Here is a 71551-nt window from a genome sequence, read left to right on the forward strand (position 1 = left end):
TTACACATTGCACGGGATACTGGCCTACGGTAATTGCCATCTGGATTCTGAAAAGAGTACCATGACATCTGTTTCTTTTCTGGATCTACTAGAATCTCCAAGGAACCATGGGGCATATATGTGGAGATTGAAGTCTCATTAACTAAGTGATTCTTATCATCTCTTTCATTTTATGGTAAGTCAGACACGTATCGGATGTTGCTTCAATTGTGCTAGTGACCTTCTCCTTGCTGAATGAAGAATGCTTCTTGGTGCAGGGAGACAGAGAATGTCTGATCAGGCTTCTATTGAAATGTGCCGTTGATTTGGTGTTGTGACGAAGCTATATATGTTGCTCGTGGAGTAGATTGAGATTTGAAACAGGAGTATATGACTTATTTCCTAGAATTTTCACAGTATCATTACCAATTTTATATATACTGTCAAGTGCTGACCAATACCAGGAATTTAAGTTGCCTGGCTGATGGTTTATGGAAGTCCTAGATGGATATTCTTTGAGATTGGCTGCATAATGGTACTGCATAGGTGAGCATAGGCAAAATCCCTTTAGTACCTATCAAGTGCAGGGGCCGTGAGCAAATGGTTTTATTTGGTGGAAGATCTGCCTGGCCATAACTCAGGTATCAAGCATCATATATAGAGCCACAATGGTGGAAGTGGTGTGCAATAGAAACCATGCCTTTGTTGTATTTGAGTCTGAAATGACGAGGATCTTGCATACTTTTTATAGCTGTTGTTTCACTTTATATGAGGTAGAGGTTATATAATTATGAGAAGTGATGTTGCATGGTGTTTCAGTGGATAGAGACCCATTAGTTTTGTATGGTTCCAGTTGAGTCTAGTCATGCAATCTTTCGATGGTGGTAACAGAAATCCAGGTTTGAATTCCGTCTTCACCGTGACTCGGGCTGGTTAGGTGGGTTGGGAGCGGGCGATCCGTTGTGCCATGGCTGTGTCCATGGGCCTTTTTCTCCAAAACCCATTAAACTTCCAGAATAAATCTCAGATTTTCCTCCCTTCTTTTTCCTCTTCTTTCTCTCCAGCTATGTTTTAAAGTGTTGGGAGAGGTTTCTCCCTCGTTGGGTTACTCATCGTGCCGTTTAATAACGTGGACGGCCTTCAATGTTTCTCCTGAAAATAAGAACGCTGTTCCTCCCAAAACAACACGAGAAAAGCACCAAGCAAACTGTTGACAATTAAAATACCAGTCATGCAGGTCCAAATTAGCACAATACAGTGCTAAAATGTAACAGGCCATGTCATGCGAGTTATTCCTACATGCCAAACCATATGCTCATATGGCAAAATAAATGGATCAATTCCAGCATAATCAGATCAAACCAGTATGACACAAATCATCATGGTCAACTCTGCATCTCACGAGGTGGGGAACCAAGCCCGACATAAACATAAAAGCCAAACCCATTTTAATAACCAAGGAGGCTCCGAAGATACCGTACCATGCCAACCCCCATGCCATGCAGCAGCGGTACTGGATCTTGAAAAACTCGTAGACTGTCGAGTTTTAATCAACTAACGGAGCACTAATTCAACTGATAAGTAATTATGTTTTACCAAAAAAAAAAAAAACTGATAAGTAATTATGTAGTGATTTGTTGTGTCTGGGAGACTGGGACAACAGGATAAGCAAAATGCTGCCTCGAGTTTGGCAAAGGGCTCGTTCCAGCAAAGCCGGTCATCCCCGGTGTCATCCGTATCCATCCGTAAAAGCAACGGCTGCACGTCTTTCAGACAGCGGCCAGCCTTGTGCCACGTGGGTGTCAGCTCCACTTCCACGGCGTCAGAAACCACCGGCCAACCGCTGGTCCCCTGACCGGCGGAGGACGTACGAAACCCGCTCGAGCCACATCCTTCCAGATTTGGCTCGTGCGTGAAACCAGGCCTTGTTTGGATTCCGGCCGGGGATACAAGTCCTGACCAATAGTTTTATAAATTGCCCGGGAAAAAGAGGGAAAAATGACAGAATTACGCAATGGATTCCCGAGAAGAGCTGGTATCTGTATCTATACAGCCCGAAAGAGAAATATCACCATATATACGTTCCGTTCTATCCTAGTCTCTTCCTTTCATCCCGTTCTCTACAAATCCTCTCTTTATAAATTATGGGATTATATGTATCATTTTTTTTTCAAGGTGTACCTGCACCTGTCCGGAAATACTAGATTTTTGAGCATGTATTATAAAGTAATATGTCGTTTAGTATTGTAAAATGATTGTACCAAAAAAAGGTGATGAAGAACTTTAGAGAGAAAGAGACCGACAAGCACTATATGACCGTCGAGTGTGAAGCACCTGGGGATTGATGCACCAGCAAAGAGTTAAATTTAGACTTTTTAAGACGAGTCTCAATTCAGTAGCGGTAAACATTCAACGGTATATAGTGTATATGGCTCATTTTTTTTGATACAAAACAGTACAAATATTGCAAGGGAGAAAAAAAAATTGGGGGAAGTGGACCTAAAATTACTTGGTGGGTCACCATCGCCGTTTGATTAATACCAATTATATATATATTTTTTTTCTGATATAACAATACCAATTTTGTGTTACAGCCAGACTTTAACATGAGGTATGAAACAAAAAGAGAACATCATGAGAAATTGAGTTATCTATTCAAGCTCCCTCCTTAATTTGTCCCCTACTGTTCTCCTATTAAATACTGCTCCGGTTGCTAAATATCAAAAATCCAAAAATATGCAAACAACATCAGCGTTGTAATGTTGGCAAAACATAAAAAGGAACTTCAACATCAATCTTTTATTTGATCAAATTGTAACATATGATTCTTAACTATTATTTGACTGAATTTTAGTTCTCTATATATTTATATTCTTCTGCATATATTTTTATATTTATATGGACACTTTTATTTGTAATTCTATGTATTGGAGCATAAGTGTCTATAGTTACTAGAAACCCGAAATTGAAAGAATTTTAAAGCATCTAAATTTTTGGGTTGCAAACCATCCCAACTACTAAAATGGATCATGTACTGGGGGCTTTTCTGTGGATTGTGTTCATCTTCAATAAGCTCTTCTTTCCTATCCCTCCATAAGTATCCTATACTATTATACTACTATATCAGCGGTTCTTCTCAGACTTCGAATGTCTTCACTATAAGGTCTACTTCTTATTATTGATATTTTATATGTATTATTTATGATTCTTCTACTCCGCAATTACTTATCCACTATACTCAGGATGTAACAAATCATATTATGCCTTTTGTTCTCCTGCATCTGCTCCAGTGGTATCTTCATATAGTTAGTTTGCTTTCTATACATAATATCATGCGCACATCTCATTACTTTCAGTTCAATATGTAACCAATGGCTCTGCTATTTTACCAAAAAATAAAAAAAAAGCTTGAGTTTTGTTTTTTGGGTAGGAATGACAACTTTATCAATAGAATGCTGTTAAAATCACACCTTATAACAAGCACCAACTCTGCTTTAATATAGCAAAATAGCAGCATACAAAATTGGCCCAACTTGTGCAAAAGATACAGGAATAACACAAAGTAGCGAAGACTGTAAGACCAAATGTACACAAAGAAGTGTGGAGAGGCGGGCGTTTTTTTGGGTACATGAGATGGGTGTTAAAATCTTAAGGCGACAAATCATAGTCTGGCGAATGGAGGGACCGGCAATTAAATAGACCAGACATAAATGGACGGCTCGGATGCTCTAGTTTCAGTTGTACCTTTCTCTAAGCATACGTCAACTCCCACCCGCTGCAGCCGCTGCGTTGTTGGTGGCCAGCCATGTGGAAGCGAAGAAATGCTCCGCGAGGCCACCTTCGTCGGCGTAGAAGCCCGAGAGGGCCGGCGAGTTGGCGGCGCCGACGTCCGTGCCCTCCACCAGCCTCTCCAGCCCCAAGAAGACCACGTCTTCCTCCCCCGCCATCTCCATGTCTTCCACCATCAGCATCTCCTCCCCTTCCTCGTCCTCCTCCTCCTCCTCCATGCCCTTCCGCTGCCGGAGGAGCTTGTCCTTCACCGACGACGACTGGGGGATGGAGGGCGGCATCCGGTCGCTGCCGGAGGCGGAGGGGGAGGTGGCGGTGGGCGACGGGGGAGGGGGCTGCTTCTGGCGGGTGCTGCCGGCGAGGGAGTTGCGGTGGGTGGGGAGTGGGTGGTTGTGCTCGGCTGTGTAGGTAACGACGAGCATCGCCGGGTCAGTCCGGCTCCTCTCCACCTGCTTCCTCGCCAAGCACCCTTTCGAGCTGCTGCACCTGTAATACCCCCTGTTCTCCCTCCAAGTTAGAATCTTTAAGCATAATGAGAAAGAGATTGAAGAAAAGTAGCAGAGTTATATAGTCTATACCGGGGATAAGGGGAGCCCTTGATGGGTTTCTGACCGTATTTACGCCAAGCCCACATGTCAGAAGGGAGGCCATCAGCGGGGACATGGCAAACCGCCCTCTTCTGCTGGTTCTTCCTGTTAATTTTTTGTTTCTCAAATACATCAGATTTTAGATAAAAGGAATTTCTCCTTTACTATTTGCTCAGAGATCAGAGGAGAGAGTGTAGAGAGAGAAAAGGTTTACCTTCTTTTGGAACGAGGGTTACTGTTAGTTACTGGTCGTTGAGGCAGCCTCCGCTGTTGTTGGGAAGGGTTACCCTGCTGGGGTGAGGGCAGGGATTGCTGCTGCTGTTGCTGCTCTAATGGTTGCTGTTGGGGTTTGAGGAAGAAGGGCTTGCAGAGCTCCTCCAGCTCATGGAAAGATTTTTCTGTGTCCATGATATCAGGAAAGCCAAAAAGAATGTCCTTTTCTCCATCTACCTGTTCCTCCTTTAGGAGTAGAGGAGGGAAGGAAGAGAAAGGATCTGTTGATGGTCTTGTCAAGCAGCATCCCCTAACTACTGCCTGTAGATCCCAGTTGTCGACGTCCATGGATTTGGATTGCTGAACGACTCCTTGGGGCTTCAATGCAGCTTTATTTGGGCATTAGAGAGGGAAGCTTGGAACTTGACTGCAGGCCTGGAGCGAAGGGAAGGGGAGAGAAGGATGGGAAGGGGGAATGGTGGAGTTTTTAGATATGAAGAGAGCGGGGTTGGGAATTTATATAAATGGGCTTCTTGGTTGTCACAGTGGTGCAAAATGTGAGCGGTGATAGATCTCCGAAAGCCAGAAACCGCTATCCCATGACTCAAACACCGCTGTTACTGTGCAACCTGACTTTGTGACAATGTCAAAGGAGTGAGAAATTTTTTTTTTTTTTTCTGTTTCTCTTTCACTATCTCTCTCTATCTCTTTTTTTTTTTTTTTCCAAAAAGACAGTCTTTTCCGACCTCACCCCCACGCGCACCCCCCCTTTCTCGTCCTCCGCTATTAATAAAAAACAAATTAATTCCCTTCCGTCACTGGGAAACATGTATTGAGAGAGATGATTGTACAGTTACGAAAGAAAAAGCATGCCGTGGACATATAATTAAATATTTATTAATATCAAAAGGATAAAATCTGTTTATCTAATTATACATAGGGATCTGTTAATACTATTATAGATCGAATATGTCCATTAAATCTATACTACTATATAATACTAACTTTTATGATATGTCCGCTCTTTAGATTTGTTTGACCGTCACAATCTCTTTTTTTAAAAAAATTGTTTTCTTTCCCCTCCAATCTCGCGCATTTCTTTCCCTCATATTTTCATCACAATATCAGTCCTTATCCTACTATTTATTTATATAAAACCTTTACTACAAAATAGAATATTTTTTTAAGATTCATTTTTTATTTTCATATTCTGATAAATAAACATAAATAGCAGCGCAGAGCCTCGGTGAGGACGTGGGAAGCGCCGCGGGATGTCATCCGCCGATGCGTGCGCTGGAAGGGAAGACTCGGTAGAGGAAGTGGTGGGGGACCGGGGATCCGGATACTGATTGGGTGCACCGATTCCAAATCTTAAAAAAAGGTCAAGTAACCCAGCAGGTCAAGGTCTGTTAGGCGTGACAGGATACATAAGTTGGATGCTGGATGGGATCAAATCAAATACAAGTCCATCCGTCGCATCAAATCGCAATCCAGGAAGCGGACGGCTCCTCTACCATCACGATTTGACGTTGGGTAATGAATGGAGCGTGGGAGTTGAACCGAAAACCGCGTTTGGAGTTTGGGGCGGGGGACGACTTGTTCGACGAATTGGGAGAGCAGGCACGAGGGTTGTGCAATCGGCGCGGATGCGCACGCAACGGCATCTCGGGGCGTGCGCATGTCGTCTTGGTTGAACTTGAAAGAGAGACGCCTGCAATCGCTTTCACGGCGCAAGAGCTCTTGGTCCTCAAAATTCCATCTAACATGTGCACAAATAAGCTGTTCATCTCGATAAAGTTGGAGAAGCATAGCACAATAATGAAATTGGTCAGCAACCACATAAATTGATTATGGAGTTTGTCAGAATATATCCGACAGAAATCCTCTAATGTTTAAGTCAGACAGAATTTTAAAGAGAGATATAGACGAGAAAAGAATTTGAGAATATAATGATGGGAGTTCCCTTCATCATATTTGGAAGATGATCTTTGAGATCTGTGTTCAACAATGGTGCAATCTTCTGGCATGATAAACCTAAACTACAACCTTTGTTTGACAAGGCCTTCCTTTCATGTTCCCTAAAAATGATGAAGACAAAGACTGAATATATTATAGCGCACACATGCTACTTGTGTAATTCCGTTATATGTATCACAGAAGTCCACGACAGCTAGCAAAGGATAACAAGGCCTTACTTTTGAATTAACTAGTTGTTGACGACTGCCTAACGCTAGTCATGAATACTGGTAAGCCGCAACACTATTCTACGTGTTAGTCATGATCATACTGATTCAGCACCGCCCCTGTTTTAGGTCTTATCCATGAGAAGAGAATTGAGTGACGCCCACTTCCATCCATGACCCACCATAAGCTCTCCAGATCATAGCACGATCCTAATGGTCCTTAAGGGAAGATCCATCCAGCTTGCGTTTGATCCATCTCTCCCTCTCAATGTGATGTCAAACAAATCTTTATCCAATCCATCCTTCCATCAAAAGTGCACCACTCACCGTTTTACATATAGTGGGTTCTAGCTTTGTTGGAAAGGCTAATCTTCCACACTGGGGTGAGTAGTAGGAGCCCCACCTCCACAGTCTCCATCAGCTCTTTTGGGCCATTTTGGAGCCGTTCTCCTAGCAGCCTCCGGATCCTTGAAGATTACATCAGTTGAAAGTTTCTTAGATTTCTTATCAAAAAGAAAGTTTCTTAGATTGTTGTGCTGATAGCGACGTAACTAGAAGATGGGAAGTTAGAACTTCCTACGTTTCTTGTTAATTCTCTGGATCTTTCCACATTTCATGGGATGCTAAGTTCATGGATCATGTAAAGTCAAACTTCATAGAAGAATATATGATGGCAAATTTGATGCATTCATTTGGCTTTCGTTATCCCAATCCACTAAAGGGAAAGAAAGCAAGTATAATTAAGCATTAAGCAACCCGGTAAGGAGATGCCAAACCGGTACCAGTTTCGTTATCAGGCTGCTTAATGCCAGACGGAATGGGACCAAAAGAGCTGATGCCATCTGGGGCACGACTGCAGGATCTGAACGTCGGAGGCCTCGTAAGAAGGTCCGGTATTTCAACCAAAGTAGCTAGCATGACATAGTCCGTTGTTCATTAGTAAATTCAGAAGAAAAATATTTATAAGAATAATTCACTAAAATTCAGAAATCAGTATGAGAATTAAATTATAACTGCTATGACATTAAAATTAACCATCCTTTTATGATTTTCATGCATAACTTCATTGATCTCCTTGTATTGGCCCATACGTAGAAAAGGAAGAGGCATGAAGACACACATCGGCTCTTTTGTATCGACAATGATGTCTATTAATTTACATGTTTTTCATTCATTTAATTAAAATGATGTCTTTTAGCTTAAGTTTTCTTTTAAATTCAGAAAAAAATATTTTTATTACATGAACAATCACAAAAGTGAATCATCTTTTAATCATTTTTTAAATAAAACTAAATGAAAAAAATATATAACAACAATCAATTTATTCACTTAAAATCTTATTTCGAACATAATGATGAATAGCAAATTCAGCAGGGAGACTTATTTCTTGTACTTGTGCTCTTAAGACTTTATATAAGCAATAATGCTTTTTGCGCAACTGAATTGATTAAAAAAAAAGTGACAGTACCTTTGTTGGTTTCCAAGCATATATAGGAGTCTATGTTGAGATTCAAATCTAATTATGATTCTATTTTTAGTTGATTATTAGTTTTAAAGACTTTAGAATTCTATTCTTAGTGTTACTTTATTTAATTATTTCATTCTAAAGCTTGTTAGAGTTTGTGTTTCGATAGATTTTGGATTTTTTAAGTTTGGATAGAAGTCAAATATCCATCCATACAGTGTTTTATTTGAAGAGACCATTGGTGTCCTCTTTGGATATAGAAGATGGTAGAAAAAATACACATGGAAGATCATGGAAGAGTGTGAGAGGTATGGAAACTGGAAAGAGAGAGTTAAAGGTGTCCTTTTGAGAAAGCTTTTTTGTGTGGCTCTTTTTTTTAATAAAAATTTCTCTCTCTCTTAAATTTATTTTTTTAATATTTTTTATTTTTTTTGTTTGCTTTGGATCTTAAGACGGCATGTTCAATCTACTTTGCGTAGCATGCCATTCTATATGATATCAGAGCAAAAGGTTTGAAATTTGTGATCCACTTGTTTATAGTTTTATATGGTATCAGAATCAAATTTTGAGATAGATGGTTCATGTGTTAGTGGCTCTACGTAGTATTAAAGCTATAGATTTGGAGAGTGATCAAGCAATTTATAGCTTCGATCAAATTTATTTGGAGTATGCTTTTTTTAGAGCAGCAACTTAATTATTGATGGTTTCTGTGTTTATAGCTCGACATGATTGAAAAGCTTTCAATAATTTATTTTTATAGTAATATAAACGTGTGGACTTTTATTTGATGATTCAAGAGATGAATCATCATATTGATATTAGTACTTTCTCTATCAATAGGTTTATGATACGATGCTTGACCTTACTAACATCAATAAGACTATTTTTAGTACTATCACTTCTCTTCATAAGTAGAATAATACCTGTTATCCATATTAGAAGGCTCTAATTAGATCTTAATTGAAAGATCAAGATTTATGGGATATTATGGATGAATCAAACATGACACCAATAGATGAGATTGTGAGAAGAAAAGGAATTTGAAATCCATAAAGATAATATGGATTCTTCAAAATTTAGTTGATAAAGTAAATTATCTCTATATTCAGGATATAAAGAAGTCAAAGAAAGCGTAGAATATTTTTGCTATTGTTTACTTAAGTTCTAGCAAGATGATGCATCCTAAACGAAAATCACCTGAAAAGTAGATTTTGATTCCGAACTTCTCAAAAATCTCAAAGAAGAACAAAATTAGTTTAAAGTTAAAGATTTGAAATTGGAGGAGCTTGATATGTTAGAGACTGGATTAATTTTTGAAGACTCAGAGTGTGACGAGGTTGATCAGCTTGAGGATCAATCAAGTCTAGAAAAAAATCTTGAGCAACAGAAACTTAATCAAGTAAATGCTACATCAAAAAATATCGTAATTAAAAAATCTATTAATTCTGAAACTACTCAAGAATAGTCAGGGGATGCTATAATTGATTCAATTATGAAGATATATATTGAAGAATCAAATTATACAAGAGAGTCTAGTAATGAAGCTATCTAAAATCTGAATATTTTATATAGAGATTTAGTCAGCTATGAAGATAAAAATTTGACTAATATGGAAGTAGTTTTAAATATCAAGTAGCAATAGGGATATGCTTAGTGGAGATTATTTTTTATCTGCTTTGCTGTTTGATAAGATTTTTGATACATCAGTTGATTATGAAGTTACTTCAGAGTTCGAGCTATTAAAAGTCTCTATGTAAGAAGATTTCATTTCATGTTCAATAGGCAATTGAATATCGATACTTAAAGCTCTTCAAATGAAGATATATGAATATAAGCAATTTTTGTTTCTAATTTTACTTGTATGCGGGGGGTGACCGATGCTCGTAGTTATTGTAATAGACAACATGATGCTCATTGGGATAAGCCGAATAAGAGATCTCGACATTATGATTGTAGAGTTAATATTGAGAAAAAATATTGTAAAATATCATCGATTTCGATATATGCATCGAAAAGGTCGAGCTGATGAAGGAATATTGTTCAAGCTAATCAAAGAATTCTATTATTTAATTATTAATTTGATAAATTTTTATACATTGTTGTTACTATGGCAATGATGCTATTACTCATTTCTATGCTCATATTTTGTTCTTTCAACAAGATACTTCATAGATGATTTTGGCAAGATGTTTGTTGCTTGCAGTTTGAGTTACCTTGTGTAGCTTCATTTTTTTAATAAAAGTTTTTTGTCCCTCATCAATTTGTTTTTCTTTCAATGTTTTTATCTTATTATTTTTTTGAGTGTTTGTTTTGGATCTTAGATCGGCATGTTCCATCTGCTTGTGTGTGCCCTTGAACATTCCTGTATTGTTCAATTTAGGGGTCTTTAATACGTTAAGCATACCTCACCATCGGACTATGAGATCGCATTAGTCATCGGAACCAAAAGCATGAAGTGATGCATCTGCCAACAAGTAAAGAAGCTGCTTGGATTCTTTCTCTTGACATGGCCAGTATTTGAACTTGAAGCTAGTATTAACAAAGCCTTCTCTAATATTTTATTATTAACAATTTATTTTGGGCCACGTTACAGACTTGGGCCTTGGTTGGATCGGGTTGGGCTAAACACCAATTCGAAGCCTAGCCAGAATTTATTTCATTTGCACCATATATCTGCACAAGTAGACCCATGAGCCGATTGAGTTCAAAATAAATACGTGGGGTGAAAAGATAGAGATTTGGAAACTAAATGAGAGGAGTTTTGAAATGGCTATGTGGTTATGGACGAATCAGTGAGTGGATGAGTTGGTATAACTATAAAATGAGATGTTGGGATAATCGGACCTGCTCCTCCTGATTTACAATCGGCTATTCGAATATGTGTCAGTACTCTATGGAGAACCGTCAAAGTCGGACCGCTGAATGAGTTCTGATTCAACTATGATATCTACAAGACTCATCGTCTGACTTTCTATCTGCATAATGGACATGGACATCCAACTATCAGTCAATATACTGACACATAGTCGGTAATTCTCAATTGACTTTCTTAACGGATCCAAGTTAACCATAACGACTCGATCGATTTCATAATTGATGGTCAGTCGGTATATCAAAATCACCAATAATGGTCAGTCGGTATGTTACAAGCACCGATATAGAGTCGGTATGCCCACATCACCGACACACAGTCGGTATATTAGAAACTACTAGCGCAAAGAGCACATAACGACTACCTACCATGATTATTAGTGGGCATTAACTGTCCATTCCACGATCACATAATACCAAAATAAGTGGGATCTCATGTACCAACCATTACGGACAGTTATACCCAAATTACCTATATAAAAGGGATGTAAGGGAACAGTAAGGGTAAGATACTTTTGGGCTAGATTTTGTCTGATTCTATTCTAAAATATCTGCTGTTTACTATTCTTCACTGATTTAGATATCAGAGGATCCTCATTGGATATAATTTTGGTCAGTGAATTTTTTTTGCAGGTTGCTCTTCATCGGAGTCAGATGCAACCGAAGATTGGCCGTAACATATTGGCGTGCCAGGTAGAAGAGCAACAACTAATTCAATCATGGTGAAAATAAGGGCTCAGAATGATTCTATCAGCTTTACCAGGCACTTTTCCATCGGAAAGATCTCCCACCTCCACCATCAATGGCAGAGCCCAGTTCTTCGTATCCAATTGTTACAATGGACGCACAACAACTCACTGCTTTAATACAGCAGATGAAAATATTGACAGAAGCAGTACACAGTCTTCAACAGTAGCAAACACAGCAGTAGCAGTAGCAGTAGCAACCGGTGGCAGAAGAGCCGGCGACGCATACAGTGCCATCCAAGCACAGTCGCCGCATCTCTCGATGATCTCTTTCTCCATCTCTGAAATGACAATCGGCTCAATATTTCCATCATGTCGAGCCACCACCTTTCTGACACTCCCACCGTGCCACTCGATGACAGTGATGGTCTCCTTCCCCCTCTCGCCACCATAGTGACAAGAAGGGGAAGAGGACATGCACGCCCTTAACTTCCTTATTTAGATCTTCGAAGGATTTTATCCCTGTATTCTTCCAGCAACGATGGCTTAACGACTATGAACGTAAGTTCAAAGAAATCGACCATTGAATCGTCTAACTTCAGGTGGATGGCGGAGGGTCCTCCAATAATCTCGGCATCTACACCACTCTATCCTTCTCCCGATGCATCTTAGATGAATCGATTTTGATTCGATTCAAGATGCCACAGATGGAGCCTTATGATAGCTCCAACGACCCTATCAATCACTTGAAGAGCTATAAGGCTCTCATGATAATTCAAGGGATAACCGACGTCCTCTTATGCTTTAATTTTTGGTTACAATTCGAAATACTGCTCGAGCCTGATATTCTGGGCTCCAACTGAGAAGCATCCACTCTTTCGAGTAGCTAGAGTAATCATTCATGGCTCGCTTTAGCACCAACAGGAGGATGCTGCAAACGTCTGACAGTCTCTTCTCCATCAAGCAGAATGAAGGAGAGACTCTGAGAAGCTTCATGGTGTATTTCAACACCACCATATTTGAGGTCTGAGACTTCAATGAAGATATGGCTATCTCAACCATGAAGAGGGATCTGAAAGGATCCAGGTTTACATATTCTCTGGATAAGATCCTTCCTTGCACATATGCTGAACTTCTTAAGCATGCGTATAAATATATATGCACAGACGAAGGAGCTACTGATCGACATCAATCAGAAGAAAAAAGATCAGAAAAAAAAGAAATAAAAGGGTGGAGCTCTAGCCGAACCAAGTTGGACATCACATAGGAAAGGAGCTTCACCCTACCGATGGAGTCCGAAGGCGAACAATTACAGCAACAGATATGACTCCTACACTCCTCTCTATTCTCCTCATGCATAAATTTTAATAAAGATTGAGGGAGAAGAGTATCTCCATTAACCTCCATCAATGAAAGCACCATCGAGGAGCCACGATAAGAGGAAATACTATCGGTTTCATCGTGATCATTGTCATGATATCGAATAGTGCATTTAATTCAGAGATGAAATAGAAGTTCTGATTCGATGTGGCTACTTCGAAAAATTTTGATGCGATCGTCAGACTCAACCTCCTGTTCATCAATAACCTCAGCATCAATCTAAGGGAGCAAACGATAATCGACCAATGACGAGAGTCGTCAATATGATTTTCTGATGACCAAGAGACTGGGGGGCAAACTCCGAAGAAGAGTCATCGAAAAAGCAACGATATGATAATGTAATCTCTTTTTCAGATGATGATGTTCGAAGAGTACAAACTCCTCATGATGATGCTGTTATCATCTCGACGATGATAATAAATTATAATATAAAAAAAATTATAGATAATGAAAGCTCTACAGACGTGTTATTCTATTTTATTTTCTCTCAAATGCGACTGTCGATTGACTGACTTAGGACAATCTCTACATCCTTGGTCGGTTTCACTGAAGGTGCAGTTAGTATGGAGGGCAAAATTACTCTCCCTCTGACTGTAGGAACCGAACCACGACAAAGCATTATCCTCTTAACATGCATGATTGTTTGAGTTCTTTTAGCTTACAACATCATACTCAGACGATTGGGACTTAATGCATTGAGAGCGATAGTTTTGACTTATTATCTCCTCATCCAATTCCCAACAAAGAGTGGAGTTGAGGAGATGCGAGAGGATCAGCAATTGGCCCCACACTGCTTCATGATTTCTGTCGAAGGCAACAAGCCTGAAGACCCTCTATCGGTTGACAAACTAGACCAGAGGGATAATAAAGAAAGGGACGAACCCATCAAACAATTGGTTTCGATCCCATTGAGAGAAGATGATTCGACTAAAACTATTCAAATCGAATCAAAGTTACCTGAGTCGGAGCGAAAGCAGTGGGTAGAACTATTGAGAGCCAATGTTGATATCTTTGTTTGGTCGGCATCAACATGTCTGAGATTCTCTCAGAAATAATAACTCATCGATTGAATGTTGATCCAAAAGTTAAATCGATAAGATAGAAGAAAAAATCTTTTGCATCTGAGAGGCAAAAGGTCATTGACAAAGAAGTGGATAAATTTCTTACGACATGTTTCATCAGAGAAACCAATTATTCAGATTGGCTAGCCAACATCGTGATGGTAAGAAAAGCCAACGAAAAATGAAGAATCTGCATTGACTATACTAATTTGAACGAAGTATGTCTCAAGGATAACTTTTTTCTATCGAAGATCGATCAATTAGTCGATGCAACATCGAAGCACAAACTTTTGAGTTTCATTAATGCCTTCTCGAGATACAATCAGATCCGAATGGCATCTGAAGATGAGGAGAACACAGCCTTCACAACTGACAAAGATATTTACTGCTATAAGGTGATACCATTTGGTTTGAAGAATGTCGGAGCGACTTACCAATAATTGGTCAACAAGATGTTTAAGACACAAATCGAGCATAATATGGAGATTTATGTCGACGACATACTGATGAAAAGTATCGAAACTCATGACTATGTTCGAAACTTAAAAGAAGTCTTCAACACACTTTGATAACATCGGATGAAGTTGAATCCGATCATATGTACATTCGGGGTGACTGCTGAAAAATTTTTCAGATTTCTCATATCGCAACGGAGAATCAAGACTAATCCAGAGAAGATAAAGACTATTATCGATATGAAGCATCTCAGTTCCAAGAAGGAGATACATCAACTAAATGAAAGGATTGCCGCACTCAGTTGATTGATTTTGAAGTTGCCAGAAAGGTGTTTGCCTTTCTTTAAGATCCTACGGTAAATGAAGAACTTCTCATGGTCAGATGAATGCTGATAGTCCTTCGAAGATCTAAAAAAATACTTGATGTCTTCCCCACTACTCACAAAACCAAAAGAGAGAGAAGTATTGTATCTCTACTTGACAACTTCTTCGAAAGCAGTCAGCTCGATTCTTATCCGGAAGGATGAAAATTGGATTCAACGATAAATATACTATACCAACAAAGTATTTTACAATAACAAGATCAGATATTCGAAGGTAGAAAAAATGATCTATGCTATGATCATATCGACTCAATGTCTTTGACCATACTTTCAAGCTCATTTGGTGGTCATCTTGATAGACCAGCCTTTGAAGGCGATCTTACATCGATCAGATACCTCTAATCGAATGATAAAGTGGCCGATCAAACTCAGTGAATTCGACATATAGTATCATCCACGACCATCATCAAAGGCTCAAGTCTTGATCGACTTTATCGCCATGTATACCGTACTCGATGATAGACCTGAGCACAAATCTGACGACAAGTTGGAGCAAGTTGAGAATCCAAAGGCCGAACCTGAATCGGTATGGGTGCTATATGTTGAAGGAGCATCCAATGCCCAAGGGAGTGTAGCTGGCCTCATCCTCACCAACTCTGAAGGGACTATGACTGAATATGCCCTTCGGTTCAACTTCAAAGCATCCAATAATCAAGCCGAATATGAAGTATTGCTAGCCGCCTTGAAGATTGCTAAAGAGCTTGGCACAGATAACTTGAAAGTCTTCATCGATTTACAACTAATCATTGGATAGGTCCAAGATAAATTTGAAGCCCGAGATCTGACCATGATGATGTACCTTCAAAAAGTGAGGAACCTTGTCCAAACCTTCAATTATTTCTAGGTCTTTCATATTTCAAGAAGTGAAAATGCATATGCCGATGCACTATCTTGACTTGCGACTACTTCCAATCTGTTCGGCCAAACATTCATCGAATATCTCGAATAATCGAGTATCGACAAGATCGATGAAGTGCATCAAATAAATAATGAATCAAGCTGGATAGATCCGATCATTCAATATTTAACTAATGGTGCCCTTCTAGGAGATTCATTAGAAGCCAAATGACTAAGGTGGATGGCTTCTCAATATATGTTGATGAACGAGCAACTATACAAAAGGTTATTCTCTCTTCTACTGCTTAAGTACCTGAGACCTACCGAAGATGACTATGCTCTCCAAGAAGTCCACTAAGGGATTTGCAAAAATTATTTGGAGGGCAAATCACTAGCCTATAAAGTTTTATGATAGAGGTACTACTAGCCCACCATGAGAAAATATGCACCTAAGCTTATTCAGAGATGCAAAGAGTGTCAAAGATATGCCAACATACAGCATCAACTGACAAACCAATTAACATCAATCATTGCACTATAGCCATTCGTACAGTGGAGAATCGACATACTCGATCCCTTCCCTCCGACGATCGATCAAAAAAAATTCTTAGTCATCGCGATGGACTATTTTTTCAAGTGGATAGAAGCTGAACCCCCAATGCAAATCATCAAAGAAAAGATGGAAGACTTCATTCAAAAGTCTAACATATGTAGATTCGGATTATCACACATCATCATCATCGATAATGATCGATAATTCGACAATCAAAATTTCAGAAAATTTTATGCAAAACTTCATATTACGCACAAACTCATCTCTGTCAGCCATCCACAATCAAGCAGTAAAGCGGAGGTGACAAACCGAATGATCCTACATGGACTCAAGCCTCGATTGAATGGAACCAAGGGCTTATGGGTAGAAGAGCTATACCCTGTCTTATGGGCTTGTCGAATGACTCCTCGCATTCTAACAGGAGTCACCATTCAACCTTATATATAAAACGGAAGCAGTAATTCCATTGGAGATTGGATTGCCGTCAATGAGGATCGAACAGTATGCAGAGCCAAGCAACTCCAACTATTGAAGAGCCGATCTGGACTTGCTTTCGGAGGTTTGACAGCAAGCTCAAATAAGAATGGCCATATACCGACAAAGAGTGGCCCAATATTATAATGCGAGGGTCGAATCAAAGATTTTTCATCTTGGAGATTTGGTTCTGAAAAAAGCAAAAGTTTCAAAATCTTTAGATCAAGAAAAACTATCTCTAAACTGTGAAGACCCCTACAGAGTGATCGAATTTTTTCATCATGGTGCTTATCGATTAGAAATCCTCGATGGAACGATTGCCCTTCGAACGTGGAATGCGGACAATCTGAGAATGTAGTATCAATGAGGTTGTCTACATGTATAAGCTATTTGAAATGATATGATTGGGTTTCTACATACCGTGAATACTTGATCATCTACAAATATAATGTCTGACCGATGATTCATCGGCATACATGCATATTGACCCAACTTTAGTTGGATGATTATATATCGATGCCTAGTAGACTACTGGATATGCTGACTTAACTATGATTGAACAGAATGATATGCTGACTCAACTACGGTTGAGCGGAATGATAAGCCAACTCGATTTTGATCGAACGAAACATATACTGACTCGACTCCAATCGATCGAAGAATATTTGACTAGCCTCTATATATCAAATATTTAAAAAAAATATGCCTAAAGTTTAGTTGGCTGATACCTGACTAATAGGCAAATCATACGACTTCAACTATCCATTATTAGTCAGAAAAATGAATGATAGTTAGCTATCCGATTAATATTTGACTACACTGGCAACAATCATCTACGACAAACAATACATCCAAAGAGATAACATTCAAGAAGTTCAATATTTAGGAAAAAATTGCTTTCATTCATTTATCAACAAAGGATTACAAAATCAGACTAAGATCCGGTTATAAAAAGAAAAGTTGGACTACAATCCGATAACAAAAATAAAGACCTATGACATCTACGTTGACTACTGCTTGATCTCCTCAGCTGTTGCACTGGTCACCACCATAGCTTTGATTTTTTGAGCTTCCATGATAGTCGGCTCTACTTTGGTCGACATGGGTACAACTTCAGTCGGAGCAGTCGCTTCGTCGGTCGGCTCTACTTTTGTCATCGGGATAGTGATGCTTCTCAGATCCAGATTCGGACAAAGATTCCCAACAGCATCTCTGCCATCTTCATACCCGACCTAGTAGGCCGCATTACCGTCCTGAAGGATTTCATTCTTGAAGTCTTCAGACTTCTTGTAGTCCTCGATGCCTGCTCCTGCGCCCGATTGAAAGCCTCCTGAGCTGACTTCGCCTCCTCCTTGACGGAGGCCGACTCTACATCGACTAGTGCCAATCAAGCTTCGGTGGCCTAATGCCTTTGCTATTTTCTCTCCAGTTCTTGAATACAACTATCACATTCCCTCCAGAGCTGATTGATCATATGCTTCTTCCACTTAATTCATTTTTCTTGAGACGTGGCTGACGGCTCTAACCGACTCTAACTCGACTCTAACCGACTTCAACTCAATTTGCATATAAGAGATCTCCTCCTGATATTTCTCCTCCCATTCTATTGCCGCTTGAAGACATTCGATGGCAGCAGCTTTGTCGACGTTCACAGCCGTAACCTTGTCGGCCCATGGCTGACAGAGATCTATGATCATTCTGTACCCTCTCTAGTGCTGACTTATCATGCACCAGCTGAAAAGAAGAAGAGAAGAGTTAAAAAAAAGCAAGTATAAAAAAGATGGAGGATGGAATACCAACTTACACTGAGGATCGTCGGGTAATATGACGAGAACATGTCAGATACAGTCCGACTCTTCCTGTTTTTCCTATCAGTCGGGAGAAGTATAGCCTCCAAAAGCCGCTTAGCCAACTTTGGATTCACCAAAGCTGACTCACCCGTGGAAATTCGAATATCGAAGAGCTCCATAAAGTTTGTCAGCCAAAACTTCTTGTGTCTTCCCGCGTTCCTGTGCAGACGACTGATCTACGGGAATCGCCATCCATTCAGGTGTGGGTGGCACCTGAGATACGGCTGGCTCTATGTTGATCGGCTCTAGGCCAGACGTGGGTGGCATCCAAGATACCATCGGCCCCCTACTAGCCGGCTCTGGATCGGCAACCACGACAACGTCGTCATTACTTGGTTGCCTAATCGACGAGTGAACTTCGATTGGTGGTAGAGCTGTCGGAGTGGACAGTGTAACAACCGCTTCGACGACAGCTTCAGGGATGACTACCGATAGTGTGTCAGGCCGAACCTTCTTCAGGAGATGAGAGGGACCCACACTAGCAGCGGGCCTCTTCTTGATGGCAAATCATCTGATCTGATCTATCGAAGATCGCATCGAAAGCCGCATAGCTGAAAGCAGAAGATAATGACTTAGCTACAAATTTAAAGTTAGATGAAAAGTAAAAAGTGAAAGGACAACTATGCTATACCTACGGTGCTACTATGCTATATCTACGGCAAGCACCAAACTAAGTCCGACATCATAAAGAGCTTGCTCCATTAACATCTTCCATTACGGAGGGACTTCCATGTCCTTTAATTGGAGGAAGCCTTCTCGATCGACGGCATCGACTTGACTGAGATCATTTGGGCTCACTCTCAGATTTTTTTAGGTGGAAGGAAATCCCTAAGCCAAAGAAGAAGAAATAAAGAAGAATTGAGTCTTCCAATTATGGATGAAAGATGGAAGGCCAGTAATAAAAGACAGACCCTTCTTCGGGTTGAAGAATCACCAACCCTCAGCCTTTGGATGAGGAGGAAAAACAAAAAAAGCATGAAAGAGAGATGGTCTGAGATTGGTCAGAATCATATGATACAACAAGGTAAAGGTAATGAGGAGCTGAATAGAATTCGGAGCAAGCTGGGCTGGGCAGAGTTTGTAATAGTCTAAAATATTTTTAACGAACTTCGAAATCGAAAATCAAAGGCCAGTCCAAAAGTTCTCGACATAGAAAGCAACTTGATTTGGAGGAGAAAAAATCATCCGACCATCTGGATCAGGTGCAGACAGTTGAAACTGCTCCGGGATGCAATGCTATTCCCAAAAGCGAATGACTGCTGACTTAGTCAGAGAAGAAATCTCTACTACCAGCTCGAAAGGGAAGAATCCCAACCAAACCAGTCGATCGACTATCTCAAGTAGGACTAAGGGCTCTATCTATGGGTCTATCCTCATCTATCCTAGTCTTATCCTTGCCTTTTTTACTACTACTTGCCATTGATAATGGCAGAAGAAAAATTTAAAAAGAAACAGAAAAGTGAAAAGGAGGAAGACCTAACCTGAAAGCTAAGAAAGCCTAAGGGACCACAAAGACACAGGGAAGAAGAAGATGGCTCTGGAAGTTTCGACTTTCACTGGAACTCAACGATACTCTTGACACCCACAGATATTGCTTGGGCTCTCAGAGTTGCGGCAGAAGGTCCAAATAAGGGAAGAAAGCAACTTTATATACGGTCGAGATAAGCCCATTCGAATTAAGATTGTCCTAGATATTGACATGTGGCTACATCTGAACCGATCGTCGTTCGGACCTTTCAACGCATCTACTGCTGATTGAGACATGTGGGTACAATCCGCATGAATTGACAGGAGCCAACAATCGCTGGACATGTGGCAGCTCTCGATCAGCTGAAATCAAATTAAATCAGATCATTTCATCATCTGATCGACTGCAACATTAAATAACCATCTTCTCGAATTAATATCTCAATGATGATCGCACGATCATCAAAACGATAAAATGATTGAAGATCTTTCAATTTTCGAGGGGATCATTTATGCTTGCAGCCGAAACGACCGCAAAATCGAGGCTCAAAATGACATGTGGAGACTCCCTTCATCTAATATATCAAGCCACCTGAGACTTGGGAATGGGGGCAACTGTTGGGGCAATCGGACCTATTCCCTCTGATTCACGGTCGGCTATCCGAATATATGTCGGTATCCTATGGGGAACCGTCAAAATCGGACCGTTGAACAAGTTCTGGTTCAACTTTGATATCTAGAAGGCTCATCGTCCAACTTTCTATCTACGTCAAGGACACGGACATCCGACTATCAGTCGGTACACCAACAAATAGTCAATAATTTTCAATCGACTTTTCTGACGGATCTAAGTCAACTATAACGACTCGATCGACTTTATAATTGATGGTCAGTTGATATATTAGAGTCATCAATTGATGGTCAGTCGGTATCTTACAAGCACCGACATATAGTTGGTATGCCCACATCACGGACACATAGTCGATATATTAGAAATTACCAATACAAAGAGCGCGTAACGGCTACTTACCACAATTATTAGTGGACATTAACTGTCTACTCCACGATCATATAATATCGAGATAAGCGGGATTCCACGTACCAAACCGTTACAGATAGTTACATCCAAATTACTTATATAAAGGGGAGGTAAGAGAACAGCAAGGGTAAAATACTTCTAGGCTAGATTCTGTCAGATTCTATTCTAAAATATCTGTTGTTCATCATTTTCTACTGATTTAGACATTGGAGGGTCTCCATCGGATATAATTTTGGTTAGTGAACTTCTTTTGCAAATTGCTCTTCATCAAAGTCAAGTGCAATTGAGAATTGGCCGCAACATAAGGTATTTAAGGATTTTGTGTAACCATAGAAAAGAGATCTCTGTACAATAAAAACTCTATTTTATTTTCCTTATCTTATCTTTCTGCATTAATCTTTTCTTGTAGTTTTGTAGGAGTATGTGGTATTATGTAATTCAAAAATTTTTAAAGTTTCAAGGCAATCAAAACCAATTCTATCAACTTGGAATTTTCAATCCCACAATCATGTCATGCACAAAATCTTTGCGCCCCATCTTTGGACAGAGAATAAGGAGAATACTATTTCAGATCCAAGTCTGATCCATAGCTTGACCCATAGTAGGCCTGGCTCGATGCGGCTTGAGAAAGCTTGGGCCCACTTCTTGCTCTTAAGGGGTTGAGAAAGAGATCATGGCTGGGGCCCGGGGGATGCGCAGATCTGGGGTAAGGTTTAGTGCTAGGTGGGTCATGTCTGTACAGGCTTCGATTTACGTCTCAGGACAGATCTTTTCGATTTGGGCTTTAGACAATCTCGTGTGGGCCCAGACCTACTTCTAACTATACCTCTCGTGGTCTATAAAATTTTTGAGGACTTTATGTCTGGCAAATTTTTTGTTTATCGTGAATGGTGTAAAAAATTTGACGTAAAAGATATCATGTTATCTAATTAATTTATATAATTATTATTTTTTTAATATATTTTTAATATCTGTAATTCGATTTTTTTCATTTAAAAATTTTATATGGTAAATTTTTTTAATAAAATTATGACATCTTTCAAAAAATTATAATTTTTATTCATAAAATATCATAATATAATACTGGATGATAAAATATCATAATTTTTTTTAAAGATTAAAAGTATTTTCGTCATTCAAAATTTTTTTAAAAAAAATTTAGCCTACAGCTATTAAATTAAATATACGTTGAAAAATGATTGGACAAAAATATTTTTTTTATATTAATATATTTTAAATTATATTATGATATTTTAGATATAATTTTTTTGAAAAATAAAAATATTTTTATGATATAAAATTTTTAAATAAAAAAATAAATTATAGATATTAAATATAAGTTGAAAAGCGGTGAGGACCAATCGAACACCGCCGGTGCACAAAGAATTTCTCCTTCATGCTCAGGTCCGTGGAACTCGATCCCCTTCAGGAAGCTGCACCCGCACAGCACGATCCTCCCGCCGTCCGATCTTCCCAGCGACCTCACTATCGCTGTCCGCCTTCACCTCGGCGACATCTCCCGCAGTCTCCGTCCCCCGCCGCCTGATCCGGAGCCCCTCCCCCGCCATCTTCTAGGCTTCTATCTGGCCATTAGATTGATATCAAACGGCTGATACTACAAGCTGGCAGATAAAACCCTTTCCCTGTTCCTTCCCTTTCCCCTTTCCCTTCTCTAACGGCGAAGGCAATGGAAGAGAAGCCGAGCGGTCTTCTGGTGCTCTACGCGTCCCAGACTGGGAACGCCATGGATGCGGCGGAGCGCGTCGGGAGGGAGGCCGAGCGCGGCGGCTGCCCTTCCGTCACCGTCCTCTCCATGGACCGCTTCGACGCCGTTAGATTTCACTCTGCCCCCTCTTATCTTTTTATTTATCCGTTCAACTGAAATTAGAGATAAACTAACGATAGTTCCATTAGCAATTACAAAATCGAGTCAAAAATTTCGCCAAATTTCGATGCAATTAATATGGTTTTTTTTCTTTCCTTTTCTTTTTATTTTTTGGTTTCAAATGCTTGCAGAGTCGTTTACCGGATGAGAAGACGGTGATTTTTGTCGTGTCGACTACCGGTCAGGGTGATGCACCGGATTCCATGAAGGTTGATCTTCATTTATTCATTGTGAATTGTTTTCATTTCTTGGTCGTGACTTGATTTGCTTTTTCTAGGCGTTCTGGAGGTTTCTTTTGCAGAGAAATCTTAATAATAGGTGGTTGGAAGATCTTCACTACGCCGTTTTTGGACTGGGTGACTCCGGATACCAGAAATACAACGTAATTACAACTAATCTTTTTAACACATTATTGTTGGATTTTTGAAGCCCATCATTTTTAGTTGAATTATGAATCATTTGCTTCAGTTTTGCTCTACACAAACATGTGAGACATTCAGCTTGCTACTCAAACTGAATGATGAATATTTGCATGAATAGCCATGTAATATCATGCTTAACTACTCGGGCCAAGTCACTAATGCTATAAAACCTGGAAAGTGTGAACTTTGGGAATCCCTTGACTACTATGAAATGTTTGCAATATGGAAGAAACTGTTATTTTTGACTGTTAAGTCTTTCCTCTGTTACACTACCTTTATGTGAAAAATACCTCGACATAGTGCACTTCATGATTAGTGCATGCTCCATGTTGTCTCTTTGCCAATTTGTTAATGCAGCACAATCTGCATCATAATGTTATTGTTGCTGCCAGTCTTGTGGTTGTAGAAATCTCTTTTTTGAACAGGTTTTCCTTTTTAGTTTGTGTATATACATCATGATATATACAATTTCTTAACAATTATATCTTTTGACATCGAGCTGGTGATATATTTAGTTGACTTGTCAACATTGGATCAAGATGAACTTCTATTCTTTTGGAAGCACTGAAAAGACATGGCATATATTATTATTGTTTAATTTTTAAATGGAGAACTGTTATAGTTACAGAGGATTGGGTTATGAAGTGAATAAGGAATAAAGAAAGAACAAGGTGAGAAGAATAACACGAGTATAGAAAGGAGGATGTTCACTTACTGTTCTGTTTGTAACACTCTTATCGTGATTTTGTTCGTTTACAATGAAGAGACTGAGGGATTAATTAATGACCATCAAGACAGGATCATAATTTTCAGATTCCAGCTTCATACAAGAGCAAGCAAAGCTTGACCCTCTGCCAAAATATTTTTGAAATAATCTTAGTCTATATATTCAGTGCTACTGCATCCATTCTTGACATGGGTTTGTAGTAAAGCCATTCCAAATACCCTTTTTAACCAATTTATAACCTTGATCTTATGAAGTAGGCCTTATTCTTTATATGTTATGTCAGCAAAATACAGAATTGCTTGATTGTCTCTAAAATTTGTTAGATAAAGTTGTGATTTTTATTTTTTATTTTTTGGGCTGCAGTTTAGTGCAAAGAAGCTGGATAAAAGGCTTTCTGATCTTGGGGCAAAATCAATAATCAAAAAAGGTTTGGGAGATGATCAGCACCATTCAGGGTATATCTCTAGTTTACACTTGCTCATGGTGTATTTTATGCTGTTCTGCAGTGTGTTATTTCTGATATATGATTCATGTTCAATGTTCATTATTCAGTCTTCTTTTGATATTTTGTGAGTGCATCTCTATTGGATAAACATTTTTTTAATGGTATTATTGGTTTTTAGTTTTTTACTTTTTTTTTTTTCCTGCAAGACATCTGTATGTCAGTAAGTTTCATTGATTATTTCATCTGAGTTGGTCAACAACACTGTGGAATACTATATAACCTAGTCAAAATGACCCCTGGAATACATTCTCTATAGATATGAAGGTGCCTTTGACCCTTGGCTGTCATCTCTGTGGAACATGCTGAATCACATGAACCCAACCATCTTACCAAGAGTTTCAGATATTTCGAATTCTCATATGAAAACTTTGGACCATTCAAAATTTCAAGTTATATATCATAATGCTGATGAGGTAGAAGTACATGTGTCAACCATCTCAGGTATTTTCTTTCTAAAACTATAATTATTTTGGTTGTAGAATTAGTTGAAGAGTTTATCAAAATAGGACTCTTGTCTGTGTTAGATTTGAAGAGTACTGAGAAGATGATTGAGAGTACTCGTTCCATGTCTCCAGCATTGTGCTTCTGTGATGATAATAAGCCACATCACTTCTTGCGGATGGTATGAATTAACTGCTTGATCAATTTTTTTCTTTAATATGGATGCAGTTTATTTTTATCTAATATTAAATAATATCTTCTATTACTCGTAGACATAAACTCAAAGTAACAGATTTAGCTATAGCAGATCCTTTTCCCTCCATGATATGCTATCAAACTATGTATGCTCTTTCTTGAAAGATATCAAACCATAGACAGAAGTTCATAATCATCCAGCCTTATCTCAACTTTATGATTTTTTTTTAATTAATAAATAAACCAAACTTTGTGAATTAGTCACATCATGCCGTTGCTATGGTCTATTTTGTCTGTTTTGGATCCTTTATTACAACTTCTATTCAAGTTGCTGTAATAGTATTCCTCTCTGTTGGCCTTTCAACACAAATCTGAGACTTGCGCCTTGCTGATGTCTCTTAGATCATTGTTGCACATGCTTTGATCCAAGAGGATCACTCGAAACACCATGGATCAAGTGGACCTGCCTGGATATGTTTGGAGTGCATTTGGTTGCATGATTAGGCATATGCAAATTTTTGGTAGCTGTTTAGAACCTTGAGCTGGCATATTCCCCAGTATATGATGTTCAGATGAGGTGTTCCAAGAGTCAGCCTATGGGCCCAGTGAGCACTACTTAGTTCTCTTGAGCTTCAGTTTCAACATTATTTGAGTTAATCTGCTGCTGTGATTGTGTTCAAACCACACTTCCTAGATAGTGTTTGGCAGGCTGTATCTTTTCATTCATTCATGAAGTCTGAGATGTTGCAACATGCAGACCTGATGCAGACATCATGCTGATTGAGCCATTCCCTAGAATCTGTGCGACTTAGAACATATGTGAAGCAAAGTTGATGTGGAATATTTTGCATCATTGAAATGGTAGGAATCTATCTGAATGGCTCACAAAAGTATTTTTGAACCGAGACATGATCAAAAAATTTACACTTTAGGAAAAATGTCTCAAGCTGTCTGCATTTATGCATGCATCTATGTATGCATATGCATAGGGTGCTCGATGCGTGTACGTAAAAGTTATATTACCAATAAGCATACATGCTGCTAATATAGAGAAGGAAGAAAGCACAAAATTGTGGGGGTAGGTGCTAGTTTTTCATATACTACATGATCATGCTTCTTTTTCTTTTTCTAAAAAAAAAAAGAAAAATACATGATTATACATTTGAAAGAACTTTTCTTAGTATTTTTTTTTTAAAAAAAAAGCTTATATCATTTCAGGGAGAGAAACTACAAATGGAATCCTATTGCCCCCTCCATTTGTGTATCTAGTATCATTGTTGCTTCTTAGTATGTATACCTTTATGATTGCTGTATCTATTATGCAAGTTCTATTGCTAATATATGGAAGTTCTTGTGAATAATTTGATAGATAACAAACCAACATTTGACCAAAGTGGACTATGGTAGAGATGTGCGTCATTTTGAATTTGAAGCTTTATCACCTGTAAGTTTACCTATACCATCCTGATTGAATTGCAACTGTGGTATACTATTATAAAATTCACCCTCCTATTCTCATTCTAGATCTAAGTTTTTCTTTATATATATTTATGGATAATTATAGATCTGGCTGTTGACACTTTTCTTAGGGTATGGACTATCAAGTTGGTGATGTTGTTGAGATTCTTCCAAGTCAAGATCCTATTGCTGTTGATGCATTCATTCAACATTGTAACCTGGACCAGGACTGTTACATCACAGTATGTGATTTTTTTTTCCTTCAGTCACTTAAAATTTTCATATTGCATTGGGTGTATTTCACAATCACAGGTTCATATTACATGCTAGACATTTCTATCCCTCAGGAAAGAGTAAAGTTTGTTAGATCTCACAACATCAGCATCCAACTTGCAGTAATATTTGTTCTCTTGTCTGTTAAGTATCTTATTGTTCAAGTTTATAGTCTGATATTGTGACTTGTGTCTCATCGTCTCAGTTTGTTGTCTCTATGATAAGAATATAAGGATATAAATTGAATGATTACCATTTTTTTAAACTTTTTATGCATTCATGGTAATGTGTAGAAGATTAACAACATGTTGATCTTTCAGGTCCAGCCCAGAGATAATGAGAAACAATCTATTGATTCCCATGTGAAAAGCCTGATGCATCCTGTCAAATTAAAAGATTTTGTGGCACTGACAATGGATGTCGCATCAGCTTCCCCTCGACGGTATTTCTTTGAGGCAAGATAGTTGCATGTTACGTATGTACATCTTATTTTGAAAACTGCAGTCGACTCCAATACATGCAGCTCTTCATCTGAAATGCATAAAAATTGTCTTTTCTTGTCCATTTGTTAGTCTTTATTCAAGAAACACCAAACTGTCTAAATAAAAGTCAAGAAAACATTGCAGGAAAAGAAATATTTTGCACAAATTTTATATCACCATCCAATATTATTTCAAATAGTTACTAAAAAGTTTTTGCTAAAGAAGCCTTAGTTTATTTGCTGATGTCGTGCTAAGTTTATTAGAACTTTGCGAATCAAATTGGCAAGTAGCAAATTTGAAGTTGAAGAGAAAGAGGAAGGAATAAAGTTTATATTTTGACTAATTTCTTGTTTATTGCATGGAGCGTCTTATGGACTACTTGACTATCAAATTCTATATAAGACTGGTCCTAGGTTTGCTTAAGATTAAGTTCTGCATAAATTAGACCTCAAAACATAGTTAGGATTTAAGATTGCGGATATGAGCATGGATTATGGATCTTAATTTGGACTCGATCCCGATCCATATTCTAATCAAATTCAGATATGGTTTTAGAATCAAATATGCTTCCAAATAAAAAAAAAATAAACATCAGGATTAGTTCCATCTTTAGGTTCTGATTTTTAATTATGATACTTATTTCAAATTAATTCTCCCTTCTTCCATCCATGTCTTCTTAGGTCATTCCCATTTTCCTAGCATTTGCCATTTTTCACACAGCTAACGATCATTGTTCAGGGTTGGCTTCTTGGGGATAGATTAAGGGGGTTTCCATCCCCATCTCACTTTGGCTTTCCTGTTGAACCTGTTCGTTGCAATTTGTAGGGTTTGTTCGATGGGTGGAGACAAAGGTGTCTCCTCACTTTGCTTCTCTACAATCGGCCTAGTTTCACAATGAGGTGGAATTTCAAATTCAAAATGCTTAGCTTGGGGTGGGGGGTGGGGGGGGGGGGCAAGCAAACTAACTGTGGACTCCAACTGGAGGAGGATTGGAGGTGGTGGCCTCAGGATATTTTATAGAGATGGAGAATCAGGAGGATTGAATTGAAAAATATGATGCTACTCACAGTCAAGTTTCACCAGGACTTATTAAATACATTACATAATCTTGCATTTTGAGAATCGGTTTACATCAGTTCAATCAGTTCATGTAAAAGAATGATGAATTTAGTTTCTTATGTTGCAATTGACAGATTTTGAGTGGGTGTCAGCTTTGACATTTGGTTAGCTTTATATGTGATTTCACAGGACTCCCCATAGCTTAGAAGCCTTAGGTTAACTGTACTATATTGCTCTTAGGTGCAGCTAATACCAGGCCCCAAATTGTATGCACACAGTGCGAAAAACATTATCTTCTAAGTACTGGAGAATCTTCCAAGTTACTTGTAGCCCAAGAGAATGTCAGTTCTAATAAACAATTCAAAGTTTTCTTGATTGTGCATGCACTCCTTTATGTAGATTTTTCAGTGTTGGTGCATATAGAGCACAATCTGTACCCTACCCCCTATATCTTCGAGGTTATGTATTACCCAGCATTGGTCAGTATTACAATGCAGCTTAGGAAGTGAGAAGTATATTGTGATGCAAAATGATGCATACTTGTGCATGTTTCTGAAGTCCATTCCTATTAAACCTGAACTTCAGTAAATTAAGTTATTAAAACTTGTTTTTCTAAGTAATCGATCTATTGTAGTTATTAAAACTTGTTCATGATTTTTATTGAAGTACCATTGCGGATCAGAGAGGAATCCATGGTTGCAAAACTATCATATTCATTATTATGACGGTTATTCCAAACAGATGTTAATAAATACCGAATTCTGAGCCTTATCCCAAATTGATGGAACAGGGCTTTTCTCCTTATCCCATGAGAGGCCAGAATGCAAGTAGAGTATTAACTATAAAATTAATCCTAACATTGCCTTAACATCTAATGGGCTCTTTTTTCATACTTGTCATAATTGTTTCAAACGACCCTGTTATATTTTATCAGTTAAAATTGCCATTAAATGTGTATGCATTTCAGGTCATGAGCTTTTATGCAACAGCAGAACATGAAAAGGAAAGGCTTCAATATTTTGCTTCTCCTGAAGGAAGGGATGATCTATATCAGTATAATCAGAAGGAACGAAGAACTGTTTTGGAGGTAAGCAACTTGTAATTTTAACCGTGCTTATTTTGATTCTACATAGCTGTCTGATTTCAAGGAGACAGTTCTGCTGTTTCTGTTGAAGAATTTAGTTAAGCATGAAGAGTGTGATATTACAATAAGGGGCTGTATATTGCTTTCACCGTTCTTCGTAGCTCATCAAATTCTCAGAAATGACTAGCCCTGTGTTGCAGGTACTAGAGGATTTTCCATCTGTGCAGATGCCATTTGAATGGTTGGTGCAGATGGTTCCTCCACTAAAAACCAGAGCGTTTTCCATCTCTTCATCTCCTTCAGCTCATCCGAACCAGGTACACTTAACTGTGAGCATTGTATCATGGATTACTCCTTTCAAGAGGAAGCGACATGGCCTCTGCTCGTCATGGCTAGCTGGACTTGATCCATTTGAAAGTAAAGGTACATCCTTAAAAATACCATATAGAAATTGCGATCACACGGAGGATTCTGAATGAATCGCTAACATTCTTTCACAAATTTCTAACAGGAGTCTATATTCCTGCTTGGATTCGTCGAGGTGCCCTTCCTCCCCCTCCTCCATCTCTTCCTCTCATTCTCATTGGACCTGGAACAGGTTGTGCACCCTTCCGTGCATTTGTGGAGGAAAGGGCACTGCAAAATGTGACTGTGTCAACATCTCCAGTCGTATTCTTCTTTGGTTGTAGGAATCAGGAAAATGATTTTCTATACAAGAATTTCTGGTTATCTCATGCACAAGATTATGGGGTGCTATCGAAGGAGAAGGGCGGAGGGTTCTTTGTTGCTTTCTCTAGAGATCAGCCCCAGAAGGTCTATGTGCAGCATAAGATGAAAGAAGAGAGAAAAAGGATATGGAGTTTGTTGAGTGCAGGAGCTGCCATATATATCGCAGGGTCTTCCATAAAAATGCCAGCTGATGTGACATCAACCCTGGAAGAGATCGTTTCAGAAGCTAGCGGGATTTCGAAGGAATCTGCTGCAAGATGGCTCAGACAACTAGAGAAGGCTGGTAGATTCTATATCGAGGCATGGTCATGATCGAGGATGCTAGTCAGGGAAAATTCAGACTACAGCTACGGAGCATCATGCATTACAAAGATTGTTTTCTTCTGTAGCTTACTGCCTTCTTTAACACAACATCGTGGAATAAAGCCACTGGCTCTTTGGTGAAAATGTCAAAGGAACGTGTTCTTGAATTGATAAGGGATCTGATGCCTTTCAAGTTTTTGTCGCAGAGGTAAAAGTTCTGTTACCACCAAAAATAAAGGTAAAGATCTGTCATACAAACCATCAGTGATGTTTTTCCACTAGCACCATGAATCTAAAGTTGCGTGAGAATATGTTATTCGGTGATTAAATCAATGCTCTTGTTGTACTCAGTATCACCTGTTTGATGGAACTCGGAGCTTTTTTTCCGATCCAACAGGATTTTTTTTCTTCAAAAGAACTTCTGAATTTTTAACATGAAGTTGCATAAGTGAGATCAGCTTGGATTCTAATTATATAATGCTATTTACCTCTCTGAAGTGTTATTTATTAATTAATAATATACCAGAGTTCAAACTTTTCCTATTTGGTTGTTAAAAGGAGACATCCCGCCACAATAGTCAGCACAATCAAAGAAGATGATTAACAGGGGAAACTGCATACCAAGAAAGAAAAATTAAGGCCTCTGATTTTAAGAATACGTATAGCAGATAGAACTGTCATGCACGTGTAAAAAGATAGCAGTAGGCATATGTTGTTCTTTCAATGCTAGAAGCAAAAATGCTTTGGTAGCACAGAAATCTCACGTTGCAATGCCATTGTTCCTCTCCGTAATATTAATTATCCACTTGATTGAAATCATCACATGTTTAATATATTTCTTCCATTGCCAACAGACAAATCTATAGTATTTGACCTGGTCAAACAATTGGAAACTAACCTACCACCGGCCGATCTTATCATAAAAAAACTATAATGTGAACTCTTAACAATAATTAGTCAACGACGCGTTTGAGATCTTCTGTATTGGCAATCCAAGATATTTGGGACCAACCTATGTATTGCGCATCTACTGCGACCCGTTCGCCGGCTTTTTTTCCAACTCCGCTTTTTCCCCGTTCTGGTTCTCTCCCAACGATTTCGGAACCGCCTTGCCACCCACCGCCACCAGCCCCAAATTCCTCAGCACCGTCAGCGCCGGCTCCTCCCGGTTCATCGTATAGAAGTGCAGCTCCCTTATCCCTTTCTCCAAGATTTTCCGGCACATATCCGTCGCCAGTTCCACCCCGTACGCCGCCAGCGCCGCCTCGTCCCCCTTCCTCGCCTCCACCGCCGCCCTCACCTCCGGTGGCACCTTCGTCTTGCACGTCTCCGTCATCCTCTGAAAATTCCGGTACGTCGCGATCGGAAGGATTCCAGGCACAATCGGGCAATCGATCCCGACCCGCCGGCAATCCCCCACGAATTTGAGAAAAATATCAACATCGAAGAAGAGCTGCGTCACGATCAAATCCGCCCCGGCTTCCACCTTCTTCTTGAGGTACTCCAAATCGCTCTCGTACCCCTCCACTGTCGCGACCTCGCTCCCATCCGGAATCTTGTCCGGGTGCGCCTCTGGAGATCGAGAGAGGGAGGGAGAGTTTGGGGATCATCGTTAGATCTGAGGGAATATCAAGAAATGGATGGCCGGTGATCGGAGATAGAGAAGGGAGCGAACCTGGGTACCCGGCGACGGCGATGCCGAAGTAGTCCCCGTGTTTGGATCGGATGTGCTCGACCAGATCGAGGGCGCAGGCGGGCCCGCCGGGGGCGGCCTCCTCGGCGGAGAGGGCGGCGTCGGCGGTGCCGAGGGGAGGATCGCCGCGGAGGGCCAGGACGTTCTGGACGCCGGCGGCACGGACGGCGGAGATGGCGTGGTCGATGCGGTCGAGGGGCATGCCGAGGCACGTGAGGTGCATAATGGTCTCGACGCCGACCTCGCGCTGCATCCGGCCGGCAAGGGCGAGTGTGGAGTCGGCGTCGCGGGGGCGCCACGTGATGTCGCAGAACGCCGCGCCGTGGGCGGCCATGTGGCAACCTTGGCCACGAAGGCGTCGGAGGCGCGTGCGCGGGCCTCCGCATCGCCAGAGAGCTTCGGTGTGAAGAACTCGAAGGAGAAGACGACGGGACCGTCATGGTCGCCGGCGATCTTATCGATTACCTTCATCGCTGGCGGAGGGAAGGAGGGAATGCGAGGCGAAGACTAGAAGCCTTTAGCTTTTGTTAACGACCACGATAGTGGGAGGATCGGCGGAGAGGAGAAGCACCCTGGGGCAATTTATAGGGAGGCGGGAATAATTAGCTTTAACTAATTTAGCCTTCGAATTGGAGTGGTTGGTGGAGGTCCGAGTTAGGTTAATTGCGCCACGACGAGGCGCCAGTTGGCTCCGAGAGAACCGGAGCAGTGGTGATATCATGGTACTTTGAGCGTGATACTTTGATGATGCGTTGAGGACAAAAAAACGTGGGAACACATCAAGCCACATTATTGCAACTGACAGCTCAACTTTTTCCTACGTGCTGCACATGTCGCTTCTATTGTATATAATGTTTGGGCGAAGACAAATGACATGTGGATTAGATATCGCACCCTAAAAATCCTCATCCACTACAAATAAGACGGGAGATTAATATTTTGGTTGGGGGAAAAGAATAAGAAAGAAATAAAAAAAAAATGAGAGAGAAAATTATTATTATTTTTGATTGAAAATTTTTTTATAAAAAAATAAAAAGAAATGAGAAAGAATAGAGAGAATATAAATCTCCTCAAATTCATAATTTTTTTCTCTTTCAAATCGTGCGGAATTGAAAGGAAAAGAATTGATAGTAAATAAATCTTTTATAATTTTTATCTTATTTTTCTAATGATAAATAATAAAATAAATATTATATTTTAATTCTAAAATTTATTTCATGCATCCCATCTAAGTCTCCTATCCTATTGAGACTCCTGCGGATGGAAAAAATCGATGAAAATAAAAAAAATAGAAAAATTAAAAAATAATTTTTTTGATTCATTTCTTGAGTTTGTTGGATTGCTTTCAAGAATATAATAGTAAAAGAATGTTATAATATTTTTTTTCTTTCTTCTTTGCTTTCAATCAAGAAAAGAAGAAATTACCTTCTTTTCTTTCTTTAAACTCTCAATCAAAAAGAAAGGGATATACTTACTTTCTTTTCTTTTCTTTCCTCTCTTTACTAATATTTTCTCTTTTTTTTTCTTTCTTCCCTAAACTCTCAACCAAAGCATAAAGGAGGAAAAAAGAAATATTATATTGTTAGATCATCCCATGCCTTATTATTAGATCATCCATCCAAAAAAATAATTAGTCCCTAGTTAGTTGAGATCTATGGATCGAGTTAGAAAGATAGATGATTTTTATTCATTGTTCGGTTCAAAAAATCGAAAATATGGATGAAAAGAAGAGAAGATTCATCTATTTTGACTCATCAATTTGTATCTTTCAAATTGGAAGGATATAAGAAAAGGATGAATGACATATATGAGAGGTGAGCTTCTACATTAACAAAATTATTCTTCATTAATTGTTTGGACAAAACTCTAGCATTTTTTTACTTTCTTTTATTAAAAGATAGTTTAGTACAAGTATCATATAAATATTATTCATCCTTCTTTTTATTGCTTCTGTTGGGGAATTCCCACCGACCGACTTACGGTCGAAGGGGCCGACCCCGACGGACGACCCCGACGGACGACTGGCCGACCCCGACGGCCGACCGACCGTCTCCGACTGGCCGACTGACCGTCTCCGACTGGCCGACCGACCGACTGACGGGCATATCGACCGATTGACGGTCGGAGCGCCCCGACTGAAAGCCGGGAGTGCCCGACTAACGGACGCTACTGACGGCTTTTCAATGGCCCAATCGCCGACTGGAGGTATGTCGGGCATATCCCTCCCGACCGACCAAACCCAGAGGCCGACTCACATGAAACTCGCCGACTGACGGAGGAACCCGACGCCACTCTGCTGGCCACCGACCAAGGGTCGGCCGTCTCCTCCCATCGCCGTACGGCCGCCAGACGTTGTCAGCTCTGACACGGACATGCGGCACAGTTACCTAGGGGCATTGTCCCGCCGAGAGCCGGGTCAACCCTGGTGATTAGACGGCTACACGGCGACATGACGTTTTCACGGCGGCTCTGACAGTCTACAGTGAGTTGACAGTTCCTCACTTGTCCGCGCCATTAATGACGGCGCCATACCGTGCTCCACTATATATACCGGGGAAGGCAACAGTGCAAGGGATTGATCCGCTCCGTCTCTCCCAAAAACGTAGGCTCGCTCCTCTCTCCCTCTCCCTCTCTCCTTCTCAGAGCTCTCTATCTGCATCTCACTGTTGCCCAGTCACCTCTCTGACTTGACCGTCGGAGGGTCCCCGCCGGAGCCGCCTCCGGTTAGTGCGGACTTCCTTTTGCAGGTGCACGCTTCCCGACGATCGGGCGACGAGGCGATTGGCCGCAACAGATTGGCGCGCCAGGTAGGGGACAGCATGACTAAGACAAGAGCTCAACGATCGAGAGTCACTGGGTCGGCCAGGCGCTCTTCCCGTCGGGAAGAGGCCTCCCCGCCCCCACCGGCGGCGGAGCCTAGCTCTCCGCGCCCTGCAGTGACCACGGAGGCCCAGATTGCGGCCATCGTACGGCAGATGACCGTACTGACCGATGCAGTCAAAAGCCTCCAGCAGCAACCGGTGGCCCGACCTATGCCTTCCAGGAGCAGCCGCCGACGGCCGCGCCGATCCCTGTCGCCTCCATGCGAGCACTCCCAACAGCGCTCCCACGGAGAGGAGGAGGGACGACCACGGCGCGACGACCGACGGTCCCAGCGGCCCTCTCCCTCCCCGTTGGAACGGGCAAGGAAGGAAAAGCGGCCGCACACACCGTCGGCTCTCTTTCAGAATCCTCCGGAGGCTCCACCCCTGGGGTCTCCCAGCATCGACGAGCGGACGACTACGAGCGACGGTTCGAGGAGATCGACTGCCGACTCGCCCAACTGCAGATGGACGGCCAGAAGTCTTCGAACGACGTCGACTTCCAGACCGCCCAACCTCTCTCCCGACTGGTCCTCGATGAGCCGATTCCCAGTCGGTTCAAGATGCCGCACGTGGAGCCCTACGACGGCTCCACCGACCCAGTCGACCACCTCGAGAGCTACAAAGCTCTCATGACGATTCAAGGGGCAACCGACGCTCTTTTCTGCATCGGCTTCCCCGCGACGCTCCGCAAGGCTGCCAGGGCTTGGTACTCCGGTCTTCGATCGGGCAGTATCCATTCCTTTGCGCAGCTCGAGCACTCGTTCGTGGCCCATTTCAGCACCAGCCGAAAGCCGCCGCGAACGTCGGATAGCCTTTTCTCCCTCAAGCAGGGGGAAAATGGGACGCTCCGACACTTCGTGGCGCGATTCAACGCGGCCACGCTCGAGGTCCGGGACCTCAACGAAGACATGGCTGTTTCAGCCATGAAGCGGGGCCTGAGGTCGTCCCGATTTACTTATTCTCTGGACAAGACCCTCCCCCGAACATATGCCGAGCTACTGAAGCGCGCATACAAGTATATGCGCGCGGACAAAGGAGCGTCCGACCGACGCTTTGCCGAGCCCAGAGGCCCGAAGGAAAGCGGAGGAAAGGTCGGGAACCCGTCGAACCAAGCAGGCTCCCGACAGATAGTCGGGTCTCGCCACCCCGACGAATCCAAAAGTCACCCTGACGATGGAGTCCGAGACTGACGCATCGCAGGTATGACTCCTACACTCCCCTCTCCACTCCTCGTGCGCAGATCCTGATAGAGATCGAAGGAGCGGAGAATCTACGACGGCCTCAGCCTCTGAAGGCAAAAGGCTCCGACCAACATGGCCGATCGTCGATCGCCGAATCAACGGCTCGATCATCGATCGCCGAAATCGACGGCCTCGGCCTCTGAAGGCAAAAGGCTCCGACCAACATGGCCGATCGTCGATCGCCGAATCAACGGCTCGATCATCGATCGCCGAAATCGACGGCCTCGGCCTCTGAAGGCAAAAGGCTCCGACCAACATGGCCGATCGTCGATCGCCGAATCAACGGCTCGATCATCGATCGCCGAAACCGACGGCCTCGACCTCTGAAGGCAAAAGGCTCCGACCAACATGGCCGATCGTCGATCGCCGAATCAACGGCTCGATCATCGATCGCCGAAACCGACGGCCTCGGCCTCTGAAGGCAAAAGGCTCCGACCAACATGGCCGATCGTCGATCGCCGAATCAACGACTCGATCATCAATCGCCGAAACCGACGGCCTCAGCCTCTGAAGGCAAAAGGTCCCGACCAACATGACTCGATCATCGATCGTCGAACCGACGGCCTCGGCCTCTGAAGGCAAAGGGCTTCGACTAATGCGGCTGGCTAACTTGCCGACTTAGCTTCGACTAAGAAGGGCAAAACGCCAAGACGACCGCAGTCGCATTCGCGACATACCGATCTGGTCACGATCGATCGAAGGATATTCGGCTTGCCACCGTTTATCATACATCCCGACGCATACGTCCGACCAAGGGCTGGACAATGGATATTCGACTTGCCATCGTTATCCTATCCGAATACGTCGGATGCTACTCGACAACAGATTCTGCGGAATGATCGTGTCGACGAGCAACGTTCGAGGTTGGTCGACCTCCGACCCGACGTGCATGCTCGACCTACAGTCGGGACGACCGATATTGGATCGTTCGTTGATGTGATCGCCAGAGTCGGGGTAAGAAAAGACGGAACACCACTCCTTTCGTCCGAAGCCGTCGCCCACGTGTTCACGCGAGCCAACACGACATCGGGCTCAGGAGTGGAGGGGGGCAACTGTTGGGGAATTCCCACCGACCGACTTACGGTCGAAGGGGCCGACCCCGACGGACGACCCCGACGGACGACCCGACGACGACTGGCCGACCCCGACGGCCGACCCTGACTGGCCGACCGACCGACGGCCGACCGACCGTCTCCGACTGGCCGACTGACCGTCTCCGACTGGCCGACCGACCGACTGACGGGCATATCGACCGATTGACGGTCGGAGCGCCCCGACTGAAAGCCGGGAGTGCCCGACTAACGGACGCTACTGACGGCTTTTCAATGGCCCAATCGCCGACTGGAGGTATGTCGGGCGTATCCCTCCGACCGACCAAACCCAGAGGCCGACTCACATGAAACTCGCCGACTGACGGAGGAACCCGACACCACTCTGCTGGCCACCGACCAAGGGTCGGCCGTCTCCTCCCATCGCCGTACGGCCGCCAGACGTTGTCAGCTCTGACACGGACATGCGGCACAGTTACCTAGGGGCATTGTCCCGCCGAGAGCCGGGTCAACCCTGGTGATTAGACGGCTACACGGCGACATGACGTTTTCACGGCGGCTCTGACAGTCTACAGTGAGTTGACAGTTCCTCACTTGTCCGCGCCATTAATGACGGCGCCATACCGTGCTCCACTATATATACCGGGGAAGGCAACAGTGCAAGGGATCGATCCGCCCGTCTCTCCCACTTGCGCAGGCTCGCTCCTCCCCCTCTCTCTCTCTCTCTCTCTTTCTCAGAGCTCTCTGTCTGCATTTCACTGTTGCCCAGTCACCTCTCTGACTTGACCGTTGGAGGGTCCCCGCCGGAGCCGCCTCCGGTCAGTGCGGACTTCCTTTTGCAGGTGCACGCTCCCCGGCGATCGGATGACGAGGCGATTGGCCGCAACAGCTTCTATACCAACAAAGATGAAATTATTCCTATCCATCATTTTATATTTCATCAAACATATAGAGAAATGGATAGATCCATCCATTTATCCTCTCTCCTATCCATCGTTCCTTCAATTCAACTATTCATACCAAATAGAGGATTAAAAATTGATGTATTATAAGAAAGATGTTAGGAGCCATTGCCCAATTTACCAATCCCATACGGACAACTAGACATTGATGAAGTGCATGCCGATATAAGCTTTGGGTATTTTACTTATATTCTATCTTTAGTTCATTGGTTGAATATTGGAATGACACGGAGATTCCAACTTTAATCTTACTTTAATACTTTATGGTGGTTGGAATAAGTAAGCAAGCAAGGGATCTTATTATGCTGGGTAGACTTTGTGGTAGGCATTGATACAAGAGTATATGGCTGCCTCAGTCCGAGTTGAAAAGAAGCTACTTTGGACCTAAACGACCTATTGGCCTTGATCTAGGTCGAGGTGAAATCACGGTTCCATCAAACTGAAATTCTTGGTGCCAATTATGCATAGTATTGCTATCAGATCCCCATGGCTCAAATAAGACGTCCGGATAACAACTCAATTGCATATGGTAGGCTAAGCGTGATCTCCATTGTTATAGCTGTCACTGACTATGAGAGCAGCTACTAGCCTCTTTCCATAATACGAGGGGAGTCGCAAGCCCCCAAGCCCCTTTCATTTTTTTTTTTTTACTATTCTCTAATTTTTGATTAATTTAGACATCAAAGAATCTTCATCGGAAACAACTTCAACCATAAATTTTTATGGCAGGTTCGATATTTTCTGCCCATATCCCATAACTACAAGAATGACTCTCAGATCAACAGATTTTAAGATTAGTTCGGGGAGCAGCAGCAACATGCATCGTGGTGGGAGTGACCTCACCAAATGAAGCCGCTGCACTGCATTGAAAAGCAGTGATAGAAATGGTACTTACGAAGAAAAGAAAATTGGAAGAGTGTGGGAGGACTGATGTGACTGGATCATAGCTAAATTATGGAATTTGATATTGCCGGGGTTGCTTTGGATTTGCATGCTTCACCCAATTAGGAATTGTGGGACAAAGTATGTTTACGAAAGAAGCCAAATTTTGTCAAAAACTGTTTTCTCAAAATTAATTGTAATTCTTGTTTGGGTAACCTTAAGAAAACAAGTTTCACCATGGCCTTTTTTCAATGGAATTAAATTCTCTATTTTTCTGAACGAGGATTTGAATAATCCATTCTGCTTTCCAGTTTTCACGAGCATCATGCCATGTGTTCGTGGGGAACCCATGGGCTGCCATATCCCATCGACCCGTCAGCCATATCCTGCGAAGTAAAAAGGGGGCTGCTGCCTGTGTTCGTTGGGGAACAAACCAATTGGACCTGGCCCATATCAAACAGACTTGGCAGCCCATACCCTGCAAATTAAAAAAAAGGAGCTGCTGGTCTTCGTTATTAGATATTCAGGCATGGCCATGTCTAGCCCCACTCCTGATTAAAAATATTTCAACTTTTAATTTGGAGTCGTAACAGGATCTCTCATGATAGTATATATTGACAGTTGCTAAACCCAGAGCTAACGCGAAGCCCACTTCTCGTCCCTGTGTTATACAAAAACAAAACATGATAGGTCTTTCTTAGAAAATTTAAAACATGCTACGCTTCTATGGAAAGAAGAGATTCAGACATTGCTGGACATTGGAAATAAGAAAAAGGAGAGATAACATGTGAGAGAAAATCTGATTTAGCAAGTAAGATAGAATTCAATAATTTTTTGAAAAAAATCTTATGTACTTAAACTTAGAAGGATAGAGAAAATAATCGAGGTATAAAATATTAAAAAAACTAATTATAAGTTAAAATATTTTCTTAAAAAAATTCAAATTAAAACTATTGATCATATTTTCTTATCTTTTGGAATTTAAATTTAGCTAAGTTATTTTATATTCAAAATATTCAGCAGCAATAATTATCTATAAATTAGAACAAAGTCCAACTAACAAGGACCAAGAGAAAGTCTGTGTGCGGTATAATAAAATTGATATGGAGCGCACCGTCCAATCATATTGGATCACGTAGTACACTTAATGATGGGACAGTTATTAATATCACACAATTTTTTTCCTTTAGTTTTCAGTAATAAAATGCCTTTCTCTATATAGAATAAAGAAAAATAATATTATTATTTTTGATACATTATATAACTTTTTGTAAATATATATGACATCTTGAATAATATATATGACTTTTATATCTTTATGATATTCTAAACAATATATATGACTTTTCTGATACTTTGTATGACTTTTTGTGAATATATATACATCCTAGATAATATATATAACTTCTTATAAATATATATCACATTTTGAATAACATATATGACTTTCTAATATCTTATATGATTTTCTATGAATATATATGATATTTTAATAATATATATAATTTTTTATAGATATATATAATATTTTAAATAATATATATGACTTTCTAATGTCTTATATGATTGTTATGAATATATATAACATCTTGAATAATATATATGGCTTCCTAATGTCTTATATGACTTCTGTCATATATCTGACATCCCGAATAATATATATGACTTTATAATATTTTATTAATTATTATAACTAACAAGATATCATATAAGACATCGGAAAGTCATATATATTATTTTGGATGTCATATATATTGATAAAAAGTCATATATATTATTTAGAATGTCATATATATTATAGAAAGTCATATAAGACATAAAAAATCATATATATTATTCAGGATATCATATATATTCACAAAAATATATATATCATTTAAAATATTATATATATTTACAGAAAGTCATATAAAATATTAGGAAACTATATATATTATTCAGGATATCATATATACTACAGAAAGTCATATATATATCGTTCAGAATATCATATACATTCATAGAAGTCATACAAGATATCGAGAAGTCATATATATTATTTAAGATGTCATAAAGATATAAAAAATTATATATTATTTAAGATGTCATATATATTAATAGGAAGCATATAGGATATCAGAAAGTAATAATATTGTTCATTATTTATTCTATACAGAAAAATAATATTTTCATCATAAAAATTTGATGAAAAAAATTGGATGATATTTAATATCTATTTTATTATTAATTATATTATATAATTTTATATAATTAAATAATATATTCTACATTAAATTTGCTGCTCCGCATGAGGTACATAAAGAATTACTCAATGACCCTACCCCAAACCAGACCCGGCCCAGCCATGCCGCAGAATTTGAACGTATCGTCCGTGGCGGGCCAAAAGTCGAGAACCGACTGCGTCCGACCCTACCACGAGTTCCCAGGGACCCACCCCGCCCTTTGGGAAGGCAGCGAGATCACCCGACCCCCGTGCTCCCCGTCCTCCCTCGTCCCGAGCGCTTCCCCTCTCTCCTCCCGATTCATCACCTAACCCCTTTCAAACTTTTGAAATATCTCACACGCATTTCTTATATCCTTTGATAAGCTTTAATCGATTGTTGCTGGTGTGATCACTTTTTCTTGTTTTTATTTTAAATCAAATCTCTCCAACGACCAACTGACCTTTAAATTAAAATCTCACTGTGATTTCGAAAAGGGTCGGTTCTTTGTCTTCTTCTACCCACCATTCGGCCGGCCGGCAGTCTCATCGCGACCGATCGGGACGAAAAGGACGGAACGATGAGCGGCGCGGCGGTCGGTGGGAGGCAGATACCGCCGCGATCCGGCCACCACCAGCGGCAATTCTCGTCCGACCACTTCCTCATCGACTCCGCCGGCGCCGGCGGCAAGTGGCTTGGGTCTGCCGGCATCAACCACCCCTATTCCTCCAGCCTCCCTCCTTCCCAGCAGGTATGCCGGTCGATCGCCGTCTGTCCTCTAGATCTACTTGAAATCAATGGATTCTTCTTGGCATTTGAGAGCAAATCTTGATCGATTTGGATTGGATTGGCATATAGGTTGAGTACTCGAGGGCGGTGCGGGGCGTGAACAGAGGCACAGGAGGGGAGCTCTTCTTGTCGGTTGAGTCCTCGGCGCCAGCATTGGGCTCGTGGTCTTCGAGCCAGAGGAGGAATGGGGATGATACCGTGTCGGCCGGCCAGCTGAGCCCAGGGATCTTGGATCTCCACTCCCTCGACACTGAGCTCCTTCCTGAAGTAAATCCCCCTCTCTATTTGTTTCCGTATCTCCATCCTGATGGTTTTTAAGCTTAAAATTTTCCAAATCATATTTTTAAATGCTACATTATATATGTTGAAAATATACCTTATACTGTTTGCCCATTAATTTGTTCAAGTTCTGTTTGGCAAGATAAAATTTTGTGGTGTATTTTTTGCTTATTTTGTCTACCAATGTGGGCAGATTCCACTTCCTGTATTGTATGATGGTGTTCAACCATTTGGATATGCTCAAGGTAGAGGCTTTGATGATTTGGATCCAAGCTTTTTTACCGGCAAACAGATAACCAAGGCAGAGAACAATCCCTTGAAAAATTTCTCAGCAGACAAAGAGAAGCTGGCTTCTGTTGCCAAGATCAAAGTAGTGGTACGATGTCTGCAAAATTATTACTGCTTGCCTTCAAATGGCTTATAGTATGTTTGATCAGAAGGATGTGATCATAACCTCTTAAAATTAATCTAACAACTGTAATTAGTAGTGTTCTTCATGAGTTTGGCTGTGGTAAATATTTGTGACATTAGACTATGTGTTCTGTTATCACAAGACATAGATGCAACCTCATGCTCACGTTCTATGGCTAAAAAGGTTATCTTTTTATTTAAATGGTAAAGAATCCCTCTAATAGTCTGGATCTCTGAATGCAGGTGCGCAAGAGGCCACTTAACAAAAAGGAAATAGCAAAGAAAGAGGAAGACATCATCACAATAGAACGAACCTCCAATTCTCTTACTGTACATGAGACTAAACTGAAGGTGAGCGTCAAGTGGGTTGTTGTAATTCTCGTCTGTTAAAGTCTTCCGATTGTTATCTAATTGAACCTTGAAAGCTTCAGTTATTGATTCCTTGGTTATTTTTTGATGCAACCTGTTTGGTTAATGGAACAACTAGAGTGAAGAACCTGACTCCATGCAAACATGCATGAAGTGATGATGGGTGTTTTCTTTTCCTCTCCAATGTAATGTAATGTAGACATTTTAGCTTGTTAAACATGCTAGTCAATGACCAGTGACCATATTCCCGGAATTGTTTGCCATTAACTTTTTTTAAGGGTGAATGGACCAACCTGAACAATGGTTCAAACTTGACAAATTTCAAGGAAAAAACCCCAATCTTCATATATCATCTGCATTTAGGCAAACATTTAGGAGAACCCCTACCCTAGCCCCTGGTCACCTGGAAGAGGTAAATAAGAGGATGAAAAACCCATGGGCACTACAACAACCTGAAAATCATTTGATTTATGTTCATTCAATGCACTTGAACAGTTGGATTATGTGCAACAAAATTAAAGTCTTAGACAACAGAATGCACCAAAAGTGTTGATGTTGTTGATGTTGGTCTAGATGTGTTCATCAACGCACATAAGATGAGAACATTCATGTAGCAGAAAACCCACATGCCCCCAAGAATTGAAAATATGGATTCAAGGGGATTTGTTGATGAAACTTTCCCCGGATTTACATATATGAAGGTCCTTATGCATAATCAGGGCATCTTAAAATTTTATGTCTCAAACAAAATATGTTAAAACTTAATTCTGCACTATAAAATTATGATCTGATTAGTCACCATTGCAAAAGTCATGAATCAGATAATCCATGGATCTTTATTATGCGACCTTGCAGTGCTGCAAATTGTTCTCTTAATGTTCTTGGGTTACAAAACGTTAATTTTTCACCAGAAGAAAGTTAACATCCAAAAGCCAGTAAAATACTCAAAGCCAAGGTTCTATAGACCTAAAGGACCTGGCAGCAGTTATGACAATGCAGTGAGGTTCCTCATTTTTAACTTCATTTGCCTCCTGCACGAGACAAAATTGCTACTAATGCATTTGCTTATCATGAGGCATTGTCCTCAATGATCAGTAATGTGATAATCCTATCTCTTGTATGAAAACTTCAAATATTATGACTAAATTATTTGTATCTGTCACCAGTCATTGTATTTTCTTTACCAATAATTGAATGAATCATTCAAGTACTGTTAGAAACATATCTGAGTAAAAAAAATTCTCTTGATTAAATCACATGCCTGTTCCGTTATTATAATTTCCAACCTGATAGAAACTTATGCTGAAATGTTAATAGAAAATCCCCAAAACTTATGCTGAAATTTCCAACCTGTCTGCTCTGTCCATTGCCTTTTAGATGCCCAGTATTTTTCAGTCAGGATTGGAGTTTATTTTGTTACTTAGCTCCTTTCATGGACAATGAACAAGGCTCTGCAAGATCTCAAAAGAGTGTATGCAACTCTATTGCTGCCTGCTCTGTCCATTGCCTTTTAGATGCCCAGTATTTTTCAGCCAGGAATGGGAGTTTATTTGTTACTTAGCTCCTTTCATGGACAATGAACAAGGGTTTACAAGATCTCAAAAACCAAGAAAATTAAATTACATTGATTGCTTCAAGATCGGGAATCTTGAAGAGGGAAGCCACTCATTGCAAACTATGATTGCTCTCACCATTTCTTATCCTACACTCCTTATAAGCACTTGTTGTCCATGAACTTGTGTACGGTACCTCATTTTTTGCCCTGGATCTTAGTAACATTATCTTTGCCACCTGGAGAGGATTTTCCTCTTTGTTCTTTTGATTCTAATATTTAGTTATACTTTACAGTGTACGCGGTTCACCTCTTATCTTTTGTCTTCCCGCAGGTTGACCTAACAGAGTATGTTGAGAAGCATGAATTCGTATTTGATGCTGTGTTGGATGAGGATGTTTCAAATGATGAAGTAAGTGCATGCCGCTGATGCAAAATTTTCTTGTGGAATATTCTCTACACCAGTATTTGATTTTTCTTTGGTCTACTAGGTTTATCAGGAGACAGTGGAGCCAATTGTTCCTGCAATTTTTCGGCGTACCAAGGCAACTTGTTTTGCTTATGGACAAACAGGCAAGTACTTGTTTCATATATTTATATGAAGAGTTCAACAGATGCTTCTTCAATTTGTTTTTGAAAAACCACACTGTAACATGTTTATACATTATTTTCTGTATACCAATGCTTAACATTTTTGAAAGATCCGTAACATTCTGTTTGCTTTTTGAATCTCTTATAGATGGAAAAATTGTTGCTTTGTGCTTAGAAAACCATTGTTACAAACATTGATTGTATTTGTCATGTATTTTACATGCAATTCATGAATTGACCTCCATTTTCTCCTAGTTAAAGGCCATCTTATGGACTCCTTTTCTTACCTTTTATGACCATTTCTTATGCTTTGCCCAACATTCTCAGTCTCTTCTACTATGATGCTCTGAGATGGTTAAAGCCGCATTAATGGCCTAAGATATTTATGAATTCTAGTTTGTTGTGCTCTATATCAATTGTGTGGTCTAGATTTCAGTAATTACTTCCTGAAATCCTTTTGCTCCATGATCAAAAATCAATTTTGCCAGTAGGTTGCTTTTGTAGCAATAAACTCAAATGTCTTAACATAAAGGCACTCTTGATTTATGTCCTCTAGGCATTTGTTTGGTGTTATCTTGATGAAGGTCAATAGGTGGTTACCCATATTCTGGACTATTTTGATACCTGGATTTATGCAATCTTTTGCATGTAGATTGTATCATAGTTACATTTTGACAAGCAAATGCAGTTTGATTTTATCAGATTATACATTTCTAAATGCATGCCTCTTTTTTAGTGCCACTTTCGTCTTTTCTATAGCATGTTGCTTTTGCCATTTTGATTCCAACTTAACTTATAAAAGCTTCAATTGTTTTCTGCTTATTTTTATTAGGTAGTGGAAAGACATATACGATGCAACCACTCCCCCTTAGAGCATCACAAGATATTCTGAGGCTCATGCACCATACGTACTGCAATCAAGGGTTTCAGTTGTTTGTCAGTTTCTTTGAGATATATGGTGGGAAGCTCTTTGATCTTCTAAACGACAGGAGGTTTGTCAAAATTGTTTTTACTTTAGTTCTGCATTTGTGTGTGTATGTTGATTCCTGAATTTGGCTTTTGCAGAAAGCTTTGCATGAGGGAGGATGGTAAACAGAAAGTTTGTATTGTGGGTTTACAAGAGTATAGAGTTTCCAATGTGGATGCTATCAGGGAGTTAATTGAAAGAGGAAATGCAACCAGGAGTATAGGTACTACTGGTGCGAATGAAGAGTCTTCACGATCTCATGCCATTCTTCAGCTTGCTATCAAAAAGTCAGTTGATGGTAGTGAATCAAAGCCACCTCGGATTGTTGGCAAGCTATCCTTCATAGACCTTGCAGGCAGTGAGCGTGGTGCAGATACCACTGATAATGATAAGCAGACAAGGTAATAATTTAACGGACTTCCTCACCATAATTGTGGCAACGTAAGCTCTCTGTTCTAACAAGTCAATCCCAAAAATACAATGCAGAATTGAAGGTGCGGAGATCAACAAAAGCTTGCTTGCACTGAAGGAATGTATTAGAGCACTTGACAATGATCAGGTTCATATTCCTTTTAGGGGCAGTAAACTGACGGAAGTTCTGAGGGACTCATTCATTGGAGACTCACGCACTGTGATGATTTCATGCATTTCTCCAAGTTCTGGTTCATGTGAACACACTCTCAACACATTGAGATATGCTGATAGGTAACCTACTTGGTTTTATACTTGTATACATAAGCAATCACATATCCTTGTTTTATTTATAGAAAGAGGCATTACCTTTTTTTACCCCCTAGGGTGAAGAGCCTCTCAAAGGGCAGCAACCCCAAGAAGGATCTTCCATCAGGAACCTTAAGAGAGTCGACTGCTTTACCCCTATCTTCAATTTTACCGCCTGTCTCCACCCTTGAAGGCAGCAATGATGAAAGTGCCAATGAAAAAAACAAATTTGGCGAATCAAAACAATCTAGAAGAGAGACATCTCCAACTTTTAATATGGATCCTGTCCCCAGCAAGAGGGAGGAGGTGCATGTGGCTTCATTCGATGGTGATTATTTCAAGGAGCAAAGAAGCAAGCGTCCAACAACTGCGGAGGAGATTGATTTATCTGCAATGGCATATGAGCAGGGAAAAACTTCATGGAGGAAAGGAAAAGCAGAGATCTCTCAGTTACATCTTTGGATGATAGAGTGAAGAGGGCTCACGTACCACCTCAAAATGGAAGGATGTGGCTGATGATGATGAAGATGATGATCTGAATACTCTATTGCAGGTAGAAACTGTTCAACACTGATATTTCCTTTTCTATGCAAAGACATCCCATTTGACTCATGATGATTGGTGAATGTTAGGAAGAAGAAGATCTGGTGGTCGCACATCGGAAACAAGTGGAAGAGACTATTGATATTGTTCGGGAGGCAAGTGTGTTTTATTTTATGGACCAGAAAATGAGAGCTGCATCATATAACTTCATTCTTTTTTTTTTGGTACATTCATTCTTTTGTTGTTACAGGAGATGAACCTGCTGGTTGAAGCAGATCAACCTGGCAGCAAGTTGGATGATTACATATCGAAATTGAATGCACTCCTCTCACAGAAGGCTGCTGGAATTGTAAATATGCAGGCTCGTCTGGCTCGGTTTCAGAGGCATTTGAATGAGTACAATGTTCTGCTTTCTTCACCTGGACCATGATTCTTGGTCCTCAGGCTCTCAGCAGAATTGGCCATAATTGAAGTATATCTAGCATAAGATCAATGGTGCTAAATCAGTCTCCATTGGACTGGGTAGCTGTCTCTCCATGATGATGGCGTGGTGGGCTTGCTGGCTTCCATGTCAGGCAGTTGTACCGGCAAAGCTGTGATAGGATCAGGGGTTCTTGATCATACAAATATCTATGGATATTTTATGGTAAATCTGTTACTTTTGACCTTTTAGTGTGCTGCTGCTTTTTTTTTTTTTTGTTATAAAAGCTTGTCTTATTTTTATTTTTTTTAATCGATATATCTATATTGCTTTGTGAGGCGCTCATGCTTTTAGCAGCACTACTTGTAAATGTTTTCGTAGTTACATTCATACCCCCATGAAATAAGTACATCATGATGTTCTAGGCTAATTACTTTGGAGTCGTGGGTGCTTCTATTCTATAAAATGCTAATTGTCTATTCTCTACAATTCCATTCCGGTTACCTTAGTGGGTTATCATTGAGGACATTCTCATACTTTATGGTTCCTAGTGTGGAGGAAGTCAGCCACACTAGCACCCTTGTGCATACCCTCAATACCTGTGGAAAAAAAATCCCTCTAATGATGCCATTCTTGTGATGCATCTAGCCGCCATCCTTGACCTGTTGATGATTGACGTGCAATTAAGTTTAGGCTTATTAAGTGGGCCAAATTACCGGGTTAGGGTGTGATAGCAAAATGCATGAACGGGACAATCATGTGTTTGTCTCTGGATTAAATCCCTTATCTATCCTAAATCTCATCCAAAATATTAGTTGGAAAATATTATTCAAATTTTTTTAATTATATATAAATATTTAAAAATTATTTAATAAATAATTGATGTAAAATTAAATATATATTGGGATAGGTTCTCAGTCGCCGCATCTGTCCTATCTAAAATAGCAAGTCATGGGGTTGTTCTTAACTTGTTCCATCAGAAGAATTTAATGCGGTCGATTAAGATTTTCTCCACTCTGTCACGGTTTCTGTGCTCCGTAGGGCGATCCGTGAGAGACTTCGTGAGATAAGAGGAATGTACAGTCCGCTACTGCCGGGCCTGGATGCCAACGTAATATTGATGCAACCGATGTACACCATTCACGGTCAAAGCACACCCAGGTGATTTCTCGATCATCCCTAATCCACTTGAGAGAGAAAGCACACCCAGGTGATTTCTCGATCATCCCTAACCCAGGTGACACTTGATTTTCTCATTTACTTTTTAGTTTAATATTTTATTGTTCTTCTTTTTAGTTAGCGTTTTAGTTAAGAATATTAGTTCATTTTTCTTTAGCTGTCTCTACGAAGGGTGCACCATGGTGCTGTCAAAATCTGGCTCTATTGAGACCATTTGAAGGGCGTTCGGCTTTCGACGGTGAAATATGATTTATCTTAAAATTATAGATCTATATGCAAAAAAATTGAAAAGCTCGCAGAATTGATTTCGATCAGACTCTTTGATATCTAAGATAAAAAAATGATAAATGATCAGAATAGTGTTATTGATTGATGTTTGATCAAGTTAGAGGTGGTCGGTTTAGATTGGACCCTTTAATATCTAAGTTAGGTCGCACTTTAGAATTACAGTAAAAAAAAAAAAAAATATTAGAATGGTATGACCCAATTCTAGTCACTGTTTGATTGAATTGGAGATGATCGGTCTATATTGGATATGGTCGATGTCTGATCGATATAGAGATGATTAGTTTGAATTAGATTTGGTCGATGTGTAGTTAAATTGGAGATGATCGGATCTGATTGACATCTGACTGAGCTGAAGATGGTTGGATCTAGTCGACATTTGATTGATCCGAAAATGGTTGAATCTAATCGAATTTGATCGGCCTCTGACCGATTTAAGGATGATCGGCCTAATGATGGTAATGTCACATTGGATGTTGATGGCAAGATCGATGTAGTTGATATTGGTGCTGGTGGTGATGAAACAACTTAAGCATAAGGTGATGTCAAGGATGGTGGTGTGAAGGATGATGAGGTCGGGTGCGGTTGTGGGCGATGACAGAATCAAAGTTGAGGGTCTTGATCAGACTTTTATTTTTTCTTTTCTCGATGACTGTTAGTATTCTTCTGTTCGGAATAGATTTGTTGACATCGTCGGCAAGAGAGATGGAGGGGATTTCTACTGGCTGCGGATATTCATGGGCAAAAAAGCCCCAATAGAGTAGAAGGCAAAGATCATCGTCATCATCTGAAGATGAGATAGCATCGTAGTAATCTCTTCTTTCTTCCCTCATTTGCTTGTATTTGTTTCACGCTGTTGCTGTTGGCCGTGGCCCTTTTTTTTTTTGGAGGCTCTCCACCCTCCTATCACCCGCAGCTTTTGTCGGGGCCTCCTCCCTCTCATTTGTGCCCAGCATGATTTATATTGCTTGTCCCTTGTTACGGCTCTTGAAATGGGCGCTTGAATGATGGCGTAATGGGCATCTTGACATTGACGGGTGTTGTTCAATGGAATGGACGTGGGTGTAATAACCGTATCACACTAGGTCCCCCCAGCCTGCATCAAATACATTCATTGGGAAAAAAATTCTTAAATGTGCAAAATTTGCGCAATGAATAAGGAGGGAGAATATAGATTGTTGCAATCCAGGAAACTGGTAGATCTCAAAAAATAAAATATTTGATTTTTTATAAATGATGTAATTGAGAAGGTGTTTGATTCGTAATCGAAATTCAAATGAAAATGAGAATCAGAATAGCTTAAAATCGAAATCAGAATGAATAAATTCTCTAAAGCATTTAATTTGTGACTGAAATCAGAATCGAAATTGAAATGAAAATTTAAATTTATAGAAAAGAATAGGGATTGAGTTCTATATAAACTGAGTCATTCCTATTTTACCTTAGAATCGAAATCGAAATGAGGTTTCTCCCAATCAAATTATTGGAATGAAAGTCACTTATTTTGATTTTGATTTTAGATTTTTACTTTCCTCGATCAAATACTTTTTGAATATGTAAGGAATAACTTTTGGAGTATCAAAAGGGGCGTTATGGGCCATTATGTTGTCTTCCGGATACTGTCATTTAAAGGGCGGTTGCCGAGCAGAGGATGGACGCGAGAAAATAATGAGTCCGATACTGCCATTCAAAGAGCGGTAGTTGAGCATAGGATGGACGCGAGAAAATAATGAGTCGGAGGAACCAATAGCGAGGGAGTTAAAATCAGTTTCCTTGTCTTGAAAACATTATTTGTTGTTTAACAAGAAAGGAAACATTATATGGCGATTTTTCCTTGGCCATGTTTTCATTTGCTGACGGTTCTTGATGTGCAATCATGCACAGTTGTGCCTTGTTTTGTATATGTTTATGCTTATTTTAGGCATTAAAACCACAAGAGTCATCAAGATCAATTTTTTAGTCAATAAATGATCATTAAATGATAATTATATAGCAGTTCATCTCAAGGGTTTAATTGGATTATTGGATTCTTTTTTGAGATTAAAAAATGCTATCCTTCATCTTTCCTATTCTATACCCATCCCATTTATTGAGGGCTAACTTCAACTAGGATTGAACCCCATCTCCTCGTCAAATAGTGGCAAGGGAGGATACTACGAAAGCAAGCATTGTCCTTGGTGGAACGATCCCAATTGGGCTAGGCTACAAGTGCACTAACAAAGTGGCCATCTCTGAAGTTTCTATCCAAATAGTGGAGAAATTTTTTGTGTGAGCGATGTAGAAAATTCGACGTGAAGCATATCATTTTATGTGATTGGTCTATATAACTATCATTTTTCAATGCATATTTAATACCTATAATTTTTTTTTTCGTTTAAAAATTTTTAATGATAAAAATATTTTTATTTTTTGAAAATAATTATGATATTTTATATTCATGTTATGACATCCTACGTGTAGGAAGTCATAATTTTGATGCAGAAAGTCATAACATGTCATAAGATGTCATAATTTTTTTTAAAGAATAGTGATATTTTTATCATTCAAAATTTTCAAACGAAAAAGCGAAACTGTGGGCATTAAATGTACGTTGAAAAATTATTGGACAAAAATATCCCTTCTATATTATGATATTCTAGATTATATTATAACATTCTGCATGCAGAAAGTCATAATTTGATGCAGAATGTCATAATATGCACAGGATGTCATAATTTTTGAGTTATATTATGATATTTTATGTGTAGAAAATTATAATATATCACGGGATGTCATAATTTTTTTTAAAAAAATAGAAATATTTTTATCATATAAAATTTTTAAATAAAAAAATTATAAATATTAAATATATATTAAAAAATGATGATTATATAGATCAATTATATAAAATAATATATTTTATGATAAATTTTTTATGTCATTCGTGGTGCACAAAGAATTTTTTCTTGATTGAAATAGGGCCTTCAACATCAGGTACAGCTGGAATTTGAGCCGCAAGCCTCAGCCAAAAATAATAATAATAATAGTAATGAGATGTAATTATCTCGGCCAGCTGCATGGCTGGGGAATGATTTGTACATTAGCCAAGTAGCATGGTTTGATGATGTGACCCCTAATCAATGTTTCTTACTGAACACGACATTGATTTGATTGTAGACGCATGGCTAGCAAAATTTAGAAAACCAATTAATGTTTATTAGCCTGTAATTTAAGCAATACGTGTCATTCATTGAAGTCATGTCAGATCAAAATGAGTGTCATATACTATAAACATCACAATAGTGCGACCTGGATAGTTCTTTAACTTCACTCATCGAGATGTTACCACCCTGGTATGTTAGTGTGGTTGGCGCATAGATGATCCTTCTCCCTTTTCATATTGTTAATTTGCACCACAATGCTGATGAGTGCATCTGAGAAACCGTTCTCCGCAAATACGATCGAGATATAACAACGACATAAAGATTATTTCTCAGAAATATGAGGGCTTGATTGTTATCGTTGTTGTTTTTACGCTTTTGTTCTTCCAGAAAATAGTGGACTACCGCCAGGAAATTAATATCCGAGACAGCATGTGCACAACACTCTTCTCCTTTCTTCCTTTTGTTTTCACTTTTTTGAAAGCAGTAAATCTTTCCTTTGAAAAACTCTGAAAGTTCACAACAAAAAAAAAAAGTTTCATCAAATAAGTTGCTCAAGCTAATTTGTTTTTTTCTTCTAAAGTCTTTGAAAATGAAAATATCAAACAAAGACCCTTAGAAAATTCCGGATCCAAAAACATTAATAAGATGCCCTAAATTGGCTTTCAGTCTAACATTTTTTTTTTCTTTTCCAACTTCTTGTCGGTGTCATTGGGACCTCCTAGCACTAAATACTGATCTGCCACGTCCTAAACTAGCACTAAATACTGATCTGCCATGTCCTAAATTGACTTTAGCATCGCACAAATGAGCTACCCTTAAACAATCAATTCTCTTGCCTTTGGAGCTATTTTGCATATACTCTCTCCTCCACGGTTTTGTCTCTTGGATTAAAGCCCAAAAGATATCTCAAGAGGGAGAGAAAGGCCCAATCATATAAATCAGAGTTATTTTTAATTTACAACCGATGTAAAACTAAATCTCTTACAATATTTTTTATATCTATTTTTTTTTTCTTGTCGTGATCATATCACCTTCATCAAAATTCTGCATTCATTTCACCTATGAAAATTGGTATCCATATTCTCGTAACTTCAATCCTATCCGCAAAGAATTAATAAGGATAACTCTTACCTCAACTTTAAGCAACTGCAGAGGCATAAGCACAAAAGTGTAAAGCTTCTCTCTAATGCCCTTATTACTATTATTAATCATCATCACGAAATACATCAAGATCACATGTGCATATATATATATATATATATATATATATATATATATATATATATATATATATATATCATCTTAAGTTCCCATAGCGACTAATAGACAGAGCCAGCCATTTCATACAACACACTACCGTCTAACCCACACCACACATGTATAAAAATAAAATCCAACGTGCAGGCTAAAAGATGCCACGTACGGAGCCCTCCATAAACCATGAAGCAGTGGGTGATGAGGAGCTCCATCAACGAGTGAAGCGGCCGCTCCTCTAACTGCTGCGGCTCCACACCACATGATCCTGTGGCAAGAAGTGACAGACGGGCACCGTCCCGGGCTTCACCTTGAGCACCTGGAAGGCCAGGTGCTTGGGGTTCCACGCCTTGGTGTCGGTGTGGCACACCGCCACCGCCTCCACCTTCGTCCAGTCCTTCCCCACCATCTCCACCGTGTATGCCCTCGCCGCCGTCGTCGCATGGCAGTAGAACACGGCATACGGATAGGCCTCCGGGTGGCACGCCACCAGCTCCGTCCCCGCCATCCTCCGCACACCAGATGCCCTTATCGTGTATTGCTGCGCCGGCGTCCCCTCCTTGTCCACCGTGGTCGAAATGGCCTTGACGTCGTGCGTTCCGAGGGTCGACGTGCTGAAGTCCGCCATGGACTCCAGCGAGGTGGCGCAGTACTTCTTCTCGCTGCCCACTGCCGGCTCTTCGCACTCTTTAAGCGTCTTCTTCATCGCCTCGGCTTCGATGGAGTCCGATTCTATCGAGAATTGATGGAGGATCGCCGGGAGCTTGGATGAAGAGAAGGGGATGGAGTCGGCCTCTTGGCGGGAAAGGAAGGTGGCGCCGGAGTTGGTTTGGGTGAAGTGGAGGTTCATCTTGGCGCCGGGGCGGAGGTCCTTCTCCAAGAAGAAAAGGGCGACGTTGGGGTCGTCATGGAGTTGGGTTTCGGTGGCGGCATATATGTAGGAGAAGGGCGAGTTTCCAGGCCTCACGTTGACCACCACCGGCTTCTTCTTCGGGTAACCAGTGTTTACGCTGACTCCACCGTTTCCCACACTGACATTGGTGCCACCGGGCTTTCCATTTGCGGGGCTGACATGAACGCCAACGCCGCCCCGGCCAACGCCGACGGTGGTGCCGCCGGGCTTTCCCTTCCCTGCGTTCACATACACACCTCCCTTCCCTACGCTGACAGATGTTCCCGCTTTCTCGTCAGCAAACGCATCTATAATTTCAAGAGGATAACAGTTAGTATCACATCAAAAAAAAAAAAAAAAGAAACAGCTCTGGCTGTGTGTGATTGAGAGAGGGGGAGAGAGAGAGAGAGAGAGAGACCAGGGCTCAGGATGTTGCTGATGGCTTTTGGCATGGGGGTGTTGGGGAGAACTGAGTGCCAGTAGAGCTGGGGAGATAGGGCTGCATGGCCCACTGCTGCTGCTAGCTGGAAAAGAATAAGGTTTCTCCGTGAGAAGGATATATAGATGAATTTAACAAGGCAGCTAAAGAAAGAGATTGGAGGAGAGGATTTGGTTTAGCTTACCAAGAGGAAAGAAAGGAGAAGTAGGGAGCGATCCATGCGGATGATAGATAGGCCACAGAGGAAACAATGGAGAAAAAAGACAGTATTACTCCACAAGAGCAAGGAGTGGAAGAAAAGAAAAGTAAGTGTGGTTATTTATAGAAGGAAGGTGGCCAGGGCCAGATATGGAGAAATACTCTGAGCTCGTACTGTGGACTGAGAGGGGTGACTCATGGGCCTGCATTCCACCACCTAGAAGGATGACCAAATTATTAATGGCGACCCAACCGTCCCGGCCCGTCTCACTCCATTGAATGAATGCTGTTGGCAGATGGCATCATGGCACCGGTGTTTGGTGGCAGGAAAGTTTCCCACCAGACGTGTACGGCTCCTTCTAGTGCTTCCGTGTAGTGAGAGATCTGAAGGGCCCGGTACACGCCACGCTATGTGATTTATTTCTATATACCAGTGGGCTTACCAGGCTAAAGCAGTGATAAGTTATGGAGACCAACCACCGAAAGGTCAAACACGGGTACCACCTTAGCATCGGGTGGGTGTGGGTCATATGTCTATGTTGCATCATCATCTTAAATGTACGAAAGAGGAGCACATCGTTTAGCGAAAAAATTTGCTCTCATGGGGAAGTTACACGTGATCCTAGCATGAAGAGGTTACTGTAGTTCTTTTGTAACTTTTTTTTTTTTTAATTGCATCAACTTAAGTAAGCAACAAAATGGATAAGTAGCATGAAAATCTCAGCCACTCATGTATTGGATGAGATGGAGTTCATGTTGTATTGCTACTTGGAATACGTTGATTCCAAAAATTCTCTGCAATTGCTAAATTTATAATTATATATTATTATTATTTTTTTAATACAAACGAATGATCACATCAATCTGATGCGAAAACAGTCCTGAAGATTAAGATATACAAAATTCTGTAAAATCAACGAACAATCTTCACTCGATCTCTAAATTCAGTCATCGAAATATTTCATAACATATGCCGTCATCCAATCTGCAGCAGTATTTATCTTCCGATAAATATGTCTAATTCTGATCCCATCAGTTTGACAAAAAAAATCTAGACATCCCATATAAATGGATAAATCTCGAGCTATCTTTCATCTTTCTGAATTCAAACAATAACGGTAGCCAGTATATCATAGGCTTCAACAAATTGAATTGTAGATAAAAAATATGTTATTTTCCATTTAAAACCAATTCCATTTACAATGAACCTTCAGGTAGGTTGCATGGCCAATAAAATCTTTCACATGGATCAACTACAGTAATTTGTCCCATCTAAATTTCTCTCCCTGTATTGAAATTCCGTTTGTTTACGTATCTCTTCTTCGATCATTAATGATGAAGTGGGTATCCCTTCTTTTCAAGGTTCTGAGTTTAGGTGGGAGCACGGCAGATCAACTGGTTTCTACCGGCCATTCCACACGGCAAATCCATTAATGGAGGCGCAGGGCCCCAGCTTCATGAACCAAATGATGTGTGGAGCCTGATATGGCCACTTGTAATATGCTAATTCAATCCGATCCATATAAAGACGAATTGAGCAAAAGAACGTGAAATATAATTGATAAATCAGAAATAAAACGTGAGTGATAAACGTGGCTTGTTTTCTATGCTTGTGCAGTTTTAAATCGTAATCATTAAAAAAAAAATTTTATGCACCGTAGATATAAAAAAATTGATGTGAAATACATCGTCTTATCAGATTGATCCATATAATAATTATTTTTTAATATATATTTAATATTTATAATTTAATTTTTTTAAAAAAAATTTATATGATGAAAATATTCTGATTTTTTAAAAAAAATGTCATGACATGTTTTAAAATACTATAATATGAGAGTAATATTTTTGTCCAACAACTTTTCAACAAACATTTAATGTTTGAAAATCAGTTTTTTCGTTTGAAAATTTTGGATGACAAAACTATTCATGTTCTTTAGAAAAAAATTATGGCATCCTGTACATATTATAAATATAAAATATTATAATTTTTTTTAAAAAATAAAAATATTTTCATCATATAAATTTTTTAAATAAAAAATTAATTTATAAATATTAAATATATATTAAAAATTAATAATTATATAAATTAATCAAATAAAATGATATATTTTATATTAAATTTTCCGTACTATCTACGGTGCACAAAAAAATTTTGCGACCATGCAGACCTCCGAGTCGCTTCTACTGGGATGCCTTGAAGTGATATAAATTATTATTAATTCTTAGAAAGTTTTCGGAGCCCATCTACCATCTGTCTCCTCTGGCCATTCTCTTCCAAGCCAACAAGCGAAGTGAATGGAGTACGAGAGAAATTTCGATGTTGAGACGGTGGAGCAGCGCAACATTTATACACAGCTCACGAGCTCGTTAGCTGCATCAGGTGCGTCACCGGGCACCCACCTGACACAAGGTTTCAATGGTAATTGGCTCTCCTATAAATAATGGCCATTCTTAGCCATTATAATGGAAAGTTATTTGAACGCAAAGTTGTTTGATTAAGTCCTATTTGTATAACAATTCTTATTTTTTAAAACTGACAGAGAATTAAATTTGAAGTTGTACTGCGTTAATTAGACAAACGGTGAAGAGGAACTTGGATAATTGGCCTAGCCATAGGCGGATAGTGAACCGATTTGAATGGAATTAATTTGCAATATTGCTTCCTCTAATATATATGAAATGGTAACCACGTTAGAAATAATGTGTACAATATGCGCCTAATCTATTAGATTTTCATGTCATTTGGCTTCTAAAACCTTTAACAGGATGTTCTGTATTTTTGTATCGAAGCATGAGCAGGGGGGACATTGATGAGAAAATATTGGTTGGATGTCGACTATAGATAATTCGGTACTTAGGATGAGGAAAATGAGACCAAATATACTACAAGGTATTAAAGGTATTAAATGCATGATAAGACATGTGTTAAAGAAGGAAAATAGAGACAAAAAGATTAAATAATCTATGGTCCACCGGGGACTAATGCAACCAATAATTGATCAGCCCTTGATGCCCTCCAAAAATAAATATCTTTGTTTGGTTGGCTATTGATTAAAATTTTAATTCTCTAATGACAATGTCGCCTTGTAGGTATGTTCTCCATTCACATTTTCTTTTAGATAGATGGATATGTGTGTGTCTATATATATATATATATATAGAGAGAGAGAGAGAGAGAGAGAGAGAGAGTATCGAATTTGAATCTCTATCCTACAAATTAGCAAACTAAGGCGCTGTTTGGCATTAATGTCGGTTTCTAACGTTCAACTTTTGTTTTCAAAACACAACAAGGACAAGAATGATCTTTTGTAATGTAGTTCTTATTTTTCAGTTGTCTGAAATTCTTTCTCATTATAAAGAATTATAGAATCTAAAAAAATTCTTTCTCATGAAGGGCCTATTTGAATATTTTTATAAGATTTGACTAAAAATCTTACAGAATTAATAGATTAAACCATCCATTTAAACATAACCTAATATCAACCCAGCATCATCAAGCCCAAATCTTGTGGGAAGATAAAAAAAAACCACTGCAAGTCTTTTTTTTTTTTTTTTTCCTTCCTACGGCACAAAGACTAAGATTCGGCTAAGTCCAGATGGCTCTTAGGAAATGTAAAACAAATGGGCTAATAGGTTCAATTCCTATAGAATTGTTGACTCAACTTTTTAAGAATATCTAATTAGAAGAAATTTTTTGTATATCACATTCGGTGTAAAAGAAAAATACATCATCTTAATGGGCCATGTAGCTATCGCTTTCCAACGCATATTTAATGCTTGCAGTTTTATTTTTTTATTTCAAATTTTGAATGACGAAAATGTCGTTCTCTTTTAAAAAAATTAAGACATTCTGTGACCATATTATGACATTCTGCAGTCAAATTATGGCTTTCTGAATAAGATGTCATAATTTTTCTTTCAAAAGTCATAAGGAAGAAAGGGATATTTTCATCATTTAAAAATTTATAAAATTTTTAAATGATGAAAATATCCCTTTCTTCCTTATGACGTCCTATAGCCAAATTATGACTCCTATATAAGGAAGTCATAATTTAACCGCAGTGCTATAATATGGCTGCAGAAAATCATAATTTTTTTCAGAAAATTGATATTTTTATCATTCAAAATTTCAAATGAAAAAAAAAAACTGCAGACGTTAAATGTACGTTGAAAAGTGGTGGCTATGTGATCCAATCAAGTAGATCAGTGTAATTGTCTACACCAAATGCGGTGCACAAAGAATCACTTATCCAATTAGATTTAAATAGACCAGCAACTACATTATAAGTAGGGCTAGAAATAGACAGGTCGAGCCAAGCTACACCACTACGTAAGTGCAGCTAGAAATTTTTTTAGGCCTAAGAATTTTTGAAAAATTCAGACCTGAATCAAATCCTAATCCAATTGGGCGAGCCTAAATTATCTTCTTGGACCAAAACCTGGATTGGCACGAATTTGATTAAAGATATATGGCAAACGATTCCACAAATGAATGACTTAAGTAGACAATAAATGCTTATATGTTCAAGAGAAAATGATATTTTCTAAAATCTTAGCGTATAAGCAACCAACTTACTACTATCATCCTAGGGTTAAATAGAAAGATTAAAGAAAAAATAGCAGATAAACAAAAGTTTTTGGGATTGGGTTTGGGCTTGAATCAGACTCCATGTCGGGTCCTATTTGGGCTTGAACTAGGCTAAGGTTGGATCAATGATATACCCAAGCTCAGCCCAAAAATAAATAGACTATGTATTTACGCCCAATCCAAGTCTCATATCTTTGGAGCCGAGAAATTCTTTGTGCACCGCCCGCGGTGTAGAAAATCTAACGTGGAGTGCACCGCTTCATTCTATTAGGCACCGCTTTTCAATGCACATTTAATGTTTGCAATTCTACTTTTTCGTTTGAATTTTGAATGATGAAAATGCCCCTCTGTTTTGACAAAATTATGACATCCAATATGAAAATTATGATATTGTGGGTCAAAATTATGACATCCAGTGATAGGATATCGTAATTTTGATCCAGAATGTCATAATTTTTTTCTTGGATGTCATAATTTTATCAAATTAGAGGGATATTTTCGTCATTCAAAATTTAAAAAAAGTAATAATTTTATTGGACGAAAATATTCCTCTGTTTTGACAAAATTATGATATTCAAGATGAAAATTATGACATTCTGGATCAAAATTATGACATGATAGGATGCCATAATTTTGACCCAAAATGTCATAAATTTCATCTTGGATATCATAATTTTGTTGAAATAGAGGAGCATTTTCGTCATTCAAAATTTCAAACGAAAAAATAGAACCGCGGATATTAAATGGATATTAAATGCACGCTAAAAAGTGGTGGCCATGTGATCCAATAGGATGAAGCGGTGCACTCCACATCAGATTTTCTACACCGCAGGCGGTGCATAAAGAATTTCTCCTTCGGAGCCTAGCTTAGTGAAATCCGAAGTCGGCCCAGCCCAATGTAGTTCAAGCTGGCCTGAGCCCATTTCCAGACTTAAACTATGATTATAGGCCAGCTCACTGGCTTGGTCCATTTTAGAAAACTTCAAAGTTATGGCCCCAAGGCTACCAAATTGACCCGACCACCATGGAAACATTCTTAGATTGTTTTGGGTACTCATAGGGTCGCTAAGACAGCTCAACGAGAATCAGATTTGTTGTCTTAATAAAAAGAGTTCAGGTTCTCGGGTCTAAAAGTATTTCATGAAAACCTGGCACTCTGAACCAAAGCAAGTTTGCAGAATTATATCTGGATTTTTTTGGGCCCCGTGAACCCTGACGAAGAGGGTAGGTTTCTTGTGGTTTGGATCTAGTCATTATACTTCTAAGACTCATGAATTTTTTTTTTTTTTTTTTTGCTTTTGGTAAGTCATTACACCTCAATCCTCACAAGGCATTTTGGATGGTCCCGTAACATATTCTCCACGGAGATCATCAGAGAGCTCCACGGCCGGCCGGTGAAAAGGATATCTCATCTCTAAATTTCTTTTGGTTTGCACCTCCCTACCCCCATCCATCATCCTCCTGGATCTTGCATCTCCCTATCCATCATCTATCTTGCTCCATGTATAGCAGTAGCAATATTAATTTTTGAGAAATGTATTACATTTTTTTGATGAATTTGGGAAATGTATTCCCATAGAAACATATTGCACTAAAAACCAAAAGGAAATGAGTAATGCGAAAAAAGCCATTCGGATGTTGGTCTTGTAAATTGCGTAGACTATTGCGTGAAGACTGGTGTTCTAATGCAACACATAAATCTCATGCAAAGAAATTGGAAAGGTGTGCACTTCGTGTATTGTCCAGAAATATTCTAATAGGATTTTTCTCTCTCTTTTTTAAAGCAAAACGGTGCAAAAGGCCTCCAAACATTTCATTACATAAGAAATGGGTAGGAAAGCAAGGAAGGAGAGATGGAAATTGCAGGGCCAGATAGCTCGTCCCGGTTCAAGAAACCAAACCCAGAACAGTCCTGACCCAACCTGAACCATCTCTCTCAGGTGAATTATCGTGCATCGGGATGTGGAATCACATTTTGCTATTATAACAGGTGCTAACTCCCATTGTTCTGATGATCCGACTCCTTGATACTTGGAAGAGAGAGTAGTTTCTCTCTGTTTTAGAATATAATCTACTGGAACAGAGGAATTGCTCTTCCCAAAGGCACGGAAGTCTGGAGGCCCAGAGTAGCATGGGGAATCACATTTTTTGATGAGTTGAGCCCAACGTTATTGATTAAGAAAATGGTTCTTTCTACAATCATTGGTCACAACAAATTTGAGATGTCGACTAATATCTATCTAACTTGGGGCTTTGATTAATTAACATATTCCAACTGACCCAAACAACAATGTCACATGCTATGCTTGCAGACGTCTAGCTTTGAGAAATGCCCACGCCCTCGAGCATGGGCACCATTTGTAGCTTGTGGTGTTCCAGTCAGCAAGTATGGCCTGGTCACTCGTGTGGCCCACAGTGCTTAGATCATACTGGGCATAGAACAGTGAAGGTGAAGAGGTGGAGCCTCTTTTGCTGGACCCCGGGCAGCATGCGTGATCTACTACTGGATCTCAAAGATTTTTGAAAAGTTGGAGAGGATGGTTCTGAGAGAGGAAGTGCAGAAGCAATGCCAGGAGTGGAAGCCAGACATGTCAAAATAGTTGGAGAAAACAATATTCTTTTTTTAAAATCTGGATGTTTATATCAAAAATTTATCGGCCATTAATCAACTGCGGTAACTGGCCGAAAATATTGGACTGTGTTTGGCCTTTGTTGTATTTCCAATAAAATTAAATTTTTAAAGGAAGTTATCAGGATATAGGGTGATTATTGTGTGAACAACCATCCAAAAAGAGTCACTGATGTAACAAACAACTGATAATCATCAAAGAGAGTTTCCAACAACCTCCAAACAGAAGTTATTGCTGAAAATAATTTTTGATTTGTATGATAAAAAAACAAGAAATATTTATTTGCATTCTTCCAACATATCTTATGCAACGACGCTGCTACCGGATGATTGTCGAATTCAAATTCATGATCAGCTAATTTGTGAAGTTGACGATGGACATCTTAATTTCTATCGTCAAGAAAATGACTCGAGCCTCACCTATAAGCAAAGGAATTGACTTACCTCTTTTGCATGTGGAATTCGAGTGATGGAATTAATTGCGCAATGGAGACAACACATTCCTTCCCCTCCTATCATGATTAATTCTTCTACAGTGTAATGTCACAATCATTCTTAATAAAATTCATTTACATTTTTTTTCTATTGCACTTTCTTATTATCAATCACTCAGCAAATTTTAGATCTTCTTAATTAAAAAGTAAAAAAAAAAGAACATAGGCATCTCTAATCAATCTTTGCTATATTTGCTCACAAAAATGAAGTACGAGACATGCGAAAACAGAATGATTCAGCAAAGTCCAACATCTAAAGGAATGGAAATATGGCCATCGTCTCTAAAAATAACCGCAACCTAAGTTCTTGGATTTTTTTCACAAAAATACGGCCAATTTTTTTAATGAATATTGAATCTTTTAAGAGAAAAGAGCAAGATCAATTGTCTAACTTCTAGCACTTGAGAATATATCATCCAAGGCACAAATCTTAGAATATTATCCAGAAAGAGCAGGGATGTGATTATTAGGGCATGTTCCAGTTCATGATAATTACGGTGAAATCCTCATTTCATTTATGACTATCAATGCGTTTCTATGAATCGGAGGTGGTTTAGAGTTACACGCTCAATCATCCAATAAAATGCTGTTGCATATCTCAATTTTAAGAATTTTCTACGTTGGTTAGGTTTAAGAAGTCAAAACCACATACCATTGATCCTCCATAGTATGGTCCATATTTAAATAGCTAAGCAACTATGATAGAGTCATTGGCACAGTAATATTTATGCTTACACGCGCACTCTTGTATCCATGCATAGCTGATTACATTCAATTTTACTTGCTGACGTGGCTATGCATGGTCGTTAATGAAGAGAAAATAATCATTATTAGTTTGAAACTGACCGTTATACATTATGGTAACGTCCAACAGCGCATGTAATAAATTTTTTGCTACTTTTTGCTAAGCTAATGAAGAGGCCAATTTCCATATGGGGCGAAGGACGCCCCCACTGGCACAACCTGAGGCATCGGGCATTGTGCAGGGACGTCATTACCAACAGCCTGAGGAAAAGCACTTAAATCCATCCACATGTCGACAACTTTCGTGCATTTAAAAACAAAGTGTGAAAATAAGCCATTATCCGTACTCTTCCCATATTTATATCGGAGTAGGGTAGGGCAAGTAGAATCGGAACAAAATGGGCCAGGACGGGTTGAACAGATTAGATAAAGTTAAAAACTTTTTTACATGCAAATAACATTTTTAACCTCAGAGAGGATTTGTAAAGAGCTATCCATTTACAAGGTTTGCAACAAGTCCGGTTTGAGCCAAGTAGATTATTATCCATGCTCGTTCTATATTTGTCTCAAAGCATAGCAGAGCAAATAAAATCTTAGAATGGATTGGATCAAATAAAGTTATAATTTTTTTGCAAATAATTTTTTTTTTAAATCCAATCAGATTCGGGATAGATTTTATCATAATATTCACCTTCAACCTACTATGATTTGAAGAAAATCCGACCCTAATTGCCACTCCTATTCAAATGTGTTCATCATTGGATAAATATCGGTACATCATGCAATTGAAAAATCTCCTTCCAGCTAAGATCTTATGGTTCTTATCGGTTGTGATTGGTTAACTATCTCATTTTGAACACATATGATTAGTTAACTAAGATCTCAGGGCTCGATGACTCAAATATGGGCTGACGCATGTGTAGAGGAGGTTATACAGAAGTTTTCGAGCTAGCGACCTCAGAGCTTCCGAAATATCATCCGCAATACGATCATTGAGATTCTCCGAGATCCGCATCTGCGCGATCAGCTGAGCTCGTTATCACAACCATCACAGTAGGTAAATCTATTAATAATTTTCTTTACTTATTTTAAATTTTTATATTTAGAAGCTTCACATATTTAGACTTGAGTCCAGAAAAAAGATATAAGAGGTAAAAATTTAATCTAACCATCCAAATGATGGGTCAGGAATGTCTATAGCTCTGTATCATCGAATGAAACATGTAAGAACAATCTGTTCGAGAATCGGAGTAGTATATCGAAAATATATATCTCCATATTAACATATATATTTTCATATTAAAATTTATTAATAATATTTTATTTTTTTATTACAGGATGCTAAGACATCTGACTCTCATCTACCGACTACTAGAGAGATCGTACAGGAGCAGGAGGATGATGAAGAGGATCTTACATGATTTTTTTTATATGTATGTAATTTTATTACTTGTAAAGCAGTATAAATTTATAAAATTATAAAATTTATATTTTTAATATAATATAATTAATTTTATATTTATAATTATGTTAAATAAGTGTTATTTTATTTATAATAAATTTTAGAAAATATTATTACTTGTTAATTTGATTAAAATAAATTTTAAAATATTTAATTATAATTTTTTAAAAAAAATTAAAAACTATTAGTGATGGTATTTACCGTCGCTAATAATTTTTTAAAATTTTTATTAAAAAAATTAAAAATTTATTAACAATGACAATAGTGATAACAACAGCCATGGCTAATAGTTTTTTAATATTTTAATTAAAAAATTAAAATTATTAGCGATGATTTTTTGTTGTTAATACTATCGCTATTTATCATTATTTACGATGGTGAATTTACAATCGCTAATAATGGTAATTAGTGATAAGATTATTTTCATCGAATTTTTAGTGACAGCAAAATGACTATTAGCGACGGCATTTAGTCGTTGCTCATGGTCTATTTTTTATAGTGCATCTTTTTGATAGTAATATGAAAATAATAGAAGAGAAAAAGCCTACAACTACAAGATCCTTTAAGAGCAAATAGTGGTCAAATGATTAACCAATCCACCAACTTACCAAAAAAAAATTGAGAGAGTTTCCATCCATTGGTATATGATTGCCGAAGAATAATTTTTGCTCTTCTTTCACAAGAGATGGGTCACATCTTTAAAAAAGCTAATAATATTACTAATTGAATGACAATATATATGATTAATCACATAGAATAATGAAAACTATTTTATAAATTTTATTTTATTTTTTTTAATATTTTATTTTTGACTTGTATGGATGTATTTTTTTTTAGGTAAGTATAAACAAAACCCGACTTTGTAGGGAAAAAAAAATCCAGGAGGTATACGCTGCTGACCGAATTATTAAGACTGGCATTAAGTTAGTTGATTAGCCTCATTATATCTAGTTTTATATTGTAATGGCCAAACAATCATTTCAGGATGTTAACTTTCAGCTAATGTCCATTTCAGAATAAAAACTCTTCGAGTTTTCAAAGAAGAATAATTTTTTTAAAAAACTTTCGGATAAGGATAAGAGCTAGCGCTGTTAGAATTTCTTAACAGAATGGATTATGTGACTTGCATATAACTCTCCTTATATTTGACGTGGCATAGCTTAAGAAAAGAAAAATAAAAAAAAAGACTTGGATTGATGTGTTCTGACTTGCATCATTCTGTTAAGAAAAATTCTCAAGAGAACACCCCTGCCTTACGCACTCGTCAAAACTTTCTCCTTTTTTTCCATCACTTCTTGTGATCGACGTCTCTCCCTTTAAAATTTCTTCTCTCTGTACCCCCAAATCTCTTTACAAACCCTAATTTTAATCTTTCCTCACTCAAATACGATGCCAAAATCCTAGTTTTTAGAGATTTTCTTTAGAGAGATATTTCTTTTTTTATCGGGATCCGGTAATGAAAGCTCCGACTTGTGGCGGCTCCAGCGATCTCCGACAAGGAAATCCTAGGGCTCCACTGATGAGGCAATGAGGGATGTTTTCATGGCTGGCAAATATTGCGGTGGCATGCTGGGGCCCGGTCCGGAAGTATGCACGTATGAGGAAGGATGAGGATGAGGACAACATACTTCTGTGGTCGCGGGACCTCGGACGATACTTGGCTAGGGAGTTCTCGATCGCGATCATCCAGGCCAATGAGATTTTCGAGGACCGTAGCCATGTCGAGATCGAACCTGACGCCACCTTCATTGGGGTGTACGACAGCCACGGTGGGCTTGATGCCTCCCGCTTCATCTCCGATCATCTCTTCCTTCATCTCGTGAGTAGGTCTCTTTGTTCGACATCTATTGCTGTTCTTAAAATTTTCTTTTTATTCCTTCTCATCAATTGCTCGGGAAGTGTTTATTTCACTGATATTGGACTTATGAAGCTTATCTTTATGTCTGATATGCTTCTCAAGGTGTGTTCTTCATTTTTTTATTTTTTTTTATTTTTTGATAACAAATGTGTGTTCTTGGTTGGTGTCAGAGTTGGTGATGGCTCTGTGGTGGCTTTTATGTGGCTGAGAGATTTAATATTGGATTAGTTCTTGGATTTAATCCATATTAGAAAATTTAGCAAAACCAAAGATGGTGAGATTAGGACATTGTAATGAAAATGCACATATGATTGATGTGTTTTGACTTGCACCAGTTGGTTCCAACTCTTATTTATAAATAATTATTATTTTTTATTTATCTTTTCTTAAGCTATGCCACGTCAGATATAAGAAGAATCATGTGTAAATCATGTGATCAATTCTGTTAAAAAATTTTAATAGTGTTTGCTCCCATCTTTATATAATTTTTTTTAAAAAAAATATTTTTTTAAATTTAAAAAAAAAATATTTTAAAATAAATTTTAAGTAAAAATTAACGATCTGAAATAACTGTTTGACCTATTATAATTCAGGATATCGCTAATTGATAAGTTGTGCTACATGAGCCACGCTAAATTGGCTTGCCGACATTACGCTGTCGAGAAGTGACGTAAGATATCGCAAGGATCAGGAAGCTCAAACGCGTCAATTAGTCCTAATAAAAGTCACTCTGTCTCCCACGACACCAGCATGAATTTGTGTGTTGGGTCATGTAAACCCTTCTAAAGCCAGGGTGAGGATCCCCTTACCGCCGTGCTTAATTTGTCCACTTCTCAGACGGCTAGTAATTAACTCGAAAAGAGATCGGCCTCAGGTTCTCCACTCCTCCCTCTCTCTCTCTCTCTCTAACCAGGCCACCCTTACAGTACCATCACATCTCACAGTCTTGGCTCGCAAGAAACAGCAACAAAATATCTAGACAGAGAGAGAGAGAGAGAGGGAGAGAAAGCTAGGTGTGATAGGTTGACAGTAGTGACACCATTAATTAGTAAGTCGCGGCTACATATTAGTCAGAGAGAGACCTTATATCTTATCCTATATCTTTCTATTTGGGGATGGGAATGGAAGAGGAGAGCAGCTGCGGTAAAATAGGGTATCAAATCCAGGTGGCGCCCTTCGTAGCGAAGACGTACCAGATGGTGAACGACCCCAGGACCGACGCCTTGATCCAGTGGGGAAAAGGGAACAACAGCTTCCTCGTTCTCGACCCCGCCGACTTCTCCCAGCTCCTCCTCCCCTCTTACTTCAAGCACAGCAACTTCTCCAGCTTCGTCCGCCAGCTCAACACCTACGTACGTCAGTCCTCCTCCCCTCTCCTCAATCTATCCTTTTCTTTACTCCTACGCTCATGTTTCTCCTCTTTCTTTGGCTTGGGTTCAGGGTTTCAGGAAGGTGGATCCGGATCGATGGGAGTTTGCTCATGAATTTTTCCTCCGAGGGCAGACACACCTATTGCCTTGCATCGTTCGTCGAAAGAAGAGGAACGACGGTAGTAGCAGCAGCAGCAGCGATAGGAAGGAAGGCATCCAAGGGGAGGAGGAAGAGGAGAGTTTATTAAAAGAGCTTGCGAGGTTAAGACAAGAGCAAAGGGCACTAGATGAAGAGTTACAACGGATGAGCAAGAGACTTCAAACCACGGAAAAGCGGCCACAGCAGATCATGTCCTTCCTTGTTAAAGTGGCCGAGGACCCCGACTTCCTCCCTCGGCTTATACTTTCCAAGAAGCAGCAGTTGGCACCGGAGAAGAAGCGGCGGCTTGTCGCACCCTCGACACCTCATCCTTTCTCTCCTCCTCCTTCCCTCCTCTTGGCAAGCGAAGTCTCACCACCTTTAGACATCGGCTTGGCAGCAGGACAAACGAACTTTTCCACTTTGGAGCATCGACCTGCAGGGCCTTTAACAGTAGAAGCAGAGAGAACGTTACCAACTTCTTCCAGTACTTTGGTTGATACTGGCCGTGATGGTGGAGTTGGTGTTAACGATACTGTTATTTCGGGGAACCAAGTGCGCTTGCTATCGGAGTTTGGATTGGCCGAAACGAGCTCGATGACCGAAAAAGCAGTACCATTCCCGTTCTCTTTGCTCGGCCACGGATTCTTCTAGCATGCTTACTGTGTTCAGATGGGAATTTAAATTGTAATAATTATCTTATATTTTGTCTTCCTCCAGCCTCTCAGGAGGAAAGATATTGTTTAGCTTTCTAGATATTTGTTGCCATCTCGTTGCATTAATTTGTTGTACCTTTCTAATCTTTCTCATAGCAAGTGTCAACAAACTATTCGTCCGAACACGTGATGGAGTTTTGGGAAGTGGGCTGCTCTTTTTATTATCCTCTGCGTCAGTGCCTACTTTCCGTTCCGGCCGTTCGATATTTGCGGCTGGTGATTATAAATACCACGGGTGAGCGTAAGTGAAGACTGACCGAGCTTTTCTGCTTCAGAAATGGAAAGCTCACCGCCCGAGGAAAGGAAACCAAGAGATAAGCGAGCACGGGATTCCCTGACTTCTCTTTCAGTCGAAGTGAAAGGTGAAGGCGGTTGGAAAGACGGCATCAGCGGTCAACACTTGGCGAGCTATAACTGGTGAACTGTTCATGGGTCATGTTTTTTGGATAAAAAGTGATGTGCTCTATGGCGGTGCTGTGTGGTGGAGTTGAGGGATCTCCTTTGTTTTAGAATATTGCTGTTGCCTTTCCTTCCCCTTTTTCTTAGCCAAGTACTTCATAGCGAGGAGGGATAAAGGAAAAAATAACTATAATAATAAAGCAATGTGCTTGTTGACGACAATAAAGTTAGATGATGATGAATAAAAATAAAAGCGTAGTTTTAAAGGAAAAAAATGACAAGCATAAAGGGTCGCTCGGAATCCAGCTAACGTGATTGATGGAAAATATATTTGTTTTAAATTGGAAATGGGAGATGCTGATTCGATGGGACATGTCATATACTTGGCTGCTTTTCCTCCGGGGGGGGTGCCCCTAACATGGGGACGCCATGCAAGGAACAATGTCCTCCGCTTTTTAGTCCCCTGCATGCTAGCAGATCGTAGATGTTTTCTCTATGTATAGGTGTGTGCACTTTGGATTTGATGTCGTTTTAGGACTTATTGCGCGTTGCCATCCTCATAATGTTATAACCATGGTATGTCCCATGACTTGCAAGCTTGTTGGATCCTGGTAAAGGTGACGCAAGACGGAGGAAGGAAAGCAGAGAGGAGTGAGGAGAAGGAGAGAAAGGAAGAAAAAGGACGGAGTTGGAGAAGCAATGATAAAAGAAAAAGACAACTCAATGTTTTTAAATCCCACGATGCAGAATTTGCATTCTTTAAGTATGCATAGGTAGATATTTATAGATATAAAATTCTAATAAGAGTCTGAATTAAATCCTTATAAATATAGAAATAAAAATATCAAAATCCTCACAAAACTTTAGTCCTAATAAAAATAAAATTTTTTATTTCCATATTTGTGTCTAATGATAGTACATCTATATTTTTTATTGGTTGGTCTATTGCAAGGATGCCACATTTATGCTATATTGTTCGGGTCCAATAATTTATTTGGCTTAGAAACTAGCATACCCTTATTACAAAAGGCAAAAATAATATAGAATTTTAGAAAGGATATGATTTTGAAGAAGTTCGGATCAGATGGAACGGACCTAAAGTCAGAAAATTTCAATAACAGGCCAAGATGCACGACGGGCTTGTGTTAGCTTATGTGCTACAGAGCAACTCCCAAATGTCATCCAATAAACGAGGTTAGCTAACTCGTATGGAAGTAAAGGGTCACATAGTAAACATATTAAATTATGACGTTATGCTAGTTAGTCACATACCTAAGCATTTTGCACAGCCTGCGCCATGGACAATCTACTTTTTAATATTGAGGGGCCATAAAGCATTACGCGGTTTGGCCTTCAAGTTTAACACTCTATTTACTCATTAAAAAAAAAA

At 39.5% G+C, this 71551-nt stretch overlaps 7 protein-coding genes across 11 annotated transcripts in view; 4 read left to right on the forward strand and 3 right to left on the reverse strand.

The window, feature by feature from the left end:
- The window catches only part of LOC105036734 (uncharacterized), a 3350-nt gene extending 2548 nt beyond the window's left edge, over positions 1-802 (forward strand). Inside the window, 2 exon segments of the mRNA XM_010912472.4 lie at positions 1-175; positions 258-802. The exon segment at positions 1-175 is cut by the window's left edge and continues 2381 nt beyond it. The gene's annotated coding sequence lies outside the window, so the exon portion shown is untranslated.
- A 2648-nt stretch (positions 803-3450) lies between these two features.
- On the reverse strand, positions 3451-5066 carry LOC105047514 (WRKY transcription factor 22). The gene is made up of 3 exons (XM_010926457.3): positions 4570-5066; positions 4347-4460; positions 3451-4266 (listed from the first exon to the last, which is right to left on the reverse strand). The coding sequence occupies exons 1-3, from the start codon at positions 4914-4916 to the stop codon at positions 3741-3743; spliced, it is 987 nt and encodes a 328-aa protein (XP_010924759.1). The 5' UTR covers positions 4917-5066; the 3' UTR covers positions 3451-3740.
- Positions 5067-22633: 17567 nt separating this feature from the next.
- LOC105047512 (NADPH-dependent diflavin oxidoreductase 1) lies at positions 22634-31164 on the forward strand. Of its 5 annotated transcripts, XM_010926456.4 has the most exons (13): positions 22634-23103; positions 23289-23366; positions 23435-23539; positions 24670-24761; positions 25068-25252; positions 25336-25433; positions 26817-26891; positions 27037-27147; positions 27499-27633; positions 29687-29806; positions 30004-30226; positions 30315-30344; positions 30493-30833. In XM_010926456.4, the coding sequence occupies exons 1-13, from the start codon at positions 22960-22962 to the stop codon at positions 30636-30638; spliced, it is 1542 nt and encodes a 513-aa protein (XP_010924758.1). In that variant the 5' UTR covers positions 22634-22959; the 3' UTR covers positions 30639-30833. The 5 variants fall into 5 exon arrangements, with proteins under 5 accessions (XP_010924758.1, XP_010924757.1, XP_073115107.1 ...); XM_010926455.4 differs by having other exon boundaries at positions 30315-31164; XM_073259006.1 differs by lacking the exons at positions 22634-23103; positions 23289-23366; positions 23435-23539; ... (1 more) ...; positions 25068-25252; positions 25336-25433 and adding an exon at positions 25989-26308 and having other exon boundaries at positions 30315-31164.
- Positions 31165-31600: 436 nt separating this feature from the next.
- Positions 31601-33115, reverse strand: LOC105047511 (methylenetetrahydrofolate reductase (NADH) 2). The gene is given in 3 exon segments (XM_010926454.4): positions 31601-32407; positions 32511-32864; positions 32867-33115. Coding segments are annotated over 3 exon segments (1032 nt in total). The 5' UTR covers positions 33000-33115; the 3' UTR covers positions 31601-31862.
- An 8874-nt stretch (positions 33116-41989) lies between these two features.
- LOC105047510 (kinesin-like protein KIN-13B) lies at positions 41990-48799 on the forward strand. Its single transcript, XM_073259009.1, is given in 14 exon segments — positions 41990-42478; positions 42586-42783; positions 42989-43171; positions 43450-43557; positions 45462-45539; positions 45619-45704; positions 46555-46710; positions 46784-47086; positions 47172-47390; positions 47483-47847; positions 47850-47894; positions 47897-47958; positions 48038-48103; positions 48199-48799. Coding segments are annotated over 14 exon segments (2220 nt in total). The 5' UTR covers positions 41990-42307; the 3' UTR covers positions 48379-48799.
- Positions 48800-54141: 5342 nt separating this feature from the next.
- Positions 54142-55904, reverse strand: LOC140858423 (BURP domain-containing protein 3-like). Its single transcript, XM_073259008.1, has 3 exons — positions 55746-55904; positions 55541-55646; positions 54142-55430 (listed from the first exon to the last, which is right to left on the reverse strand). The coding sequence occupies exons 1-3, from the start codon at positions 55779-55781 to the stop codon at positions 54469-54471; spliced, it is 1104 nt and encodes a 367-aa protein (XP_073115109.1). The 5' UTR covers positions 55782-55904; the 3' UTR covers positions 54142-54468.
- Positions 55905-68502: 12598 nt separating this feature from the next.
- On the forward strand, positions 68503-69885 carry LOC140858424 (heat stress transcription factor C-1b-like). Its single transcript, XM_073259010.1, has 2 exons — positions 68503-68889; positions 68978-69885. Exons 1-2 carry the CDS (start codon positions 68653-68655, stop codon positions 69698-69700), a joined length of 960 nt encoding a protein of 319 aa, XP_073115111.1. The 5' UTR covers positions 68503-68652; the 3' UTR covers positions 69701-69885.
- Positions 69886-71551: the final 1666 nt, after the last annotated feature.

The sequence above is a fragment of the Elaeis guineensis genome, chromosome 6 (assembly GCF_000442705.2).
Source record: "Elaeis guineensis isolate ETL-2024a chromosome 6, EG11, whole genome shotgun sequence".
Classification (NCBI taxonomy): Eukaryota; Viridiplantae; Streptophyta; class Magnoliopsida; order Arecales; family Arecaceae; genus Elaeis; species Elaeis guineensis.

Bases quoted from the DNA above. Each gene is read 5' to 3' on its own strand.
- LOC105047514 (XM_010926457.3), bottom strand. From the start codon at position 4,916: ATGGACGTCGACAACTGGGATCTACAGGCAGTAGTTAGGGGATGCTGC. The intron at 4,461-4,569 runs GTAAACCTTTTC...AAAAATTAACAG, and splicing joins AACCCTCGTTCCAAAAGAAG to GAAGAACCAGCAGAAGAGGG. The intron at 4,267-4,346 runs GTATAGACTATA...GAGGGAGAACAG, and splicing joins AAGGGCTCCCCTTATCCCCG to GGGGTATTACAGGTGCAGCA.
- LOC140858423 (XM_073259008.1), bottom strand. From the start codon at position 55,781: ATGGATCGCTCCCTACTTCTCCTTTCTTTCCTCTTG. The intron at 55,647-55,745 runs GTAAGCTAAACC...ATTCTTTTCCAG, and splicing joins TTCTCCTTTCTTTCCTCTTG to CTAGCAGCAGCAGTGGGCCA. The intron at 55,431-55,540 runs GTCTCTCTCTCT...TTGAAATTATAG, and splicing joins CAGCAACATCCTGAGCCCTG to ATGCGTTTGCTGACGAGAAA.
- LOC105047512 (XM_010926455.4), top strand. From the start codon at position 22,960: ATGGAAGAGAAGCCGAGCGGTCTTCTGGTGCTCTACGCGTCCCAGACT. The intron at 23,367-23,434 runs GTTGATCTTCAT...TGCTTTTTCTAG, and splicing joins ATGCACCGGATTCCATGAAG to GCGTTCTGGAGGTTTCTTTT. The intron at 24,762-25,067 runs GTATATCTCTAG...CATTCTCTATAG, and splicing joins GATGATCAGCACCATTCAGG to ATATGAAGGTGCCTTTGACC.
- LOC140858424 (XM_073259010.1), top strand. From the start codon at position 68,653: ATGGGAATGGAAGAGGAGAGCAGCTGCGGTAAAATAGGGTATCAAATC. The intron at 68,890-68,977 runs GTACGTCAGTCC...GCTTGGGTTCAG, and splicing joins TCCGCCAGCTCAACACCTAC to GGTTTCAGGAAGGTGGATCC.